Raw genomic sequence first — 72,089 nt, 5'->3', positions numbered from 1 at the left:
TTGCTGACGTCTTTCTGGGGTCTGGCCTCAATCCCACTTCACTCACAACATCTTCCACAAAGGTAAGTGTTTTCACTCCAAACTCACAGCTTCGTCTTTTTTAAGTTTCAGATTCACTTCTCTTGTCTTATCTAACACTTGTCTTAGTCTTTTATCGTGTTTCTCTCGGGCACCGCCCCAGACTATGATGTCATCCATCATTGTCTCTACTCCTGGTATGTGTTCATAAATCATGTGAATAGTCTTATGATAGACTTCAGGTGCTGACAGGATACCGTATGGCAGGCGAAGAAACCTGTACCTGCCCTCCGGCGTGTTGAATGTACACAGTTTTGAACTCTCTTCGTCTAATCTCAACTGCCAGAAACCTGATGAGGCATCTAGTTTAGTAAACCACTTAGCTCCAGCAAACTGTGCAATAATTTCTTCTCTGGTTGGTAACTTGAAATGTTTTCTTCTGATGGCTTTGTTTCTTCTCAAGTCTATTGGAGTCTTCCAAAGATAACAGGTTTGCCTGGGCACCTGTATCTATCTTAAATGGAATAATTGTCTCATTCACTTGGATTGGAACAACCTATTCCTCTTTCTCGGTTGTACAGGCTTGCACCATATCCACAATGAACTCATTATCCTCTTCTACTCCCTCAACTGTGTGGACTTTTAGTTTTGGTGCTGCTTTGCAACATTTAGCGTAGTGGTTGTTTTTTTCCCACAGTTATTGCAGGATTTCCCAAATGCAGGGTATGATTTTGGCTTGTGGCTGTTTCCACATTTATCACATTTAAAATCTGTATATTTCTATTTTTGTTTAGAATAGGTTTTCTTTTTCTTTCCGTCATTCTGTATTGCATGGACTGCTGTTTCACCTCTCCGAAGCTCTTTTGCTTGTGCTCGAGTGGTTTCTGCTCCTCTGCACATACTGTCACACTTGTCCAGTGTAAGTCCTGTCTCTCTAAGCAGTCTTTCTCTGAATGCATTATCCGCTGTGCCACATACAATCCTGTCTCTCACTAGTGAGTCTCTCAGAGTACCAAATTCATATGTTTTACTTAATGTGGGAAGCTCTGCTAAATAGTGCTCAAAAGGTATCCCTTGCTTTTGGTCATGAATGAAAAACCTTTCATAGGTCACGTTCTGACTAGGCACAAAGTACTCTTCAAACTTTGTCATCAACTCTGCCAAAGTCAGATTAGCTTCATTCAGCTGAAAGCTATTATATATATCCAAAGCATCTTCTCCTATAACATGCAAAAGGATGTTAGCTTTCAGTTTTTCATCATCACCCCCTGCTCCACTTGCTGCTAGATAAATGTTAAATCTTTGCTTAAAACGTTTCCAGTTGTTGACTGGTAAGTCAATTGCATGGAAGTGGGCGGACTTAGTTTATCCATGACCGGTTGGAATATCTGGACTTCCACAGAGATATGACTAGCACCTTGACAATACCTAATGAGTTATCCGGAGCCATCTGGTGAAAAAGAAATGAAAGAGTTGTTTGTCGTCAGCATAGCAATGATAGAAAAAAACATGAGGGGATAACCCAGAGATGCAATACATAGTAGATGGTAAAAAGAACCAGGGCCGAGAACTTAGCCCAGAGGCTGTGGGAGTTAGAAACATGCCCCTGCCTAGATACCTTATAGGTTTGAATGGACAAGTAAGACCGAAGCTAGGCCAGAGCTGTTCCAGAGATGCCCAAGGAAAATCTGGTGGTTCAGAGGCTTTAGATAAATCAAGTAGAAATCTTTTGAGATAATGACCATACTGATGGGAGGTTGATCAGCTAGTGCTGTGGTGCAGTAAGAACAACCAGGAGCTACATAAACCTGAGCCCAAGAGTTTGGAGATGACAATGGATTTCAGGAGGAGCTCCACCACACTTCCTACCCTCGTCATATAAAGTAGCCCTGTGTCAACTGTAAAATAATACAAATTTCCAAGGTCCACAATCTACTTGGACTTGAGCTGGGAGAACATCCATCTCAATCCTTAGAAAGACTCCGCAGACCTACCACAGAAGCTGAAATCCAGTTCTGCTCTGTTGTCACTGCATCTCATATGTAATCCTCTATCACAGTCTGGTTTGGAGCAACAACAGGCAGGACAAGATCACAATGCAGAAACCACTGCCAGAATAAAGGTAAAGTTCTTTATTCATTATACATATGAGGTTTACAATAAATTCTATCAGATGATCAGATGGAGGGTTAGTCCTGACCACACTACAACTATGGGTCTCTAACACACATTTTTAGCAGTAGGGGGAACCAAAGCACCCAGACGAAACCTAAACAATCACAGGGAAAATATGCCACTCCACACAGAATTCGATCCCTGGACCTGTCCAGTTCAGGGATCGAACCCATAATCTTCTGGCTGTGTGCTGCCCATAGTAGAGTAGTTTCTTTCTTCAGGCCATTACACTCATAATACTCATTAAGAGCTGACCTCATACTTACTTCTACATTGCTGCTATCCATGCTTTAATATATAAACTGGACATACTATTAATACTTAACCACTACTTTCCCACACAATGACTAAATGCACACACCCACAAACACACATACACTGCACCTGGCTTTGCCTTCTTTATTTTATTCTCATGTTGTCGCTAGCTGATACTTTTATCTTTGTCCATAATTGTCTTTGTTGTACATTATATTCTCACTTTTGTTTGTGCAATCCATGTTTAAGAAAGTCTTAACTGCACTAACTAAAATGTGCACTCACTAGGAGGTGCCAGAGGGTTTCTTTCACAACATCTGCCATGGCATCATTTACTACAATTCCAGACTCAGTTTTCTATAACATGAGAGTGACTTTTTTTTATGCAGTTAGTATGGTTCCAAATTCGACCACTCTGTTCAACTATTATTACAGCAAAACATTAACATAACATATTATTATCATTAAGTGGATTAGCTGGGTTATTAGTCTTTTTGTACGACTGTGGAAAGGGTTTGGGGTTAAGTACGACACTTGTATTATGTGTTATTTGTTTCATTGAGATGTAGGAAAAACTTTAGCATGTACATTATTCACACTGAGAGACAACTGACTTTATTTCTTTTATTTTAAAAATGGCAGAGGCATGCAAACATGTCTGCAGGCGACAATTGGATCACATGGCTATTGGGTAACTGTGTGCTGCTGAAGCAGCGCCAGCTGATGGATGGAGAGTCATGACTGTATGACACAAGCCCTGCTGGGGACCTGGAGTTCAGGGCATCTGCCATGGCTACAAGGAAGGCAAGCATGCTGCAGGAAAATGCCAGAGCCAGACTTGGGTTCGTGATAAATATGAGTCATGACAGAGAGGCCAAGTCATACTGCATCTACACCAAAGCTGTGCTCCTCTTTCACTCACTGCAGTCGAGACCACAGCGCAGACTACAGTGTTGAATGCAACTATCCAAATGAACAGAGAGGCAGTCGAAATACCAAAGAGCTTTCCCCTCCCTTTATATTTTATTCTGCAAATGCTTTGACTGTTTGAACCGTACAGTTTTTTGCTTTGGTAACTATTCATGGGTGAATACTAATATTAACTTTTATTAAATTTAAGTGCATAGAAAGGTGCGAAAGAGTTCGGTTTTCAGCAGTTTTTTGAATATTGGGATTGAGTTTGCTGAGCGTGCAGAGTATCTCGTTGCACCATCATGTCATCATTGCACTGAAGAATTTTGCTTAGTGTGTTCTGTGCCGTGCTGGGGCCATCAGACGTCATTAGTTGGCAGACCACAGCGGACGGGAGGGATTGTAGACCTGAAAGAGGGAGTTGAAGTAAGTGGGGTTATAAGATGTTCACAGCCCCCTTCAGCTATTTAGGCAAACAGAAACGACAACTAGGACTTCTTGAGGTACCATTAGATAATGGAAGAAAAGTGTTCAGTGTTCAAGAAAAGCGTTCAGGTTAAATTGACATTTTTGAAAACTTAATAAAAAAGAAATATTGTTGGCTACTCCAGTTTTCATTTCTATAACTAGAGTGGGATGATGCATAAAGCTCTGAACAAGATCGACAAGGAGCACAATAGGTCAGTTGATGTATTCCCTGCTTCTTCAAAAGCTGCTGCTATAGATCCACCTTGCATGTACCATGTTTTCCCTGAACAGCATCTGTGTGTAGGAGTCTACTCTGTCCTATCCGCATTTTTGTACTGCTCCTCTAAAACTCCAGGCGCTACAATGTTGTTTCCTTAGCAACAATGCAAAGTGCACAACAAAAATCTATTGAATTTTATTCTAGTGTAAAATGTGGGGGGGTCCAAAGTGCATGGAACATAAAATCAATATTCTTCTTGGCAAAGAACTTTGAACGCTTTTCTGTTTGCCTGTTGGCACATTGGTCAGGGGGACAACTCTTTAAGCATCCATCATGGACGCCTGCTTCCAGCTGTGAGCCAAGTAGTGCCTAAGACAAGCTCCAGCTGAGGGTCAGCCTGGGGAGACAGAAGGGAAAGACTGAGACAAGGTAGGCACGGGGAGGCAAATGAGCTCACCAGAGAGATAGGTTGCTTATGTTAAATAATCACTCTTCTGCTCATTCGGGTGGGTGGTTGAACAGTGTGAACACATTTTCATAAGCTTGATTTTTACTGTAGTTGAAAAGGCATGCTTGATTTCTTTATCCTTCGTCCTCAGGCCTTCTCTCTGAGCTCTAATTGCCTGCTCCCAAACATACACCTTTTGTTGTGCACTGATAAAACTACCATTCTCCATACAAATTGGTTGTGGGGAGTACTAATGCAGACACACTCCAAACCATCCTGTTAATTGCCTCATTCTTTAGTGGACATAATTGCTGTCTTTACAAAACAAACCCTTCGTTATCCTTTAGATAATGAATTGTGTTATACACTAGTTCATTAATGGGAGAAAGGATACTGATATGGGAAGTGTAATTTCATTAACACTGTAAGACAAGTAAAAAAACAGCAAACTGTCCAGTCAGTTCGTTAGGTATGGCTACTAATATTGTTTTCATAAAGGGCAAAAGGCTATAGATGTGTAACAGCATTAAGGGGCAGCAAATTCCTAAAGGTTGGCAAAGTTGAGTTATAACATCAAGCCAGAATTTCTTCTTTTAAAACACCTATGGCTTTGTCTTCAAAAAGGTATCGTGTTGTGCAGCAAAGTCAGAAGTGAATAATCTGAGAGTTAATCAGTCTGAGATTGTGTTGTGGGGTGATTAATGCCTGATCTGTGAGGTCACTGGAGATAAAGCCCTGGCCGCTCCGTTAGTTCCCAGTGAAGATAATGCAGAGCAGACTTTATCAAGGGCAGAGAGCAAGGGGAGCACAGAATGCTGGGGGGGGGGTCTCCATGCATATGGCCATAACCAGATATTATCAGCCATCAAGCAGCACAATCAATTACCTCATCCCTGCAGGACACAGTTAGAAAACAGAAGACAGAGGGGTATAATATGTCATAGGAAATCTTCAAAATGTTCTGCCACTGACCTGCTTTTCCTAAAGGGTGTTTCTGGGCAAAAATTCAAAAAACTCACAGGACTTAGCTTGGGATGTTTAATATTCTCATGTTGGATTGTCAGCAACTGAATTTTGATTTAGGCAAAAAATGATTTAAATAATGATGATGATGAAACAATTATGGTACAGATAAACAAAAACATTGGTCGGAAACAAGATATGATCTATGCCAAATCTGTACAAAATGTGTTCAGGGTCAATAGACAAACATTTAGGATTAATTAAAAAGAGGATTCCACTCAGCATCTGAGTCTTAATTTTCAACAAGTTCATGCAAAAATATAAAAATAGAAAAAAAAAAATTTCTATTATGGCAGCACATTACATTAACCAAAGGAAAGAAATTAGACCTTATCTTGTGAGAACAAACTTGTAAGGATCTTGTAAAAACGAAAAACTAACCTCATAAATATGAATCTTGTAAATATGAGAAACTTATCTCGAGATCCAGATCTCGCAATTATGAGAATGTTTCAGAACGTGGCTTAGATTAATCAGATTTTTATAATGTCTTCAGTATCACTTACTCATACATATTAAGGCAGAATTGCCGATAGACGGTCTGCACTTATATAACACATTTCTATCGATTGGAGCAAAGAAAGTTCACTCCTAAAGGAGGTCAGAGGCATGAATGTCAAAAGATCACCAAAAAAGCTGACAAGAATCCATGAACGGATAGTACGGAACTTAAGGGGGGAGGGGGAATCTGAAAATTAACACAATATACAATTCAATTCAATTGAACTTTATTTATATAGCACCAAATTACAACAAAGTCATCTCAAGGAACTTTAAGTCAAGACTATAAAGATGTATGGATGTAACTTTAAACAGAAGAAACCTACAGCAGAACCAGGGTCAGGGTGGGCGGCCATCTGCCTTGACCGTTTGGGGTGAGTGGAAAGTGAAGAGAGAAAAGAAAAGAGCAACAAAAGCAACATCAAAACATTGGGCATCTTGGTAGGACCAGTAGCTGTACAGTGGAAAGTACACAGCTTCAAAGTCTTGGAACCCTGCAGAGAGGGACAGACAGAGGGAGACAGAGAAGGAGACAACTACGGGAGAAAACACACAGAGTTAATCTCATACAGTAGTTACAATTTTGAAGTTAGAGGAGAGGAGAGAGTGACAGGAGGAGGGGGATCCCCTAGCAGTCTAAGCCTATAGCAGTATAACTATAATTAAGTATATGCTTTATCAAAGAGGAAGGTTTTAAGCCTAGACTTAAAAGTAGAGAGTGTGTCTGCTTCCTGAATCTGAACTGGGAGCTGGTTCCACAGGAGAAGAGCTTGATAGCTAAAGGCTGTGCCACCTATTCTACCTTTGGAAATTTTGGGAACCACAAGTAGGCCTGCATTCTGAGATCAAAGTGGTTTACTGGGATGATATGGTGCTATGAGGTCTTCTATATATGATGAAGCCTGACCGTTCACAGCTTTATATGTAAGAAGCAGGGTTTTAAATTCTTCCGTAGGTGGACGAAGGCTGTTCTAGAGATTTGTTTTATATGTGAGGTAAAGGACAAATCCTGGTCAAAAATAACTCCAAGGTTCCTTGCAGTAGTACTGGAGGCCAGTCTTATGCCAACTAGAGTAACAATATGGTTGGACATCATATCTCTGAGATTTTTGGGCAGTTTTGTCTGAGTTTAGAAGTAAAATATTGTGGGACATCCATGTCTTGTAAGCATGCTTGAGGCTTGATTAGCCGATTATTTTCATCTGGTTCCATACATAAATATAGCTGGGTATCATCAGCATAACAATGGAAATGTAGTGTTTTCTAATAATGTTGAATAAAGGAGACATACAGTATATAAAGTAAAAAGTATCAGTCCTAACACAGAGCCTTGTGGAACTCCATAGCTAACCTTTGTGTGCATGGAGGATTCATCATTGACACAAACAAATTGAAATCTATCAGATAGATAAGATTTAAACCAACCTAGTGCAGTTCCTGTAATTCCAATTTCATGTTCCAGTCTATGTAATAAAATGTTGTCATCAATGGTATCGAATGCAGCACTAAGATCTAACAGAGCAAGTATAGAGAGTATAGTAGTCCATTATCTGATGTCAGGAGAAGATTGTTGGTGACTCTACCAGTGCCGTTTCTGTACTATGATGAACTCTAAATCCTGACTGAAAGTCTAAATACAAATTATACACACATAACACATAATTGTTTTGCAACTACTTTTTCAAGGATTATAGAAATAAAGGGGAGATTAGATATTGGTCTGTAATTGGCTAAAACACCTGGGTCAAGACAGGGTTTTTTAAGTAACCGAGAATGGCACTACCTCACTTTCGGTTTAATTCGGTTTAATTACAGCTACCTTATAGGCCTGTGGTACATAGCCTGTTTCTAAAGATAGATTGATGATATCTAATATGAACATATCTATTAAGGGTAAAGCTCCCTTGAGCAGCTTAGTTTGAATAGGGTCTAGCAGACAGGTTGTTGGTTTATTGAAGGGTAATAATTGAAGTTAGCTCAGTGAGATCTATGGGTAAAAAGCAGTCTAACAGGGAGTGGGGCCTTATTGATGATTCTAGCACTGTTGTACATGAAGATCCATCTGTAATATTTGGGGGGAGGATCTGGTGAATTCTTTCTCTAATAGCTAAAATTGTATTCATAAAGAAAGTCATGAAGTCGTTGCTGCTCAGAGTTAAGGGAATAGTAGGCTCAACAGAACTATGGCTCTTAGTCAGCCTGGCTACAGTGCTGAACAGTACCCGGGGTTGTTCTTGTTTTCTTCTATTAATGATGAATAATATGTTGTTCTGGCATCACAAAGAGCTTTTTTGTACAATTTTAAACTATTTTTCCAGTCTAAATGAGATTCTTCTAAATTTCTGGAACGCCACTTCCTTCACACAGTGAGTAAAATGAGAATAGGATGAAAAATTGAAATAAAATAAAATACAAATAAAATAAAAAAATAAGAGCCAAAAAAATAAGACCAATAAGGCAATAAATTGAGGTAGTGCCGTTCTCGGTGAAGTAGTGCAGTTCTGAAAAAATGAGTGTGCAAATGCAAAATGTGATTCAATGTAGACAGTTGTGTCCATGTAGACAGTTGTGTCCATGTAAACAGTAATGTTATGTTCATGGTTGCAAACTCCTGTCAGCTGTTTAGGAGTCTGATGGCAGAGGGGAAGAAAGAGTTCTTCAGTCTTGAGGTCCTGCATTTTACACTTCTGTACCTCCGTCCTGAGGGTAGAAGTGTGAACAGTCCGTGCTGGGGGTGGGAGGGGTCTTTGAGTGTGGAAGCAGCTCTCCTGTGGACTCTGCGGTGGTAGATGCTCCACAGAGAGAGCAGTGGAGTCCTGGTGATCTTCTGTGCAGTCTTCACCACTCTCTGCAGGCATTTGCGGTCCATGGCAGTAGTGCTGCCATACCACACAGTGATGCAGTTGGTCAGGAGACTCTCAATGACGCAGCTGTAGAAGTTGCTGATTAACTTAGGCAACATGCCAAACTTCCTCAGCCTCCTCAGAAAATACAGCCGCTGTTGTGCCTTCTTGACCAGCTGCGTGATGTGAGGTGTCCAAGTGAGGTCCTCACTGATGTGGACACCTAGGTATTTAAAGCTACTCACCCTCTCCGTTTCAAGCTCCCAGATGGACAGTGGCTGATGCGTTCTCCTCTCCTTTCTCATGTCCACTATTATCTCCTTTGTCTTGTCCGTGTTGAGGGTGAGGTTGTTGTCTCCACACCATGACACCAGACTGGCCACCTCCGTCCTGTAGGCTGCCTCGTCACCGCCAGCGATGCGCCCTATCACTGCGGTGCCGTCCGCGAACTTCAGGATGATGTTGTCCTTGTGAGAGGCGACACAGTCGTAGGTGAACAGGGTGTAGAGGATGGGGCTGAGTACACAAAAAAAATACAGCCGCAAATACAACATGCAACAATGGCTAATCCTAAACAAATGAAACAGCGCTTTCAACAGAGCTAAATAAGAAACATCATGACAGATGATGGCCAACACTTACCGAGAGCAACTAAGTTGGGGTTAAGTGTCTTGCTCTACAACACTTCGACATGTGACTGGAGAACCCAGAGCTTAGACCAACAACTATGGGATTGGTGGATGACAGCTCTATTTCCTGCACCACAGTCGTAACAGGGCAACAAGATGAGAATGCCAAAAATATGTACTGTGTAAGTATTTTGTAGTTATTCCTTATTGTTCTTCCTTATTAAAAACAAAACATGATAAGTTGGAATACTTACTGTGTAACTACGATGTAGCTACAGAAAAACAAAACAAAGGCTGGTGAGTTTAGCTACAGAAACAGACAATAATGTTAAGAGCTGTTATTTTTTCCTACACCCTTAAGGGCTGCTCTTAACACCATATTTTGCAAACCCAATGGTTTAGGCTGATGTAAAATCAATGTAGATAAAAAACATCAGCATGTCAAAAAGACAGTTTTGTAAACCAGATCTGAGTTTCTGTAATGAGGAAAAAAACCCTCAAAGCAGCACATTGTTTCCAAGTACATTACACCCCCACCACACCCACACACAGGCCTTTTCTCCCTTCTCAGCCTGCCAGCTAGATGCTGACATCTGATGGTTAAATTAGGTAAATTAATTTAGCAGGGGCTCTCCTTACACAAATGCTGTGGACTGATGCAGGGCCTCTCACTGAAGAGAGGAGAGAGCAATCAGTCCCTCTACTTAGTTCTTAGAGGGTGAGCAACTGGACGCATGCCTGCCTTCATGACTGCCCTCATGAGCCAACAACCACTTTGAGGCTTTTCAAGCAGCTTCAAACTAGAGCACAGTTTGTGATAAGGCGTTCAGTGGTTAAAACAAGACAGTGAGCTCTTTGGCAAATTTTCACATGGCTCATTTAAAAGTGTTAAGGTTGTCTCAAGGATATCACAAAAAATGTGCTTTTTCAGTTCAGTTGGGACTTTCTATCTTTTACGTAATTACACACATTGAACTGTACATACAACACACCTCCTCCTAAAACTTTTAATAGTTTTAATAGTTGGAGAGTTACGTGATAGCTCAGTTGGTAAAGGCAGTTGCTTACGGACCACAGGGTGAGTGGTTCAATCCCAGGCCCTGTCTATATGTCGAAGTGTCCCTGGGCAGGACACGGAACCCCTAACAGCCCATTCCCCTCCCCAACTGTGCAGTGCTGGTCCAAGCCCGGTAGAAATTGGTGAGGGTTGCATCAGGAAGGGTATCCGTCGTAAAAACTGTGCCAAATCAACATGCGGACAATGATCCGCCGTGGCGACCCCGAATTCATGGGATAAGCCAAAAGGAGAGTAGTAGTAGTTGGAGAGTTACGTGATTGAATGCATGAGTCTGGCAATATTCTACATTTTAATGTATATTGCAGTCAAGCCCTATAATCAAAAACAGCAATGATAGATCCTACTAGCATGTCTTGTATATGTATCTATAGTCTGTTATATGGTATTCCATATAACATATATATCAGTGAGCTTTGTGGGAATAGGTGACATTTTCTTTTCGTTAATATGAAGGTATCATTTATGTATATGCAATCTAAACAAAAACTGTTCTTCTGCTGGACACCCACTAAGGTCACAGATGTAAATTATTCTGCTCCCTAAAATAGTCCCTTACTAATCCAATTTCACTGATGTCTAGTTACCATTACCTTTAACCTTCAGCATCCTGCTGTTTCAGAAAAATAATGTCAATAAATGACAATTATGACAAAATTATGTCTTAAAAGACATTTCTTTACTGCTCATATTCTAAAACTGGTAAAATATCAGGTTTGATAAGGAAAATTTATTACTAGTAAACAAACTTTACACTTCACATTCCACATTAGTGTCATTTTCTGACTGTAGAACTGTAGAAATTACTGTCAAATTTCTATCAATGAGCATTGAATGTTGTCATTACTAACTGATTATTGACTAATTGATTTAACATATTTTTATCAGTAACTGTACTTCTAATTTTATTAATCTTCTAATTTTATTACATGTAACTAGTTACTGCCCAACATTATGCATATTGACTTCAATACAAGACTTAACACATTGTTGGCTTTGGTCTATTAGTCACATTTGCTGACAGAAAAATAAAAAGTAAAATAAAAGCTGTGATATTACAGGAAAGGATGAATGCATCATACAGCCTAATCCCTCGGTTAGGGGATTCCTTATTAAGTAATATCATTTGTGCTTTTTGAAATCAGGGGAAATAGGAAAGTGACATTATTTCCTCTTAAAATCCAACAAGAACTCCTAAGTGTTACTTCACAGTATGTGCATCATTTCAAACATATCTGATTGAAGCGATAGAGGTACTCTAACACATCATGCAAATTAATTTTGATTGCGCCTGCAAAACTGCCAGAGAGACATTTCTCTCAAGTGGATATGATTGGAATCAAACTGGTTGTTTGATATTTTTTAGAAACCAGCAGGAATTAAAATTCGCTCCATATGAACTAATTTAAATTACGTTACACAAACACTGGGGGAAATCCCTCACTCATTCCTCTCTGTAGTACAGCACAGGATGGTGATTATTTCCAACCCACATCAAATTAATAGCAATTATGAAGAATCTTGTGGTCAGCACTTCACATTCATTTCTCCAAGCACTCTAAGTGTCCAGTGTATATGAGCAATGTGTGTTTGCCAATTTGAATATGGCCACAATGTACAGTGAACCCCTCCAAGTATCTTCTAATTAGACCCAGCATGCCCTTCGAGCCATCATGCAGTGTACTATTTCACTCCACACCCAATTACTTTAATCCTTTGATTGCTCAGAGAGCAACCGGCCCGAGCATCTCAATTCTAAAGAGACAGATGCTGCTAGGGAGAAGCGCAAGTCTGGCAATGAGGACACGTCAGCTGCCACTGGTGCCTCATCACCGGGCCATGTGCCCCCAGGGCTCTGCAGCTCTAGCCTGCTGTGGGCACTGTAGTTACTTTACCTAAAATAAGATGTCAAGGGATTTTTTATGCTCTTGCTTTTGCTCCTCTGTGCTCAGCATTCTTACCTGCCCACAAGATTTCTTACTCTGACTCTCTGGTGGATTGAAAAAGATATCATTTATTTACCAAGACAGGCCATTTTACGTTGTGCCAAACAAAAAAATACAAAAGAACATTTTATATATCATTCCACAATTACATCACACATGATATTATGCTTGTACAATCTAATAAAATTGATGATTTTCTCTTAGTCAGTCAAGATGAACATGCTTTAAAAGGTAGCAGGGAGAGTGACTTACATGTAAAGTTGAGGTCTTGAAATAGTTTTCCCTGTCACTCAAACAGAGGATGGTTAAAGTGTCTGTCTACATGTCTTTGTTGTTGTTTCTACCGTTGCCTGCACGTCAGTACAATTCATTGATGTCTCTGTAGCCACAAGTCACATCAGCAGACACTCTTCAGAGCCAAGCAAACAGAATCAAAAATATTTAACCAGTGCATCATAATACCAAACAAAACAATTAATTGAATGAAATATTTTCTTCATTGCAGTATTAGTGGTTCTTATTTTGTTGTTTCTCTGAATGATCACATGTGTAGGCCATTTCGAGACGTCTATGTTGTAGATCATCTAACAACAATAATTCCCAGGGATATGTAGGTAAGGTGCCTCTAAAGGGTCGTTCGTCAGGCAATGGTTGGGTGAATTTGAGCATTAGATTTCTGTCTTGATTTGATTCAAACTCTGGGTCTTCTAGCTATAAGGTAGCATGGCTTACCATCAAAGTGCTTTCCCTGATCACAGTGGATCCATGACAATTTAAAGTGTGTCTGTGCGGCTCATTATAGAAAAAGCAGTGTTTTTAAAAGCCTCACTATGCTCAGTTCTGCTGTACTTTTGTTTGGTGTTTAGTTCCAGCACTGGGTTCCTGATATGGCACTCAGTTATATCAGAAGTGTGTTAACTTACTGCTGCAAACCAAACATTCAATTCTGTTGCTGCTTTACAGTAAAAGCTTTCCACTGGTGATTGTCCTGAACTCAATAAATGCAATGTGTTATTCACTGAGGTGGCGGATCATCATTAGCAGTTAAAAACACCTACAGAATATTTGTAGATCTGGACCCTAAACCAGAAGAGTGGGAAGAGTGAAAATTAAATCCAGAGCCATAGTTCTGTTGAGCCTAGTTTTCCCATAACTCTAAACAGCAATGACTTTATGACTTTCTTTACTAATAAAATTGTAGCCATTAGGGAAAAGATTCACCAGATCCTCCCTACAAATTTTACAGATAGATCTACATGTACAACAGCTCTAGAATCCTCAATAAGGCCCCAATCCATCTTAGACTGCTTTTCACCCATAGATCTCACTGAGCTAAGTTCAACTATTGCCTCCTCAAAAATGCATGTCTTTTAGACCCTGTTCCAACCAAATTGCTTAAAGATGTTCTACCTTTAATTGACACGTTCATATTAGACTTGATTAACCTATCTTTAGAAACTGTCTATGTGCCAAAGGCCTATAAAGTTGCTGTAATCAAACCATTACTTAAAAAACCTTGTCTTGATCCAGGTGATTTAGCCAACTATAGACCAATATCAAATCTCCCGTTTATTTCTAAAATCCTTGAAAAAGTAGTTGCAAAACAATTATGTGATCACCTTTACAGGAATAATTTGTATGAAGACTTTCAGTCAGGATTCAGAGCTCATCACAGTACAGAAACAGCACTGGTAAAAGTCTCCAAGGATCTTCTCCTGGCTTCAGATAATGGACTTGTGTCCATACTCATCTTACTAGACCTTAGTGCCGAATTTGACACCATTGACCACGACATTTGATTACAGAGACTAGAACATGGATTTGGGATTAAAGGAACCACATTACATTGGGTTAAATCTTATCTGTCATACAGATTCCAACTTGTTCATGTTAATGATGACTCTTCTTTATGCACCAAAGTTCGTTATGGAGTTCCACGGGGATCTGTGTTAGGACCAATACTTTTTAATCTGTATATGTCACCTTTAGGCAAAATTATTAGGAAACATTCCATAAACTTCCACTGCTATGCAGATGATACCCAGCTCTATTTATCTGTGAAACCAGAAGATACTAACCAATTAGTCAAACTTGAAGCATGTCTAAAAGACATAAAGACCTGGATGTCCTACAATTTCCTACTTCTAAATTCAGACAAAACTGAAATCATCCTCTTTGGGCCTAAAAACATGAGAAATATGCTGTCTAACAATATAGTTACTTTAGATTACATAACTTTGGCCTCCAGTACTGCGGTGAGGAACCTTGGAGTTATTTTTGACCAGGATTTGGCGTTTACGTCACATATAAGACAAATCTCTAGAACCGCTTTCTTCCACCTACGGAACATTGCTAAAATTAGAAGCATCCTGTCTCAAAGTGGTGCCGAAAAACTGGTCCATGCATTTGTTACTTCTAGGTTGGACTACTGTAATTCCCTACTTCTGGGGTGTCCTAATAACTCTCTAAAGAGCCTGCAATTAATCCAAAACGCCGCAGCAAAAGTGCTGACTGGATTAGCAAGAGAGATCATATTTCACCTTCACTAGCTTCTCTCCATTGGCTTCCCATAAAATCTAGAATAGAGTTCAAAACCCTCCTCCTTACATACAAAGCTCTTAATGGTCAAGCTCCATCATATTTAAAAGATCTCATAGTTCTGTATCGCCCAATTAGACCACTTCGATCCCAGAATACAGGCCTACTTGTGGTTTCCAGAGTTTGTAAAAGTAGAATGGGAGGCAGAGCTTTTAGCTATCAAGCTCCTCTCCTGTGGAACCAGCTTCCAATCCAAATTCGGGGGGCAGACACCCTCTCTACTTTTTAGCCTAGGCTTAAAACCTTCCTTTTTGATAAAGCTTGTAGTTAAAACTGCTCACTCAACCTGAACTAGCTCCTACTTAATATGCTGTAGGTTTAGAGTGTTGGGGGACTAATGCAAGTGCAATGAGCTCCTCTCCTCTTGCTTTTGTTGCTTTTGTTGTCTTTTTGTTGTTGTTGCTGCTCTTTTCTTTTCTCCCTCCACTTTCCACTCACCCCAACCGGTCAAGGCAAATGGCCGCCCACCCTGAGCCTGGTTCTGCTGGAGGTTTCTCCCATTAAAGGGAGTTTTTCCTCTCCACTGTTGACTAGGGCTTGCTCAAGGGGGGTTTGTTGGGTTGCTTCTACATACTTGTGTAGTCTGCACTTTATTCTGTAAAGTGCCCTGACATGACTTTGTTGTAAATTGGTGCTATATAAATAAAGTTGAATTGAATTGAATACCCAGGAGTACAATTCCAAATTAATGCTAATGTAGCTCTATGAATGCTGGATGAAAAAGTGTTTGTGTCACACTTTCTTTTGTGTCACACTTTCTTTTGTGTGTTTTAATTTTTGCAGGACCCGAAAAGGAGGAGACGGCAAGGGAACGGGTTTTAATAAATTAAAGTTTATTTAAACAAAAGGCAACAACAGAAAATCACTCCGTGAGGAGGACGGGAAAACACACGCTAACACTCACAACATAAACTAAGTAAAACAGACCAAGAACTTAAACAGCTGGAGAGAGGGGATTAACTAAACTATAACCACACTGGGAAGACAAGGGAACTAAGAACCTAGAGGAAATAACACAGAAAACCTAAATAACAAAAATACGCTGAAATAAACAGAAAACCAAAACTCAAGGAACAGGTGGGCTCAAGAGGGCAAAGTCCAAAGGGGTAATTCACAAGGAGAGTTCTCTAGGGAAGCAGGGGAGACAATCTGGCAGTGAGGAAAGCTGGGTATAAATAAACTGGGGAACAGGTGAAACCAATTAGAACAAAACGAGGAAGGTAAAGCTACTAAACAGACTGAAAGGAAGGGACACGGGAGGAGCAATAAAATAAAATCCCAAAACAGGAAATCAATTTAAACAAAACTAGTCCAAAACCAGGGACTGTGACAGTTTGCTGACAAATCAAATATGACATTACTGTGTTTACAGCTACTACTTCTGTAAATAAGTGGTCACTGTAGCTTTAAACTTTTAAAGGACCTCTTTAACAGTTTTTCTTCATATAGTAATGCTACAACTTATCCATGTTTTATAATCAAAAATCACAATTTCTTTTGGTGGTATGCAGACATAAAACTACACTGAGTCCAACACAGGTGAATGAAATTCCATATGTGCCTTCTCCCACATTGAAATATGATACCCAAACTCAATACCCAAGTAAAAGTACAAAAATTTACTACTACAAATAGATTGATACAGAACCAGCACAGCTGGTAAAAGTTAGGTCACTTTGTGTACTGACAGGTGGTTTATCCTTAATAATACATCAAATTTTGGTTTTGCATTAGGTATTTCCATCTGAAAAAGTAACCAAGGTTGTAAGATAAATCTAGTTTAGTAAAATAAAAAATTTCCCTTTGAATTGAGTAAAAATAAAAATACCCTAAATTGACTATGATTTGGAATTTTCCACTACCACATTAAAGGACCCTTTCACTGATGTTAAACTTGCTTCTTTCGGTTGTAGTTTGGGTATTACATGTACATACATTTCATTAAACCAAATATATTATATTAAATCAACATATCTCTGTACTTCTAGCTGAAAATTGCCTCCAGATGACATCACTTGAAAGAAACCTTCGATTCAGATTATGTCATTTTATTGCTCATATTGTGGTGTTTGTAATCATGGTCATCCTGCTTTTCCAGAGCTTCCTCAGATGACATCACAGAGAGGAATATTCTGCTAATGAAAAAAAACTCCTCCGGGCAATGTCAGTTTTCAGCTTGAGGCAGATAAATATTTTAATATTGCGAAGTCAAAAGCAAGTTTAAAAGCATTAATGTACATTTACACCCTAAACTAAAGCTATAGAAAGTGAATTAAAAACTTATGACGTCGCCCTATAAGTACTACAAAGTTGTATCTATGTAAAGTACTTGAGTAAATATTTAAGTGAATATACTTACTACCTCTAATATTTACAGTATTCAAAATAGGATTTGGGGCTGGGATTCAGATGCATACCTGTAAACTTTACTCAGTGGGGTCATTTATTTGGAAGAAAACAGTTTCAATAAGCCAGTCACAGGGTAACATAATCAATCTGATTTCTGAATAAGAAAGAAACTCTGTTTCTTTAGCAAAGTGTACAGTTTAATAAAGAACAACATTGCTGTAAGTGAGACAGATGTCATAGTGTTTATACAAAGAATGATTGATTGATATCACTCTTTGGCGTCATATAATTTTCTTTCTTTGTAAAAATGTAGCTGTGCCTTTCTGACATGCTTTTATCCCTAACACCTCAAGACACCAGCGGGGACCTAAATGGGAGCTTAAAGCAGTCAATAAGAAAGCTGTAAAAAAATTGATCATTGAAGTAGTTTGAGGGAAAACTTAGGATAAATGAATTGCAGTCTGCAGGTTCCCAAACAGCCCATACAACTGAGGGGGACATAGGGTTACTGTGCTCTACACACACGGAACAACACTCTGCTTTTACACATTTCTGTTTACCAATTCTGTGGCTAATGCCATCAGCAACAAATATGATGAAAATGATACAACCATAAACAGCATCTTGACAGCAGAACAGCATTACCATGGTTTTCTGCGGTTTGCATGGATACGGGCATTAATCTTAACATTTCTGCTCTGTGTGGGGATTCATGTGATTCCTTTTTACTTTTGGGAACTGACTGAAATTATAGGCTCATCTAAACCACCTTGCTTCTTTTTGTCTTACATTATGTTAGATGAAGGGAAAACATTATCATTATGTGCTGATTAGATCTGAATTGCTTTTCACCATCTGATAACATGCTACTATAATTAACAGACATCTTGCCATCTTGTCTGAGAAGTAAGGTCAAAACTGTCCTTCAAAGTGAACAACAAAACATTTAGTTCATCACTGCCCTCCAAAATAATCAATATGAGTGGTTTTAGAAAGTTTTTGGTAAACTAAGCAGGTCCTCCAAACTAAAAGGCTATATTTGTCGTTTGACCCTATCATATAGATGTCTTTATTGCAATAGGGCCCTTATCTAATGAGGGCAGAAATGTATCCTTAAGATCATATGATCTATATAATTTTGTAATTAAACCACTACTTTAAAAACCCTTTCTTGACGCAGGTGTTTAGCCAATTACAGACTAATAGCTAATCTCCCCTTGATTTCTAAAATCTTTGAAAAAGTACAAAGTAGTTGCAAAACCATAATGTGACCATCTGTACAGGAATAATTTGTATGAAGACTTTCAGTCAGGATTTAGAGTTCATCATAATCCGGAAACAGCACTGGTAAAAGTCACCAACGATCTTCCCTTGGCATCAGATAATGGACTAGTCTCTATACTTGTTCTGTTAGATCTTAGTGCTGCATTTGATACCATTGATCATAACATTTTATTACAGAGACTGGAACATGAAATTGGGATTAAAGGAACTGCACTAGTTTGTTTTAAAACTTTTCTATCTGATAGACTTGAATTTGTTCATGTTAATGATCCAATCCATGGGCACAAAGGTTAGCTATGGAGTTCTACAAGGCTCTGTGTTAGGACCAATACGTTTTACTTTTTATATGTCTCCTTTAGGCAACATTATTAGACACTTATTAGAAAACAATTTCCATTGCTATGCTGATGATACCCAGCTATATTTATCTATGGAACCAGATGAAAAAAATCAGTTATTCAACCTTCAAGCCAACAAGACATAAAGGCCTGGATGTCCCACAATTTCTTAAATCTAAACTCAGAACTAAAATATGATGTCCAACCATATTGTTACTCTAGATGGCATAAGTCTGGCCTCCAGTACTACTGCAAGGAACCTTGGAGTTATTTTTGACCAGGATTTGTCCTTTAGCTCATATAAAACAAATCTCTAGAACAGCCTTCTTCCACCTATGGTACATTGCCAAAATTAGGAGCATCCTGTCTCAAAGTGATGCCGAAAAACTGGTCCATGCATTTGTTACTTCTAGGTTGGACTACTGTAATTCCCTACTTTCAGGATGCCCCAGTAACTCCCTAAAGAGCCTGCAATTAATCCAAAATGCTGCAGCAAGAGTGCTGAATGGAACTAGCAAGAGAGATCATATTTCACCTTCACTAGCTTCTCTACATCGGCTTCCCATAAAATCTAGAATAGAATTTAAAACCCTGCTTCTTACATATAAAGCGCTGCATGATCAGGCTCCATCATATATAGAAGATCTCATAGCACCATATCATCCCAGTAGACCACTTGGATCTCAGATTACAGGCCTACTTGTGGTTCCCAGAATTTCCAAAGGTAGAATGGGAGGTAGAGCCTTTAGCTATCAAGCTCCTTTAAAGCTCCCAGTTCAGGAAGCAGGCACCCTCTCTACTTTTAAGTCTAGGCTTAAAATTTTTTGTTTGTTCTGTTCTCTCTTTACATCTTTTTAGTCTTGACTTTATTCAGTTATTAAGTGCTTTGAGATGACTTTGTTATGAATTGGTGCTATATAAATAAAGTTGAATTGAATTAAATTTGCACTATATTGCCAAAAGTATTTGCTCACCCATCAAAATAAATGAATGCACAAAGCAAGGTCCATAAAGTCATGGATGAGTGAGTTTGATGTGGAAGAACTTGACTGGCCTGCACAGAGTCCTGACCTCAACCCGATAGAAACCTTTGGGATGAATTAGAGCGAAGACTGCGAGCACTGTGTATTATGTATTTCATAAACACACTCCTAAACCTTGTGGAAAGGCTTCCCAGAAGAGTTGAAGCTGTTATAGCAGCAAAGGGTGGGCCGGCGTCATATTAAACCCTATGGATTAAGAATAAGATGTCACTAAAATTCATGTAGGTCTAAAGGCAGTTGATCAAATACTTTTGGCAGTATAGTGTATTTCAAGCATTGGCAATTGTTTTACACTACAGTCAAACTCCTGTGTCCTGTGGTAAATTCTTCTACTTTGTTGACCCATCCATTCACCACAAAAACTTTACAAACATTTTTGGGCTACATATTAGTTGACAACATAAATGTTCATTACAGCCACAAGAAGTCCCAAAACTAAAACATTTCTTAACTTCATTGAGGCCGCTGTTAATATAACCTACATCTGTCCTGTCCTGTCTCAATCATGCAACTGATTCTTTGTCAGAGCATCACACAGTTTTTCACAGTTTGGTTTGGGTTTAAATAAAACATTGATTAGTTTTAGGCACAAAATTAAAATGGTTAGGGTGAGTACAAAATGTCAAGGTTTAGCCTCTAAACACAGTTTATTTAATGTTATGCAACATTCATCAGGTGTTATCACGTATTTACCATCTATGTGGTCACAATGATAACAACAAATTGTTTCACACTGGAGATATTCTCTGGTCTGCTTTCTTGACCCAATTATCAACTTTGACCTCTACCCTACTGCAATTGTGTCACATTCACTATTATCTGTAGATTACCTGTTATATGTCTCCCTTATAAATTTTTTGCTGATTGTACAAACAACCTATAGACATTTTATATGGCAGATGGTGTAAACTAGGTGAAAACATCTCTTACTATGACAATGTACAATTTTGAGGCATTTCTACTCGAGAATTTACATTAACTATTACTTCACATCTCAGGGGCAGATAAAGTACTGTTACCCCAATATTATTTATTTTATATTAAATTATTTGATTTGGCATTAAAAAACCTCTCACATGTATGTAAATTATATTAAGTAAATGAAACAAACGTCCCGCATTATCCCAACAGTGTATAAGCTAAATGTAAGCTCCATCCTTACCAGCTGCAACTTTAAAATTATTTATTTATTTAACAAATAAATAGTTATAACACGATATCATTATATTAAATTACGTGAAATGACATTCTGAAGAAAGAATACTTTTATTTTTCAAACTTCAAACATATTTTAAGTTAATATTTAGGTAAAAGTAAAAACTTTATCATAAGATTCCAGGACCTTTATGTGTCATAGAGTTTTTTTTACACTGTGGTTTGGGTAATTTCACCTAACAAAGTAACCAGAGGACTTCTTCCCACACTGCAAAATGATCACATTTATACATTGACCATATTACCATAAATTAGTCCACAGTACCCATAACAGTATGAGAGAGCAATGGCAACTCCCATGGAAGCTAGAAGACAGTGTGCATACACAAACAGGGAAATACACACAGGTCATCGATCGGTCCATGCTGAGAGCTTAAACGCCTCAGTATGTTTCCATCAAGTGGCTTGCTGAATCAAATAGCTCATCTAACACTGTCTGAAATAACCTTTATGATGGTAGAACTGTGAGAGAAGAGCTGTGAAGTGCAAAGGGATAAATGTCTTTAAGAAGACACTGTGCCAAAGTGTGTGCACTTGTCCCCATTTGTACCATCAATTGTTCAGAGATTACAAAGATGCCAAAACTCTTGAGAGAAAACATACATGCAGTGGGATGCAGCAAGGAGACTTTGACAGTGTGTAGTCCTTCAGAACAGATATAAACACTTTATTTCATATGTCTAACCAATTAGCTAGAAATATACCGAGGCCGTAAGAAGATTTGCAGCATTGTGAAAAGTTTAGGCTAACTCTGCCTTTGCTTTTATAGCAATGAACATTTTTAGGACCACAAGAGGTCCTTGTCAGATAGTTATGGTTATTCAACATCATATCATTTCAACTTCGTATGTGTTTTTCTGGTCTATACTTTTAACAATAAATAGTCAAAAGTCAAGCCAAAAAGCACTGTTGCTGACCTTCGAACCTGTGAATATACATGTTGCTCTACAGGACCCATCTAACGTTCTATAAAAGCCATTTTCATTTGCAAATTGAGGCAGTTGTGGATTGAGAAGGCAATTCACACAGCTTCTGTATCTGGTTCCAGCCATTTGTTTTACATATTAAAATGTTCTAATCCCTTAAGCTATTTGCCACTTCTCACAGGCTGAATTTGTTTAGAATTCTATTAATTTAAAGGTTTTAAGCCACTCAGCAAATTCATCCCACTGGCCTTGTGTGGAAGGGTAAAAAAAAAAAGTTGTCAACGTGGCATGTCCCCCTTTTTCCTCCTCTCAATTATGCTTTACCTCTTCAGCATCCATCCAAAATAACATCAAAACAGCAAATAGTGACTAATGTTTTCACCTTTACTGTGCCTATGGGTCTTTGTTAGGGTAGTGGTAATTGTGAAATAAGTAGCGAAAGCTAGTTTTACTTGATGATTCTTTGTCAGAGCACTGAGGGCCCCCTGCTGATGCAACCTCACTATAACTCAGGGACCCCTAAGTTATAGTGTCGTTAGCACCACTGTTGACTGATAAGCATACAAAGGAGTATCTGACCTCGTAGCACGAAGGATGTGGGGAGTCATACTGTCATTAAAAGTCTGAGAGTACAAAATATTTCCATTACTGCATGGCTTATCTAAACATGAAGTTATATAGGTGTGTTAAAGAGAAGAAAGAGTTTTGATTAAGTGAGCTCGTCTGTGAATATATCTTATGCATGTCCAAGTCATAAGACTGCAGAAAAGGGAAGCTGTCTTCTAAGTGTGTCAATAGGATTACCTTTTAATGAAATACATTAGCTCACTTAACTATTAATCCAATAATGCATGAAGAGCAGTGAAATCCTGAATTTAAGTGCTTGTGTTTGAATATTCCATGAGTGCAGGCATATCGATATGAATGGACATGTAAAATCCAAAAGATTCAAAATGCCAAGATTGAGCCTTCTTTTTTTCTGTACACTGAGGACATTTGGGCTTAAGATCAAAGATGAAATGAAAGATGAAAGTTCAGAATTTCTGCTTTATTCAATGGCTTTTACACCTCTGATTCTTCACAGAGCACAGACGAAAGTATTATGTAAGTAAAGTGAATTTAAAATAAAAAATGTATATAGATTGGATTGCAATCCCCTGTTAGTATTGAGTCTCAGCAAAGTCAAAGAGAACAATGGGGTTGTGGTTTAGACCAACACATTCTCATCCCACAGCTTCAGATAATTATGCTTAATAAAGTGTCAAATTGTGTTGCCTTGTACATCCTTTGGCATCACATTGGCTTCTCAAATTGATATTATTTTTTGACATTAGAGGAACGACTCAAGTAAGCTTAAGTTACAAAATAAATTACATTAAAAAATGCTACAACCAGTGACAACAAGACACATATACTTCCTAGCATTAGTGCCATGCTGTGTTGTTTGAGTCTTGTTGTCCCATCCACCACCCCGTCCACTTCCCTATGAGACTTATAAAATTAATATTTTATGCTATGCAGCTGGCCTGCACTTATGAGGAGCAACTAATTGGACGTTCAATGTCTGGGTTAAAGACCCTTTGAGATAGAGGGGCTGGGAGTCAAACCTACAAACCCTGAGATTGGTGGAAGCCTGCTCTTTAGCATTTTAAATGAGGTAAAAAAAAAAAAAAAAACTACAGTAGCAGCTAAAGATTAGAAGGATTTGTTGGAGTTGGTTAACCTCTCTTTTTATGAGTCATGAGTCCATTGCACCACAGAGGAAGCCATTGCTCTGTCAAAGCAACATTGACCATGCCTAAGTCAACACTACTAGGAAAATGTCTTGTGGACAAATGAAATAAATATAGAAATGTTTGGGAGGAACACAAAACACTATGTATGGTGTAAAAAGAACCACTTACTAACATGAAAACACCATACTAACAGTGAAGTTCACTTGCCGGTTTGGAGGAAAAAATGCCATCAGTGTCATAAAGGATAATTTCAGCGTGGCTGTTTGCAAGCTGAAGCTCAGAAGAAGCTTGGTGATGCAACCCTCAATTCAATTAAAAGTAAAAGTAAAAAAAAAGCAGTCTAACAGGGATTGGGGCCTTGATGATTCTAGCACTGCTGTATGTGAAGATCTATCTGTAATATTTGGGGGGAGGATCTGGTTAATTCTTTCTCTAATAGCTACAATTTTATTCATAAAGAAGGTCATGAAGTCATTGCTGCTCAGAGTTAAGGGAATAGTAGGCTCAACAGAACTATGGCTCTTAGTCAGCCTGCCTACAGTGCTGAACAGAAACCGGGTTTTTTTCTTGTTTTCTTCTATTAATGATGAATAATATGCTTTTCTGGAATCACGGAGAGCTTTTTAACTTTTTAACTTTCTAACTTTCGTGTTGCCTGTTTTAACTTGTGTGTTTGTGAACTATACCATGGAGATCACCTCTGCTGGTTTAATGCCTTCTTTTTCAGAGGGGCAACACTATCGAGTATTGTACGTAGTGACACTGCAGATAATCAAGATATATATACCACAAGATAATCAACTTGTGCAGGACTAACTTTAGGTGGCTACTTTCCATTGTATTGACATATGGTGAAGCAAATGATGAAAGAATCATTTCTTTAAATTTGTTTACAGCTTTTTCACTTAAGCAGCTGCTATCGTGGATTTTTTCCCTAACTGCTGTATAGTCCATTATTGTAAATTCAAATATTATTAGAAAATGGTCAGACAGAAGAGAGTTGTGAGGAAATATTGTTAAATATCTGTTTCAATTCCATATGTAAGGATGAGGTCTAATGTGTGACTAAAACAGTGAGTGGGTTTATTTACATTTTGGGAAAAACCAATTGAATCTAATAATGAATTAAACGCAGTGCTCAGACAGTTACTGTCAGCATCTACATGAATGTTAAAGTCACCCACTATAATGACTTTATCTGTACTAAGCACTAAATCAGGTAGAAAATGAGAAAATTCAATCAAAAACTCTGAATAAGGGACTGGAGGACGGTACACGATAACAAATAATAGTGATTTTTGAGTTTTCTAGTTTGGGTGGGAAAGGCTAAGAGTAAGGCTCTCAAATGAGTTATAATTATGTATAGTCAATGCCAATAAATGGAGGAGAAGTGGAGAAGTGTACTGATGCCAGTTTTTAAGAACAAGGGAGATGTGCAGAGCTGTGGCAACTACAGAGGAATAAATCTGATGAGCCAGACAATGAAGTTGTGGGAAAGAGTAGTGGAAACTCGGCTAAGGGCAGAGGTGAGGTCAGCAAGACAGAATACATGTGTGAATGAGAGGGACCCAGGTGGAACGGTGAGGTTACAGGGAGCAGAGGTGAAGAAGGTGCAGGACTTTAGGGTTCTCTTTGGGAGTGACGAGGATGGACAGGATCAGGAATGAGGACATCAGAGGGACAGCTCATGTTAGACGTTTTTGAGATAAAGTCAGAGAGGCCAGATTGAGGTGGTTTGGACATGCTTAGAGAAGAAATTGTGAATATATCGTTAGAACGATGCTGAGGTTGGAGCTGCCAGGCAGGAGGTCTAGAGGAAGACCAAAGAGGAGATTTATGGATGTGGTGAGAGGACATGAAGTTAGTAGATGTGAGAGAAGAGGATGCAGAGGACAGGGTTAGATGGAGGCACATGATTCGCTATGGCGACTCCTGAAAGGGAAAAGCCCAAAGGAAAGAAGAAGAAGTCAATGACAATATTCTATTTTATGATCACTAATTTTTTTTCCACTGTTAATGCAGGTTCTGTATTGACCCATTGCACTACTGGTACTCAACAGTGCAAACGACTTTGAGTGGGAAAACCCACTGATGCTCAGCATCTTATTTGAACTTGAATAGTGCACTAAGTGAGAGCAGATGTAAAGTAGTTAGTAAATAGTAGTTGTGTTCATGCTGCAGTTTCTGAAACACATGCACACACAAGCGCACAGTGGAGCTGTAGTCAGCATCCAGCGACGCTCAGGTGAGACACTTAGGAGTTCAATTATTTTACTGTATAGTCAAATACACACAGACAAAAAAATAAATAGATAAAATGACAGTATTAGATATAAAACAATATTAAATTTATGTGACTTGCAGATGTAGAAATTACTAGGGCTAATTAAAATTCAGTTATCAGTTCTCTAGATTCACCTGGTCAATACCATCCCATGTGTCTACTCTGGGTAAAAGGTAAATAGTCGCTTATGTAGCGCTTTTATCCAAAGCACTTTACAATGTTGATTCCCATTCACCCATTCACACACTCTTACACACCAATGGTGGTGGCTGCCATGTAAGGTGCTCACCTGACCCACCGGGAGCAACTTGGGGTTCTGTGTTGCCCAAGGACACTTCGACATATAAGCAGGGAGAGGGGATAAACCACTGACCCTGTGGTCCATGGTCAACTGCCTTACTAACTGAGCTACAGCCGCCCACTACTCTTATGTTGACATCAAGGTGCACCCACACTAATGCCAGCTTTTACACAAATCATCAGCACATCTCTCACAGCAGGCACTTTTCTGACCTCATTCAAGCAGTCCCAGATATCTGCAGCCTTTGACACTCTGAACCATCAGATTCTCTTGTCCACACTCTCTGACTTGGGTATCTCTGGATCAGCTCTAGCCTGGCTTCAGTCTTACCTATCGGGGCAAACCTTCAAGCTATCCTGGCGGGGGCATGTTTCTCAGAATTTCATATAGCCTCTCTACTGGTGTGCCGCAGGTTTCAGTTCTTGATCCTCTTCTTTTTTCTGTCTATACTTCATCTCTGGGTTCTATCATCCACTGACATGGCCTTTACTATCACTGCTATGCTAATGACACACAGCTCTTCCTGTCGGACTTTCTCTCAGACATCTCTGCCTGCACTTAGCTTCAGCTCATCCTATGCACTTAAATCTACAAAATTAAAAAAATCTTCCTTTCTGCTTTTTCTCGCACTTGCATCTCATGAAATGTGAACACTTTTCTGATAGGACTTCGCTTTGATGATTTCTCCTTGACTTTGATTTTTGCTTACCTCGCATTGGATAAAAGCGTCTGCTAAATGACTAAATGTAAAATGTAAATGTAATGTAAATGCAAATATGGTTTTTGTGTGGCATAGCCATTTTAGACAATTCCAAAAAGTTTTTTTTTTTACTTTTTTAAAAAAAGTAATATCCTCTGGCAAATATGCACTGTATTCTATATGCTATATGTGCTAATTCAATAATAGAAATTAAAGAAAAAAAATTAATGCCACAAAAGATTTTGTAGTTTGACATGAAAAAGACTGTTTTACTTGATTCCTATCCAAAAATGAAATCAGAGTAAAAATCAAGAAAAATGTAATATTCCAAAGGTGAATATTTGTTATAGATATTTATTGTATAATATAGACAAAAACCAAAAAAGGGTGGAATATTTCATTGCTCTTATATGAAAAATACAAAACTATTTAGGAAGTATATATGAAATTAAAGTCAGTGGGTATTTCTTGCAATCTAACCATTCTCACATAGGTAATGTAATTACCTCACAGGATATGAGTATGTAAAATTATGATCTGCACCATGGGGCAAATAAAAGTGCTGACCCAAGGATGTAAGACAACCCACATCTGGGCAGCTAATACTCCTTAGCCCCTTAAGACTGCCTCTTTCTCCGTGAGGTCATTAACGATGATGAGCTGGCAACCATAGGTTTAAACTTCAACAGCAACAACAGAAATAGTGCAGTATTGTTTCCACTTCAAAAGCATTTATTTTTATTGATGCTTTAGATGCAGAGACATGGTATGTGTTGGAGGAATAGCGCATCTGATCTGGATGCAATGCTTTGTTCAATTTTATTTTCCTTTACTTGGTTTTGATCCAAGCAGGGAAAGCACTCCTGTGGGAAAATGCTGTTTGTTTCCCTCTGGCCAAAGGGAGACAACATGTGAAGAATCAGCCATTGGGCACCAGATGGGGTCCTGGGCATGCAGTGTATTCGGAGAGAGGAATTGTGAGGAGGTGGTTCTGAAGATGGTTCAACACACACATAACCTGCCAGCATAAGTGAAAGTTGATGACTTTTTTCCACTCCATCCAGCCTGCCCAGCAGGCTTCCAAAAGCAATGGTCTCTGTTTTGTCTTTGTCTTTCGAAAAATGATTCATCTCTAGACACCACGGGCAATAGGCTGCTTTAAAACTTGATGTGTTAGTGATTTTTTTCTCAGCTAGTTGTCTCAAAAGCAGAATTATTTTCATCAAGATTAGTCTATAGTTAAACGAATTGTGTAGTAAACCTTGCAGTGCATCAGTGAGTGCACAGAAAACACATGTAGCCCTTCTTCTATTAAATATAAAAAACATAGTCCTTTTGAATTTATTTGAACAATTTCCCACCATTAAAACTTAACCAGTTTGTTTGTAGTCCTGTGAACCTTAAAACATGGTCGAGACAATTAGACAATTAGGCCAGTTTTTTGGAATCATCATTCACTGGTCCTCAGGGAGAGTTTAGATATAGTAAGCTTATGGCAGCAGTAGGGATTTGTGTAGTGGTAGGTAATTCTATTTATAGAGGGTCATTAAGCTGTGAAAATCTCTCTTCACTTCTCACCTATTTACACTGTTTTATTTCTTGCTGAATTAAAGCTGAGGTCTAGTTCAGTATGAATGTTGAGACCACTTAAAAGTCCATTACATTTTCCCAGTGTCATTACTTTTAGTGAGCCAGCACTGAAATAGTAGTTCAATAAGAAATATGAGTTCATAAAAGCTCCAGTTATTTTCCCTTTTCAAATCTAAAAATGTGCCTCATTCAATAAAACTCAATAGCCTTTAACATAACATATATAATATGTATTTCTTGTATTCTGTATCTCATTTTTTTAAACATTTGCCGTCTTCAGCCTGATTGAGTTTCAAATAGAAGTCTGTCTTTCAAGGAAACTACAGAAAAATGAGATTCTTCATTGTCCTTTAGTCTGCTGTCTCCTAGATGGAAAAATCTTATTTGAATTATTCTGAGTTAGGGTATAAGGTATAGGTATATAAGGTATATTTAGGGTATCTAAGGTATATTTCTGCTTAAAGGATAACTTTGGCCATTTTCTAAATCAATAGTCAATCCCCATACAGACACCAAAACCAACAATGAACTGTCTCTGCTGAAAGTATGACCTGCTGGTGACCCCAGACAAGAAAGAAAATTATAAGTGTTACAGTTAATTTATTATGTAGAACACTTGTTTCTGATTTCCTGCTTATCCATCCATTAGCTGGAATATTACCAAAACAACAATGAAAGTGCTTCCAGCCTCCCGATGACTCTATACAATAAAGCTAATACACTGTATATTAGTATTACTATATAACTGCACAACTTCAAGTTCCAGCTGATGTATTTCTTTTAAATGTACATTTATAATAATGTTCATATTTAATGCAGTGAACACAATATTTAACACTTTTATTTGATTTTATTTTATTTGATTTATAACTGTGATGTATATCACATCTTTTAAAGCATTAGCATTTTTGCAATTTTGAATTTTTAAGCAAACTACTAATGGTAGTAAACCTAATTCAATTCAATTCAACTTTATTTATATAGCGCCAATTCACAACAAAGTCATCTCAGGGCACTTTACAGAATAAAGTCAAGATTATAAAGATGTATAAAGAGAACCCAACAATTCCCCCTGGAGCAAGCCTTAGGCAACAGTGGAGAGGAAAAACTCCCTTTAAGGGAAGAAACCTCCAGCAGAACCAGGCTCAGGGTGGACGGCCATCTGCCTCGACCGGTTGGGGTGAGTGGAAAGGGGAGAGAGAAAAGAACAGAGCAACAAAAGCAACAACAAAACATCGGGCAGATTGGTAGGATCAGTAGCTTCATGCTGGAAGACACACAGCTTCAAAGCCGGGGGACACCTGCAGAAAGGGACAGAGAGAGGGGGACAGAGGAGGACAAAGACAACTACGGGAGAGAACACACAGAGTTAATGACATACAGTGGTGACAATTGCTGGATGAGAGGAGAGGAGAGATGGTCAAGAGGAGGAAAGGAGCTCAGTGCATTGGGGGGTGGGTCCCCCAGCAGTCTAAGCCTATGGCAGCATAACTATAACTAACTATATGCTTTATTAAAAAGGAAGGTTTTAAGCCTAGACTTAAAAGTAGAGAGGGTGTCTGTTTCCCGAATGTGAACTGGGAGCTGGTTCCACAAGAGAGGAGCTTGATAGCTAAAGGCTCTACCTCCCATTCTACTTTTGGAAATTCTGGGAACCACAAGTAGGCCTGCATTCTGAGAGCGAAGTGGTCTACTGGGATGATATGGTGCTATGAGGTCTTCTAAATATGATGGAGCCTGACCATTCAGAGCTTTATATGTAAGAAGCAGGGTTTTAAATTCTATTCTACATTTAATGGGAAGCCAATGGAGAGAAGCTAGTGAAGGCAAAATATGATCTCTCTTGCTAGTTCCAGTCAGCACTCTTGCTGTAGCATTTTGGATTAATTGCAGGCTCTTTAGGGAGTTACTGGGGCATCCTGAAAGTAGGGAATTACAGTAGTCCAACCTAGAGGTAACAAATGCATGGACCAGTTTTTCGGCATCACTTTGAGACAGGATGCTCCTAATTTTGGCAATGTTCCGTAGGTGGAAGAAGGCTGTTCTAGAGATTTGTTTTATATGTGAGTTAAAGGACAGATCCTGATCAAACATAACTCCAAGGTTCCTTGCAGTAGTACTGGAGGCCAGACTTATGCCATCTAGTGTAACAATATGGTTGGACATCATATCTCTGAGATTTTTGGGCCCAAATACTATGACTTCAGTTTTGTCTCAATTTAAAAGTAAAAAATTGTGGGACATCCAGGCCTTTATGTCTTGTAGGCTTGAAGCTTTATTAACTGATTATTTTCATCTGGTTCCATAGATAAATATAGCTGGGTATCATCAGCATAACAGTGGAAATTTATGGAGTGTTTTCTAATAATGTTGCCTAAAGGAGACATATATAAAGTAAAAAGTATTGGTCCTAACACAGAGCCTTGTGGAACTCCATAGCTAACCTTTGTGTGCATGGAGGATTCATCATTAACATGAACAAATTGAAATATATCAGATAGATAAGATTTAAACCAACCTAGTGCAGTTCCTGTAATTCCAATTTCATGTTCCAGTCTCTGTAATAAAATGTTATGATCAATGGTATCAAATGCAGCACTAAGATCTAACAGAACAAGTATAGAGATGAGTCCAGTATCTGAGGCCATGAGAAGATCGTTGGTGACTTTTACCAGTGCTGTTTCTGTACTATGATGAACTCTAAATCCTGACTGAAAGTCTTCATACAAATTATTCCTATGAAGGTGATCACATAATTGTTTTGCGACTACTTTTTCAATTATTTTAGAAATAAAGGGGAGATTAGATATTGGTCTGTAATTGGCTAACACACCTGGGTCAAGACAGGGTTTTTTAAGTAATGGTTTAATTACAGCTACCTTATAGGCCTGTGGTACATAGCCTGTTTCTAAAGATAGATTTATGATATCTAATATGAATGTATCTATTAAGGGTAAAGCTTCCTTGAAACCTACTGAACTGAACTTTTTTTAATAGCAACCCAACAGAGAGACACGTGTGTCCGTATCACTTTTTGCACCAGGCACCAAAATGGTGCATGTTATTTCTTACAATGGTACCAAAATGTTGGCTTGTGTAATACTTTATTTCACCCTAACCAGTAAAAATTGCTGCATTACCACTGTAAAAACATAGCAGTTTGGTTAGGCACGAATTGATCCGGCTTAGGTACCAAATAAACATGGTTAAATGTGCTTATGTTTCTGGTTTGTTACATGATGTATGTCCCATGAGTCACATTACATATTACAAGAAAGCAACAAATGGTTGTATCACACTGGACTTGAACTCTAGTTTCCAATCATAAATAGATTACTGTTTTACGTTCACTGCAGCCACTGTGCATCACCTCTACAAAAGTATTGCATTGTATTGTTTATTGTACAAACCAAGGTTATAATGGTTTAACATATTCTTATTCACTTTTATTATGATGATAATTTGGGCTTTAATCTCAATTTCTCTTCAGTTATTTTTAGCTTCAGTTTTAATAGTTGTGAGTAAGATTAAGAAATAAATAATCTACTTACCATGAACTTGGAACATTTTAACAACTCCACACTGATACAATGCAGTTATTTTAGACTGGTCAGATATAATATGAATAAAAAACATGAGTGAATGTTAAACAATTTACTTCAGGCCACATTATGTATGGGCAGTGAGTAGGAGCTGCATACAGTTGTCAGTAAAATACACAGTATGGAAAGGTGTAGTAAGTATCCTCTTAAAACAGGCTCCACAGGCCTCCAGATAAAATGAGCAGGTGAGTCAAGGTAAGAGTGTAACAAAGTTCATGATAAGCATGAGCAGATGTGTGATATTTAATAATAACAGCAGCCAGGTTAACATGAGGGCAAATAACTAAGCAGTCAGAGCACACTGGTAAGCTGGAGACCTTTTCTACGTATTATACCAAATCATTTTCAATTCCGTAGCACATCCTGCAGCTTTGTCATGCTCTTTGGCATCTGATACTGATGCTAAAGGTACCCTCCGGTGCTGAATATTTCAAATAGCTTCCTATGATAACCTGCTTGCATCAGTATTTAATGCCCAAAGAAAATGCTCCCTCTGTTTCCAGCTACAATTTTGGATGGTTTGAACTTGGACATTGCCATTAGGCACATGACACCTGATGCAGATTTCTGCACAAATAAGGGAGGAACCAGTGTCTGGTATAACTATTTTTCCCACTGTAAAATTCCCATCTCCAGGTTTTTCTTCCATTGTATCCGCAATAATTGTAGACAGAGAGAGAAGAAAGCACGAGTATAATTCATTCATTATGTTTTTGTGGTCACCAGTCTAACCATTGTTACCTTCATTGTGTGGTTTTACTCTGGGTTTACCGGTTTCCTCTCACAGTCATAAGACACACAGTCCAGCTAAATGGTGACTCTTGCCTGTAGGTGTGAATATGAGTTGAGACTTGTGACATGTCCAAGGTGTTCCCTGCCTCTTGCTCAGTAATGCCCCTAGACCTTAGAGAATGGATGGGTGGATTGATGAATATCATTGTAAATCATTGTAAATACTGGAAAGAATTGTAAATATGGATATTATTGCATACTCCATGGATATGACATCTGAGGTGAACCTTGTGCTGTTTTCATCACTTACTTGACCTTTACTTATTATTATCTCCACAGTAATATGGCACAATTCCTCTCTTATACAAATTAACTTATTACTTTTCAGAAATCAGAAGTTTAGGACATTCACTTACAGAGTGATCGACTCAGCAGCACCTTCCTACTTGAAGTCTCTAATGCAATCCCTACCACTACCGCTTCCGGTCTAAATTTGACAGACTGGTGTAGATGAGCAGTGAGTTAAAAGTGAGTGTAGCACAGCCACAGTTAACAGCTTAAAGCAGTAACTAAACATGTGTATAGTACTGCTTTTAAATGAACGTAAAAGTAATAAACCCCTTATAACACAATAAGCATATCTTATAAAGGATACTCTGTATGAAGTCTGCATGTTTTCCCCGTGCATGTGGGTACTTTTTCCGGGTACTCCGGTTTCCTTCCACAGTCTAAAGACATGCATGTTAATTGGCTGTATGTGTGAACGTGAGTGTGAAAGGTTGTCTGTCTGTGCATGTCTCTCTGTGTTGACCCTGAGATAGACCGGAGATGTGTCTAGGGTGGACCCCCGCCTCTCACTAAATGATAGGCTCCAACCGCCCCACAAACCTGAACAGGATAACAGGTTACAGATAGATGGATGGAGGACATGCTGAGGTGCTCAGGAGTTACTCCTATGTTTCAGCCTGAGAAAGTCAAATGTAGTTCTACATTACAAACCTTACATAATTTTAAACATGGTCTTGGCATTTATTGTCATGGTAACACTAATAACTTAACTTTACAGCAATGTAAAGTTGCTGCAGCAAGATTGCTGACTGAAATTAGCTAGAGAGATCATATTTCACCTTCACTAGCTTCTCTCAATTGGCTTCCCATTAAATCTAGAATAGAATTTAAAACTCTGCTTCTACATAACGCTTTAAACAGTCAAGCTGTAGACCACTTTGATCTGAGAATGCAGGCCTACATGTGGTCACCAGTATTTCCAAAGGTAGAATGGGAGGCAGAGCCTTTAGCTATCAAGCTCCTCTACTGTGGAACCAGCTCCCAGTTCAGATTCACCCTGAGCCTGGTTCTGCTAGTGGCTTCTCCAGTTAAAGGGAGTTTTGTTTTTTTTTCTCCACTGTTGCCTAGGGCTTGGTCTGGGGGGGAATTGTTGGGTTCTCTCTATACATCTTTATAGTCTTGACTTTATTCTGTAAAGTGCCTTGATTTGACTTTGTTGTGAATTGGTGCTATATAAATAAAGTTAAAGTGAATTGAATTTTTTATCCAACACTGAATAAGCATTTCTTATAACAAAGTTATAATAATAAAAGCTGGTCACATAAACCTTTTTTCTCTCTCTTTGTGGGTAGTATTAGTAAAGGAAGTAAAAGGAAATCCTGAATGGGGATTTGACAGTGGGGGACAAACAGTATCTTATTTTTTGCAGAAAATCTGTATCAGCTCTGACTAATGACTATGTCAAAGCTTAAAGCATCCAATATTGACGCAGCTGGGCTCAGCTGAAGCAATTACTCTGGGCGTCAAACACTGCTGTGAGTAGGTTAACATTGGAGTCAATTGGAGACCATGTGTGTTTCATACCGATGCCAAAGGAATGAACAAAGAGACTGTAAGGGGCTGTTTGGGCAACCGAACATGGCAAAATGAAGAGAATGGAGATAAATGTGGCCAGCAAACACACAAACATTTCTTAAATAGAATAAAAAAAAGAAATGGCTTGGGAGGTAGAGCAGTTGTTCACCAGTCCATTGGTTGTTGGTTCAATCCCCAGCTCCTCCAGTCACATGTCGAAGCAAATCGCTGATCCCCAAATTAGTTGCTCCTAGTGAGTGTAGGCCAGCTGCTAAGCAGCTTCCCCTTTGGTGTGTGTGTGAATGTGGGAATGAGAAGCAATGTAAAGTACTTTGGATACCACTAAGGTAGAAAGCGTTATATAAATGGAGACCATTTACCATTTATGTAGATAGTACGTGTTCTTAGTTCCTAAACATTTTGTCAGTTTTACTGCAGGAATTTGTTTGGGTTTAGATGGTCTAAAAAAACAAAACAACCACAACCAAAGCAGTTTCTCTCTCCTATGCCACCCATCTCTGTGTCTACAGGCATATAATATTTTTTGTATTTAAAGAAACATGCCAGGTAACGTTGAAGTCCTATGGCATAGAAAAATAACATTGTTAGTATGAGACAATGACTGTGTTTGAGGCTTTTGATTTTGGAATTAGTTGACATTCCGAAAAAAAAAAATAAATTTGGGAACATACAATATGTCCCTTCCCATGTCTGTAATGTTTAATCCCTCTCGTCTGTCTTTGATCTTGTCATTCTTTTATGCAAGATATTAAAATATAAGAAGCTTGAATTATTAAAAAGTAAATAAAGCTGTAAAACCTGCATAGGATCACTTACAGTTCAATGCAGTGAATGGTATTCAGAGATCTACATTAAAGAGACCTGACCTGAAGATTTTGCGAAACATTTTTTGAGTCACTTTGCTTTGCTAATTGTTATCTGTGGCATAGATCATATAATTAATTTAGTGCAAAAGAGAGGGAGAGAGAGAGAGAGAGAGCAAGTGGGCTAAAGACAAATGAGAGAGCAATCAGAGAGCCAGAGCCTCAAATTACTAATTATAATGACAAACACACTGCCCCTGTCTCCTGACCTTGAAATGGTTTATGCGCCAAGATGCAGTCCACAGTGAGCAGGTGAGAGGAACAACCATGTTTATTCAGATAGGTTACTGCAAAGGAACTTGTCAATGTATCTGCACCAATGATGTCTTCTTCAAACAAACTAAAATCCACATATATTACATAAAGTGTGTGGGTTGACCTTGAGGTTTATACAGAAATTAAGACCAAGACCAGAATGTCTAGTTGTTTTACTGATTGATTGAGCTTTCTTTTATTTTAACTTGGGTATTATTAAAGTATTTCAGATATGGAGCTTCCTTAAACTTTAACGCAGCAACAAAGCTGCAAAATAAAAGATTGAAACACAAAAAGGGCCCCTAAAAAAGAGACATGCGAAAGCACAAATTTTTCTGTCTTTTGTTTTTGGTCTACTTACTGATGTTCCTTTTTCATGCTAAAACTGGTAGAAGTACCTTGGGAGAAATGAAATTATACACTAATTCTGTGTCTACACAGAAAGCAAAGCATGTGCAGTAGATACAAGTCTTGAAGGATTTACAAAAGACTCACATTTGTGTCTGTACTCTGTTCAGTTGGGTACTCAAGGTATTTCACACACACAAGAAATTCTGAGAAGAGCCTATAGGAACAAACTGAATAAGAGAAAAGTCAGGCAAACCAGCAATAGTGTAACCAAGGTATGTGTTTGATCCTGAAAACATACAGCAAATACATCAAAGAAACAGCTGAAAGGAATCATCTAGTCTGGAGTATTTATACAATGTCATATCAACTTTTTGAATCGCCTTTTCATGAGTAAACTGATACATATACAACAAGCTTTGAACAGCAGTTTTGTCTTATCCAATGTGCTTCTCACTGCGTTCTTTGTAAACAAACAAGTCTCATGTGAGCTTAATGTGTGTTATGTGTGAGAACTCTGTGTGTTCTCTCCCGTAGTTGTCTTTGTCCTCCTCTGTCCCCCTCTCTCTGTCCGTTTCTGCAGGTGTATCCGGCTTTGAAGCTGTGTGTCTTCCAGTGTGCAGCTACTGGTCCTACCAAGCTGCCTGATGTTCTGTTGTTGCTTTTGTTGCTCTGTTCTTTTCTCTCTCCCCTTTCCACTCACCCCAACCGGTCGAGGCAGATGGCCGTCCACCCTGAGCCTGGTTCTGCTGGAGGTTTCTTCCGTTAAAGGGAGTTTTTCCTCTCCACTGTTGCCTATGGCTTGCTCAAGGGGGAATTGTTGGGTTCTCTCTATACATCTTTATAATCTTGACTTTATTCTGTAAAGTGCCCTGAGATGACTTTGTTGTGAATTGGCGCTATATAAATAAAGTTGAATTGAATTGAATTATGTGAAATGCTACACACTGTATATCCTACAATTTATATGTACACAGCATAAGAAGCATAGCAACTCTAAGAATTCTTGAGATAAAAATCTGTTCCCATGGAGAAAAAAACAGCTGTTCTTCAATCCCACTGTTGTTAGTTTGAGTCCTGCCAAATTTCAAAGTGTCTCTGAGCAAGACACTGAACTCCAAAGTTGGTGAATGTCTGAAAGCCCCTTTCCAACAAATTTTCAAAACTTTTGTTGGCCTTTAATTTTTGAAATTTTGAAATCTGAAAGCCCCTTTCAGCCAATTCCATGGAATTCAGAGATTTTCCAGACTTTCTCTGGGATGGGTGTATGTGTGAACACAAATGCCCAAGTCTGTCAGCCCTGACATTACTTAGATTACTCAGCTCCCTAGTGCAAAGTCCAGATTATCTCCAATCGAGTTCATTTCTGAATAGAGGAGCTATTCAGAAATGAACTCGATTGGAGATAATACTTCACCATGAGTTAGCAGGCATGTTGATGACTGCCACAAAACTTGGCAAATACAAGCACTCGAAGGTGAAGAACTCATTCATTCAACCCAACAAAACTAGTCCAATTGGAAGGACAACAAAATTTGTGAACTTCTGTCAGTAAGGGCAAACAAATACAAGTAACAGCACAAGATTCTATGGTAAACTACTAAATTACATAGCAAAACAATATCACTTCCCCAGCTTTTTTTTTTGTGTGTGTCATGTCCCGCTCCCAGCTCAAAATGCCCATGCACCACCCCTTGCCCAATTACACTGAGTATTTCTTCACAAGTGAGAACACATCTCACATGGACCATGTCGGCTACATGTCTAAAAAGGGAAACTCCTGACAATGTCAGGACCTGATCCTCCTGAAATTCTCTGGAGTTTATGTCTGAAACAGGCTTAAGTGAAATGCTTTGGGTACTGATATGGTAGGAGAGTGCTACATAAATGCAGAACATTTAAATGCCTGTTTTGGGAATTTTGTACCTGCTCTGCATGAAGCACATTGTAACAGCTTGTGCACAGAGAACTGCAATCCCACCCACATACTGTACACTTATGTACTCCCATATCAGCACATGTTCAGCAACATTGATGAGTTTTAAACTGTGTAAGCCTTTGCAAGGGCAGCTGCACTCTGATGAGGCTCGGGTGTTGTCTTGAGGAAAGCCCTTGCAAGATGCCAAGCTAGGATTTATTGCTGCATATGTTACCTTTAAATGGATGGGGCTCTCTGTGCTTTCAACAGCAAGAAGCAAAATGAGAAGAGAAAAGCTGAAAGACCCGCAGAGGGGCTGAATGAATTAGTCCCTGCTTCTAAATGAGGAGGAGAGGAAAGGTGGGGCAATGTGATGTAGTGTCTTCTCCCCTCACCTCTTCAGGGTAGAGATGCTGGTGAGAGCTATTATGCTTTCTGTCATGCTGAGTCCCTTTGGACGATGCCGGATGAGATGTGCAGAGCTCCAGTGCTTCTCTAACTGATCATGAAGGTGTCGCATTAGGACTGCTTATGTATCAGAACTTGATAGCAGTGCTGCAATCAGTTATCATTATGGTACTACAAGCTTCAGTGTTTCTCTTCAATTATAAACTGTCAGGTCAGTAGCAGGAGATACACATACAGCTCTGGTTGAGCTATTTGTTTACATGCCACTATAAATTAAGCCTAACTCCTGTATAATCACATAATCATGTCCTGGAATCTGGAGGATTTGTAAAGGGTTTTTTTGCAGTCGTGGAATGTTCTTCTCTTTTGTTTCAAGCTGTCACAATACATGGCCTGTAGATGCCATGTTTTTTTCTTGCTGTCTAGCTCAGAATGGACTATGTTGTGTAAATTGCATGTAAAAAAATACACAGGCAAAAATAGATGCACTGTATGTCTCTCTTTATCTTGCCTCCATGCTCACAGTCTTGAATTCATGATGTAACTATTCACAGCTTTCTACTGTAAACAATGTGAATGTGATATTTTTAATGATTAATTTAATTTGAAATTTTATTTTATGTGTCTGCAGCAAAATGATCATCTTCAATCACTCCAATCATCTTCAAGACAGACCCTGAGGCTGGTGAGCTGAGAAAAGCTGAAGCTGCATTGGTGTGCTGCAGGCTTGTGTATGAAGTGTTAAAAAGAGGACAATAGCATGCATCAGCTTTGATGCTGGTAAAACCCTAGTCAGCAGCCATGACACAGAATTTGAACTTTATGATGTGGTTCTGTGAGAGAGGATTTTTTTAGGATCTTGAGATATAGATGGATGGATCTGCTCTCCCCTATAGACATAACAATGTTATTGTATATCCCAAATTGTGAGCTGGAGAGTTGACTTTGACGTCATTGTGGTCATGAAGAAATAGACATTGTACACATTTCAAACCCATGAACAGACTGAAACCTGCAGCATGTTTAGTCTCTTTTCCACCCTGTCTGTGGCTCTCAGCTGCATGCACCTCGATTTTAATGGTGAAGTAAATCTTTTCAGATAGCTTCATTTCATTCATTTTATCTATTTTTCTTTGTGAAACGGCTTAAGCTCTGTCAGATTGCACACAGATCATATAGGAATAGCACTTTTCAAATTCAGCCACAGATTCCCAGCTGGACAGAGATCTGGGCACTGACTTGGCCGTTCGAGAACATTAACCTTATAGTTTTTAAACCATTTCTGTGTAGCTTTGGCTGTGTACCTGGGGTCATTGAGTTACAGGAAAACAAATCTTCTCCCAGTTTGCAGTTCTCTTGTAGACTGCATCAGGTTTTCCTCCGGGATTTATCTATATTTTGCTGTACTTATTGCATCCTCTATCTTTACAAGCATCCTGGAATCAGGTGCAGAGAAACATCCTCACAGCATAATGCCGCACTATCATGATTCAAATTTGGAATGATGTGTTTGCAATGATGTTCAGTGTTTGGTTTCATATTAAACATAGTGTCTTGTCTGATGGTCAAAAAGCTTAATTTTGCTCTTATCAGACCAGATGTCAGTGAAAGGCTAACAGACAGGCAAGATCAATTATTACACGGACTGATGACACTTCATTAACAAATCAGCTTTCACTCAAGTCCAAAGGAAAATTTAATTAGCACAGATAAGTTGCTTTACATTTTTAATTTAGATAGTTTGCACTGAGTATTAGCTGTGTCTCTCCTCTTTCTTCCCGTGTCTCTCTTCCTGCAATTTCAGTCTGCAGCAGCACCCACACACACACACACACAAAAGAACAATAAAAGTCATGAAGCAGCATTTTCTGTCACTATACAGTTAAAATCTATATAGTTTAAATCTTTGAGCCTTGATTCCAAAATAAGTTGAAGGTAAAGGACAAACTGGATAATTATTATTTTGCGTGTATACATGGATTTTCAGGAACCAGATTTCTTAAGTGCATGTAAATTTGTTCCCTGATTATCTGAGAAAGCTGGTTTCACATGGTAACCTGGTTGCATAAGTACATGAAAATGCCTTAATTTATTCTTTATGTATTTTTATTAATTTTGAATATTTTTTGAGATCTCTTTTCATTCGGCCAAATTGAATCGGCCATGATTCAATGATGTTAGAAACAAATTTAATGTAAAATCTTACAAGGGGTAATTACTTTTTATAAGCATTGTATGCAGTACACAAAGTATAATAATACAATAAAATATAATATAACACAATAATAATAATATAACATACTTTTAATGTTGTATCACAGCATCGCTGCCCCAGAGCTCAGATCTTATTTAACATACACTGTAAAAACTGAGATTGGGGTAAAGTAAAAATTAACATTTAATATTTTATTAAATAAAAAGAGTGCAACTTAAAATAATCAAATTTGAATAAATGAATAAATAAACTTTACTAATTAATATAATGCAATTTTAATAACTTAAAATCTATTTAATTATACAATATGTCCCCTTATTGCCACAAATTGTTAAAGGAAATATTGACTACATTTTGTGAGTATATTGTGTTAAATGAACCTTATATAAACAAGATTGAAGATGTAACTAAGTGGAATTACATATATATATATATATATATATCATACACATATAGAATCTACATTTTCAGTAAAGGGAACATATCATCGTCCAACTAAAGAACAGGAACATAAGCTTAGTTTACATACACTGGTGAACCAAAGTGGAAAAGGCTTGGTTAACTCACTTACTTTAAAATAAACTAGCTCACATTCATTTTTATATATATATATATATATATATATATATATATATATTTTTTTTTTTTTTTTTTATTTTTTATTTTTTTTATTTATTTATTTTTTGAATCCAGCTTTCAGGGATTTATGTAGACACTTGATTAGTACTTCTGAAACATGACTTACCTATGCTCCCTGAACACCTCAGAGGCACATGCAGTAAACAATCGTAGAGAGTTAGCATGAGGACGAGCTGGCAGCTCAGAAGATACGGACCTACATCAAGTAAATGAAGAATTTGCTGCTAGCGATCACCCTGCGTGTGAGATATGTTTCCATTCTTATTGTTCAGTTGCAAAATAATTAGATCACTGTTTTAGTTCAGTTCAAATTGTTATGCTGACACTTACCCATTCACATAGGTGATGAACTCTCAGAGCTTTCAGAGCTGGAAACCCTGACACTTCAATACTTGATGTTTAAAGGAATGCCATAGAATAGAAAGATTTAGAGGGAAGGAGCGAGTGTTTTTTGAGTGTCATGAAGTGACTCTCCTGGAGCATCTCATACTGACACCAAAGTGTACCTGTATCACTAATGGATGTTTTTCCAAGGGCATCAAATAGTGGCGTTCCTGGAGTGTCCAACAGTATCACCAAAGGCTACCTGTGGTGTCAACATGATAACACCAAAGGCTGTACAACGTGGCACAATTTGATGACTTAGGAACAATGTCAATAGAGAGCTACTTCAATAGAGATGCTGTGGGATGAGAATGTGTTGGTTCAAGAACTGTACAGATCATAAACCTCTTTGATAGTATTGCATGAAGGACAATAATCTAAACATCTAAAAGCCTATATTTTGGCTAAAGCCTAAGATAAGCCTGCTGCAGCTGTGAAGGATGGCTGTACCCATTCAATGTCTAAACAACTAAAAATGTATTAGTTCTTTGATGCTGCAACAAGCATCTATAAACACCTACATTACATCACATTCTGGCTTTATGAAAAGTTTATGTCTTGAACCATGACACTATGTACCAATTCCCTGCAATGAAACAGCATGCATCGTCAATGTCTACATAAATGCCATATGATTTGTCTGCTTTCTTTGCAGCTGTTTGCAGAAAAATAAAGAGAGCTACATTTCATCTACATTACACCTCTAATCAATAAATGTGCTGGTGCTTCGACCCACTGGTGCTAATTATATCTCAGCAGAGGCGTGGTGGTATGAGCTGGCGCTGCATTCCCACATTGCCTAGAGACATGAGGACTATGCCACTAATATCTCATTATTATGGATCTGCTGATTACTCTGTCCCACCCTGCAACGGCCTTTTCCTCCACTTTTTAATACATTTAAATACATGGAAAAGTGGAGAATGAGAAAGTGCCAATTTGATAGCTAAGGAGAAAGATTAAAGATGCTCCTGGAAATCCAAGCATTTTTGTCTGACACTGGCTTCTCACTTGTTTCCTGGTTGAGTAAAAAATGGAGTGAGGTGTGATTTGACACATATAGGCCAAGTTCCACTGGTACTGTGTTAATCAGCAATGTCACCTCTCCAATCAGCAGCCATTTCCCCTCTAACTGATGTTTGCAAATTATTAAGCAAATATTTCCCCCATGGTGTAGCTTTGGTTCTGCAGAAGGAGAATTGATTACTGATTATAGGTGACCCATTTGGCAGATGTAAGCTTTTTTGAGTATTATTTGGCCCGTGATCTAGTGTTTCTTAGGTTAAAATGGCAGTGAAAAGACAGGCAACATGGAACAGATGGTGTTTTATGTTAGATGATTCCTCAACAGACATTATTTGAATGGATTTTTCAATGTTAAATGTGATAAGTGCTTACTAAGGGAATGCAGAAGAGGCAGAGAAAAGCAGGAGTTTGTTTCTGCAAAGTGTGCTCTGCATATTAATTACAAAAACAGCATCACAGAGTCACACATTCACACAGTGAGAGTTAAACAACTACTCACACCCCCACACACTCAATCACTCAGGAGTTACATGCATGTAAAAATGAATTGTTCCAGGCTGCTCTGATTGGGTTAGTAACTGTTTGCTCAGATCCCCCACCACATATGCAAGTTTTCCTTTTTGGCTGAGGGAACAAAAACATTTAGCTTTATTAAATCTGCCCCATTTCTCCCTAGAATACCTCAGTTATATTGCAGATACGGTGCAGTACAACATACGGTGAAGTAGGCCACTGAGAAGTGAGAACTTCTCAGATCAAGTTTCCCTAATCCTCTACCCTGATTTTTGAAACAAGCTTTCCCATTTAAACCTGTTTTACTTAATGTAAACATAGTAGCCACGACTGTGCTGACTATTTGCAGTTACATTCTTGTCTTAAATTGCATGAAAAATTAGAAAAAAATCTTTGTAATAAAGTGCATTAGTTAAAATTCATCCGTGGAACCTTACCGAACAGTATTAGTAAAGTATCCAATGGTAGTAGTGTAAATGTAGTGTGGTTCATTTTTATCCTAGTTGGTTTCGTTTTGTTAAAAACTAAGAGATTTATTTATTTTTTATTTATTTAAATATTAGGGTGTGGATGGAGCCAAGGTATGTCTGATGGTAAATTTGCATAGGTGTTGCTACTATTTAGCAACTACGTAACAAATAAATAGTTGCTTTAATTTATGAAGCAGTTATAATAAATGTGTAATTTTTATTTTTATAGTTTTGGTAATTTTCAGTCATTGCACATTGCAATTAAATGAATAACAATAATTTTGTTCAATGTTATTGTTTTTATTATTAATATTAATGAACTGAGTGACTAATAAAACAAAACCTAAATTGTACTAAAAGTAAACAAATACTAATTTGAACAAAAAGTAGAAGCGAGAAGGAAGAAGGGCTGATACTGTGAATATCTATCCATATAACTATATTAACTTCAACCTAATTATTATGTTAGCTAAACCATCACTACAGACATAAATAAAATAATTAGGAATAATTACCGTAACCAATAAAACTAAAACAAACATTTCCTGCTGACAAGTAGAGGAACTAATGTAAATAATGTCAGTAATGACTGTCTGAGCTGCACAGGATAAATGTTTTATGTTATGAAGGCTTACTCCTAAAAACCTACATGAATTTACATTTATTAAGACACATGCTTTTATTAAGACAACGGCCTTTTAAATAACAAATGTCACACCATTTCAGGGGAAGAGACAATTAAAGTTACTTTGTTTCTATCCACCCGTCAGAAATTGTGTGGTTAGAAATACAGAATAATTGCTCAAACAAATATTCTGGTCATAACTAGAAAATATAAAATATTCAATTAAATAATTTAAAATGTAGATCCTTACTCTTGCTCTTTTTATTGAAACTGCAAAGTCGAACCCTTGTGGGCTCAAACATGCAGTACTGCATCCGATCACAGATGTTAAAACACCAGAAAGCATCCAGAGTCGCAACAGGAGTTGCTAGCATGATCATAGTTGTCACTCATACAACTGTGTCCCAAAAGATTGCATGTTGTGTAAGCAGGATATTTCACAGGATGCATTATATGATGTGAAATGTTTTGTTATTTAGATCAGGAAGCTCGACGGGTTGTAATTAAAAAAATATTCTCTGAGAACCGCGCTGCTCTCCACTTCTTCCTTATGTAGAATTATGATGAAGAGGGAAGAAAATAAGGAAATAAATACCCATGTCCAAAATGGATTGTATGTCAGAAAGTAAATTTGGCTCACTACAGGTTGTAGTTAAAGCATAAAGTAAATGACTAATACTATGAAGCTTTTTCAGTTATGAACCAGTGTACCAGAAGAATTACCTACAGTAGTTTTGATAATCACAGGCTCATTTAAAGTTACATTAGCTGATGTTTGAACACTTGGGGTAGATGAACTATCTGAAAACACATCTGATATATCTTAAAGTAATATAATGTGAAGTGGATTAAAATTAAAATTATGAATGTACAGTTGCTCTAAAATCCTAATACCTCATTCCTACTTTGTACTATTAAACAAAAAAAATTGCTTGACATAAACCAATATGTCTCTCTTCTGTAATTTTGGTAACTGAAACCACAGAACTGTTAATTGTATGTGGCTGTGTTGTAGAGCACCTCCTCTGTTTAATGATGGTTGTTCCAGTTTGACATGCAATACATTTACAAGTACCCAGGTTACAATCATTTTTCTCTGGAAAGTTGGTTTCCAAAAGTCGGGTAGAGGATTAGAGAAACTCAATTTCCCCAGGTAGATTTCTGTCGGTGAACACCAGCATGCCATGTATAAGAATAAAAGGCTGTAGACAGGAACAAGTACCTGAGTGAATGAGGGACAGGTCATCATGGAGCTAAATGCCTGATTTTAAGAACAAAGTCTAAAGCCCAACTGAAACTAGAACAAAGTGACACAGGAGTCTGTGGACGCAGTTGGTGTTATGGAAAAGCTGAAAGTATCTCTCCTTTCCTTTCTTTTCTTCTATCTACTGCAATTAATCAACTACAATCAACTACAATTAATTAAAAAGGCTGCAGCAAGAGTGCTGACTGGAACTAGCAAGAGAGATCATATTTCACCTTCACTAGCTTCTCTCCAATGCCAATGCTTCCCATTAAATCTAGAATAGAACTTAAAACCCTGTTTCCTATTTATAAAGCTCTAAACTACAAAGTACAATAGACCACTTCGATCTCAGAATCCAGGCGTACTTGTGGTTCCCAGAATTTCCAAAGGTAGAATGGGAGGTAGAGCCTTTAGCAATCAAGCTCCTCTCCTGTGGAACCAGGTCCCAGTTCAGATTCGGGAAGCAGACACCCTCTCTACTTTTAAGTCTAGGCTTAAAACCTTCCTCTTTGATAAAGCTTATAGTTAGTTATAGTTATGCTGCTATAGGCTTAGACTGCTGGGGGACCCTGAGCTACATTTCTTCTATTGTCCTCTCTCCTCTCCTCTTACCCGACATTTTTTGTCACCACTGTATGACATTAACCCATAGTTGTTTTTCTCCTTCTCTGTCTCCGTCTCTCTGTCCCTTTCTGCAAATATCCCCGACTTTGGAGCTGTGTGTTTTCCAGTGTGCAGCTACTGGTCCTACCAACCTGCCCGATGTTTTGTTGCTTTTTGTTGCTCTTTTCTCTTTTCACTCATCCCAAATGGTCAAGGCAGATAGCCACCCACCCTGAGCCTGGTTCTGCTGGAGGTGTATCCGTTAAAGGGAGTTTTTTCTCTCCATTGTTGCCTTGGACTTGCTCAAAGGGGAATTGTTGCGTTTTCTCTACACACTTGTATAGTCTTGACTTTATTATGTAAAATACCTTAAGATGAATTGAATTGAATTAAACAAAAAAAGAAAAAAGAAAGACTATGCAGCGTATAATAAGTTGGAGGTGGAGGAGAAATCCAATTACTCTGCCACTGCATGTATAAACCAGTAATCAGGTTTCTCGTTGCACAATGCTGTTCCCCAATTACCAGGGAAAGCCGATTTCCAGCCACTTCCAGTTCTCACATTTTCCCCGCTTAACTAATCACCGGCAATCATTTTCACCTGCTCTCACCTCTCTGCTAATACCTTCTCAGTTCCCTCACCAAGCTGCCAGATCATCTGCTTTCTCACAGTGACTTTCCAGCCTTCATCAAAAATCCTCATTGCTCTCTACGGTTCGGACCACGCTACGCCTTTAACCTGACTCTGCCTGCCAATTTGGTTTTGTGAGTCACTCTTCCTACTGACTCTCTGTTGCCGACCAAATGTATGACTAAGGATTATGAGTATTGTTGTCAACCCATGAAGAATCAAGATTATCAAGAACTCTTGTAAGCACGTCTTTTAGAAGAGGATTTACCAAATTATGTCTGTGCTTTGATCAGGCCATGCACACATTTGTTTTACCAAGTCTTGTAATTATCTGTCTACCACTTTTCAGGCAGCCCAGTGCTAAGAGGTTTTGGAGGTCTTTTTTTTGTTTGTTTTTTTTTTAGATTGTATCACTAAAGGGGATTTTGAAATTTGGATATTTTGTCACCAAGGGATTTAGGGATTGGAGATTCACCACGGCTACGTTCCACTCACTCACTGCCAGGACTGCCTCTGTGTTACGGACCCAGACCACTACATATTCCCCAGAGGACACTCCTCCCATCATCTCCCTACTGTTTCTTCAAGTTGCTCATCCTCGCCGCATTTCAAGTATATCCACTCTGCCAGGACCATACTTCATTCTTCCCCATAAGAACCTTGCTTCAGACACCATATCCCCCAAGTCATTGTCAAGATACTCATCTTCGTATCTTCTCTCATAGACTGGAGTTCAGCACAACCTAGCGAGTCAGAGGACTTGCTAAATCTCCATCCTGTTTGCCAACTATTATATTTTATAATAAATCTTATTTTAACTGAGCAGTTGTGTCAAGCAACTTATTGGGTCCAACCTTAAAACTAGTTTCTTAAAGAAAACATTGAAACCGTTTTCAGTCCGATTTCTCACCAGCCACCAAAATGTGTATATTTCTGGCCTCGGAGTCCCTCAGATGCAGTGTTGAACTGAGTCAAAGATCCTTTAGGTGAATGCACTTCTGTTTTAATTTTTTGCTGATTAATTTTTTCCCAGGGATGAAGGTTCCAAGTGGTCATGACCAGAGAAAAGGGAGCTGCTCACTTCAGAACAGAAGTGAGTCCAGGCAATCTGTAAAGACTAATCTGTATATCGTGACATATTATTGAACATCTTTTGTAGATTTTTTTACAGAATAAAAGTATTTTGAATTATTTCAATCTGAGAAGGGGAAGCTGTGGATTTGAGAAATGAAGCAAATTGAGAACTGATACTTTGTTTCTGTCCTGAACAATCTCCTGATGTAACTTGTCTTTCCCTTTATCTGTAATTAGCCTGTTTCTGAGTCAATCATTATTTAATTCTAATCTCCCATAGAAGTGAGCCATGTTTTCTTTTAGTGAAAACATACATATAGTGCAATGCAAAGCAGTTGGCTGCCGTTTTTACCCCAGGCCAGACCATCTTGAACTTCATCATTATTTGGACTTTAGGGGGCAAAAGATCTTCATCAAATATTCCTTTATTTTTTTTTGCTACTGATCTTATAACAGAGACCTCAGGTATCACTTGATTGGTACATCCAGAAAGTGAGGCCACCCACTCATTGTAATTCATTGGATTCTTGTGGATGTTAGGAAGGATATATGATTTAAGGGGATTTATATTCAAGATAAATTAAGCCTCTTTTGGTGTTATATCCTGTTCCTCGGGGGGAACAGAATTTGTTCGAAGCTTATAGGTGTTAAATTTTCATCCTAGGGTTGCTACAAAATGTAAGGTAATTTAGCACAGGCCAGTACTCATAGTCTTTTAAAATATTATATTTAGTATTGAAGATAAAAAGTAGTTCTCAGAGATTAAATATGATGTGTTACTGTCATGTAATGCAGGGAAAGTTGAAATTAGAAATAGATATTAGGAAAGCATGCAGACTTGCCAATAATCCATCTAGGGATATATAAGTGTGCCATTCCTCTGGCCCATAGACAGCTTTTCTTCATAGCCAAGTAAATGAGTGGACCCTGAGTGGATTGTATTGGTTTAAGTAAGTAATGGTTTAATTTTGGACTACTTACAATCCATATCGGCCACCAAGCCAGCTGGGTAATGTCTGTGATAAACTTGACATGCTGTTGTCATACTTGTCATACACTCCTCTGCATTTGTGGGATCACTATGTGGGTGTTAATTCAGCTTACTGTCCTTCTCCTTAGACCTTCCCATACTCTGAGAGAACATGGCACAAGTCTGAGATCCCATCTGCTTTGGCTAAATATCAGAGCATGCTTATGTCCTCATCATACTCAATTTATCTGCATCATTTGACATAGTGAACCAGGTCCTCCTCTCTACAATGGTACAGCTTTGGCCATACTTAGCACCTACCTATCTAACAAGTTTCTAATGCCCACATCCTATCCACTGTGTTCAACAGGATATATTTATTATACCTCTTCATTCTACATGCCTGGATCCTATAATCAGCTCACACAGCTTTTCCTATCATTGTTACAACAGGGACATACACCTCTGTCTGTTCTTTCCGCCTGCAGACTCCACTGCTTGGAGAGAGAGAAACATCTTCAACTCAGTCTACATGGTAAATGTTCCGTTCATGTAGCGCTTTTATCCAAAGCACTTTACAGTCTTGCTTGTCATTTACACACAGACACACCAATAATGGCAGCGGCCATGCAAGGTGCTCACCTGACCCACCTGGAGCTACTTGGGGTTTAGTGTGTTTCCGAACGATATTTCAACACGTAGCCAGGAGGGACCGGGAGTAGAGACACTGACCCTTGGTTGGTGGATCACTAACTGAACTACAACTGCCCCAGGCACATAAAACCTATCTCTCCATTACAGAAGCTCTAGTCTTCCGAGCCAGACCTTCCATACAACACAGCTTCAGCATAAACCTATAATATTTGAGATCTTTTAGTGCTACTGGGTTACACTCCAGCTGAAACGTACCTGTAGATTTTAAAAGCAGCGGATTTCAGGATGCATAAAAGGTCATCCAACTTATTATTACCCAGGAACCTAAATAATGCATCAGCTTGGAGAATTTCTGATTCACCATGCAGGAACCTGAGAGGCTTTCCCACCACATCTTTCCATAAGTAAGGCAGGAGGGATGCATCCTAAAAACACCTGCAACTCAGCAGAGCTGGAAATGTTGAGTTATCATTTTTACTGTGGCATCAACCTATCTACCTGAATGCAGTACTGTAAGGTATATGTGTACAGTCATACAATGCTTGTTATGTGAAATTTAGCTACTTATTGTAAACAAGCTAAAATAACTCTCATTAATGAAGTAAATTGCCTCTGGTTGCATATCTACCCCCATTATTGTTGATAAACCAGTAAAAACCTGGGTCCAATATATGTATAGAGAGGAGCACAGCCAGAACATGTTGATGAGATTTGCTGAGGATTGTTGGCATTGGAAATGTAACACCACTGTAGAACTTAGACAATCAAGCTTTTGTGAGGTAAGTGTGGTGCACAATTTTACTTTGTACGATGCTGTGCCTCGCACAGATGGAGGACTTATGGATACGCCTAAGAATTTCTGCCCAAGTTTCTACTGAAATAGCCTCACCAAAACCTTCTTATGATTGAGATTTTTAAAAAATGTAAGGGCTCCATGCATAAAGTAATTATTTGATTTAAAAAATACGAGATAGCACCACTAAGAGAGTGAACCAGTTCTAGAAGACTATCCAGTACTATGTCCTAGTGGTGATAAGGAAATCTGGGGAACATGTTATGGGCAAAGTTATAGTTCCTTTAAAATTTAATAGCATATCGTGTCAATGCCTTAAAAACATATTCTGCAACCAACAGTGCATGTATAGAAAATGTTTGTATACCAAAGAAGTGTTTAACCTGAACCCAAGTGTAGTCTAGAGACAGGTACAACAAACCAATAGGAGAATGTAGTAGGCCCTTTAGGGACACAGGATGGGATGAATTTGCCTCTATAACCAGCTATGCTGTGGAAATGTCAAGTATTGAGCTGAAGCCAATAATTAAATATCCTAATATTAGCGACACAATAATAGACTCTAAAGCTAGGCTAAGCCATCCCACCTAGGGGTTTCAGTCTTTGAAAACATTGTTTACGCAACCTGGGGACCTTTTTGTTCCATATGATTTCTAAAATCAGGCTGCCTCGAAGAATCGAGAAAGAAACAGGGGTATACACTGGAATAGATAGGAAAACTGTGGGAGAATATTCATTTTAATAGAGTCAATCCATACAATGACAGATAAGTTGAGTACAGACCAGCACTCACAGTCCGCTCAGATTCGAGACAGCAGGGGGACAAAATTAGCTTTGTATAGGTCAACAAGTTTAAGTGTTACCTGTTTGCAAAGTGTGGCGGGTGATTTTAAAGGAAAAATTCCTGAGTGGATACATAGAGGGGATGGGGATTATCTCACTCTTGCTCAGGTTCAGTTTGTACCCAGATATCTGCCCAAATGATTGAAGGACAGTGAGGGCAGCCAGGACAGAGGTTGGTAAATTTGAAACATATAAGAGAAGGTCATCCGTGTAGAGGGAGACCTTGAGTTCCACATTATTTGTAGAAATAACAGAAATGAGTGGACTGGCACAGTAAATAGTAACAGACTGAGAGGGCATCTTTGACAGATGAAGCGAGAGAGGTGAAAATAATTAGAATGAGTATTATGAGCCTGTGGGGAAAAATAAATGGTCTGCACTTATTTTCTGCACTTTTCTACCTATTGGCACTAAAATCACTTTAAATTCCTTCATACTCACCCATTTGCACTCACAATCAAACACAAAATCACACACCGATGGGGGAGCTACTATGCAGCTGGCCACACACTCACCAGAAGCAATTAATTGGTTCAGCATCTTGCTAAAGGACACCTCAACATGTGACTGGAGGAGCCGGGGATCAAAAAAACAATTGCAGTATTGGTGCTCTACCTTCTTGCACCACACCACAATAGTTTAATCCAAGAAATAAAGCCTGCTTTAAAGCGAAACTTCTCAAAGGCAAAAACAAAGGGTATTTCCATTGTACTTTGTCAAACGCTTTCTCTGCATTTAAATAGATTAGAGCTTTGTGGGTTTCAGAGGCAGGAACATCATATGTAGTGTTAAATAATTGTCTAAGGTTAGAGAAGTATTGTCAGTCTTTCATGAATCCTGTCTGCTCAGGTGAGATAATATTTTCTAATATCTTTAATATCTTTCTTATATCTTTTAATCAACATTTAATAAATGTATAAGAGTAGCAGTCTAACAGGTCTTTCCCTTTTTTGAGAAGAAGGGAAATAGAGGCCTGATTAAGGGTCTGTGGAAGATTCAAATGACTCATAATAAATGTCTCTAAATCTTTTGTAGAACTCCAGGGCTTTTTCTCACTTTGCAGGGATATCAAAAAAATTGTCAAGGTCTTAAAAATCCTCATTTGAAAGTAAGCAAGTGATATGATGATCAGATGATGATAGCATTGTATTTACAATTGGACACTGAGGTAAGAAGTTTATTATCGACCAGGAAAAACTCTCTACGGGTAAAAGTATGGTGGACATGTGATAAGAAAGAATAATCTCTTTTAGTATGATTAAAGAAATGCCAGACATCAATAATTCCATATTCTTCTATAAAGGATTGTATTACCTTAGCACATTTGGAGGACATGCAAACATTAATGGCTGGAATGGTCCAACTGGGGATTAAGCCAGAAAATGAAGCCTCCACCTAATATTAAAAATTGCAATGAGCCAACTGGAATTGATAAAAAGAGACGTCTGAAAAAGACATCAACATCAACATAATTAAGTGTAAACAAGAGTTAACAAGAGCCGAACAGATGCCTAAAATCTGGCCTGTGACGGTTACAAATGTACCATTTACATCAGATACTGTACAATGCTATAATGTACATTGGGAACAGATTTATGTATCAAGATGGCTGTTATTTTCCATGGAAGGAGTGATACATATGTTTTATCTAACTCTTAATAGGGTTGTTGAGCCCTTTGCAATTAAAGCTGATAAACTGAATATCTCCACAACCAGGTTAAGAGGATGAGTTAGACTAAGGCATTATTGTAAAAGGGAGTTATTTAGTTTTAAATCTGATCTATCACACAACTGCTGTCATAACCCCGTGTTGATGTTGATGATATGATGAGATTTCCTACAGATGGTGTCTCTGTCTCTTAAATTTGGGTCGTGATTAGATTAGATTAAATACATGTTTAGTCACCCTGTCTCCTGCAAAATAATTTAGAAGAGAACATTTGATATTTGGATTAAAGCCCACTAAAACACGTCTTTAACAAATGACACATTTACCTAAAGATGTGTGAACACTTCTCCGTCACTCTATTGGAGTGGTGAGCTGGTAAAGTGTGCCAGATTTGTGAGTACAATTCCAATGTTATTCCATATTCCAACAACAATAACCAGAAATCAATCAGCTTTAAATAGTTTTCATTATTTATTAAAATCTCTTTTCCTCTAGTTTTAAGCACAGGTCTAAAGATCACCAGTGTTGGACAAACTACACAGTTGCTGCAGTGGAAAATCTATGCATTCTATAAGATTCCGTCTAAATATTGTTAATTGTTACATGAATTACTTGGATTAGTTTTATTCATCAAGGGCTGCGGTTATGTCTTACGTGGTTTTGGTGTCAGATCAGCTGGAGCAGCTCTCATCTCAACATGTACTTCAGTGACCCTTCCACGCAATGATAAATGATTTATACAAAAAGTTATGCAGTTATTTTCCTCATAGTTATAATATTATAATTCACTTAAAAGTGTCTCTCTCGTCTACTGACGTGATCATGGTTCACATGTCAGCCTCTAAAACTAGATACAGTGCAAGACCCGGTATAGGTCTGAGTCTTTGAGGCTCAAAGATGTTTAATTGCAACCCTTGGACTGACGCTGTATTGTATGGCACAGGAAGGTAGAGCGGTCATCCACCAATCCAAGCCGAGCCAAGTTATTGGTTGCAGAGCAGCTTCCCCATCTGTGTGTGTGTGAATGGGTGAATAAGAAGCAGTGTAAAACACTTTGAGTGCCAAAAGGTAGAAAAGCACTAAATAAATGCAGACAATTTACCAGGGGTAAATGACTCTAAGACTGTAACTGCTGTTTTCAGGGAAACAAAGTGCATGTAATCATGTGAATGTGCACTGTCACATTCTGTACATCTAAGTTTCCACTGGTCAAATTGTATCTCTGAAAACAGGGACACAGGCAGCAGCTGTTAAACCTCCTGTCCTTTAAGGTGGGGAAAAAAAGACAAACACAAAAACAGAAACTACTGTAACTGTGATACACCCAGTCTCCTAAAAATCTGTCTGCATGTCAAATACATTTTATTCTCTCTCCTCCTGTTTCTGTAACAGCACAGTTATAATATTCATCTCTTGTACCAGTAAACTATTTAAGGCGCAGTTTATCTTCTGTTTTCTCGTCACATTTTTCTTGTTTAGGATAAATATAATGACAGTTAAACAGCACTAAAACAATTCATTAAGAATTGATGCATTATCATATTAATTTCGCCTTTGTCCTTTATTGTTTTGTTTTTTTTATGGGTCGGAAAATATTTCGTTACTCCACCCAGATTCATCAAGCCGAATATTTCGTGCATTATCAAAATAACTTTAGCCTGTTGAAGATTAAAAACACCAGCAGACTACAATAATGAATCCTGAAGGCTACAGGCCCAGGAAAAAAGAGTTTTTACTTGGAAATCAAATCATTAGATTGATGTGATCACATAAACATTGATACAGTGATACAACAACACATATAAGCCTCATTTTTCTTTTATGGGGAGAGGCTAAAGTGCACATAGTGTTGACTTTCCTATATAAAACACTGAAAGTTGCTGTCATGTCTGAACAGTAATTATCTGTACGATCATTATATAAAGTCAGTGCGTGAGCCAACGGGGGTATTCTCATGTTTGTTCTGTTTTGATTTTCTGTGGTCCTTGTGTCTTGGGGGGGTTGTGTAAAATAAGAAGTCTACCGGTGAATAAGTGTACCGATGACGGCATCCTGTTGAGCTCTCCAAGCTTAGATAGAATATTTGTGATTGCTCAGATTGCATTGGAATCCAGTACCTTTAACGTAAAGTATACAAAACATGGTTGCGACCACCCTGGCCTGTCCTTTCATGGATTTCAATATGAGCTGTGATACTCAATGGTCCTTAGAATGGCAGGGTGTTTGTATTCCGCAGGCATGGTAGCTCGGCTGAGCCTACCACCTACATGGAGAATTCCATCTTGAAGCACTGGATTAAGTTTATGTATGTGGCTGCTCCGTTTCACTGGTTCTCCCCTTAGCAGAACAGAGATTTCCTCTTTCCGCTGGTAGTGATGAATTATTTATGCCCTCCAGCAGAACCAGACTCAGGGCCGTCCACCCTGAGCCTGGTTCTGCTGGAGGTTTCTTCCGTCAAAGGGAGTTTTTCCTCTCCACTGTTGCCTATGGCTTGCTCCAGGGGAAATTGTTGGGTTCTCTTTATACATCTTTATAGTCTGGACTTTATTCTGTAAAGTGCCCTGAGATGAATTTGTTATGAATTGGCACTATATAAATAAAGTTGATTTGAATTGAATTGCTTCCTTGAGTTCGCAGTTAGGTTTTTTATTAACAATAGTTTGATAGTTCAGCATTCTTCTTTAAAGCTGAAGACATTGTTTATCTTCATCCTTTTCATTTTGGTCAATACTTTCCAATACCTCTTTTCTCTTTCTGGTCAAAGTTAGTATCCTTCAATCTGAGGAGCCATGCTACAGCCCTTTAAAGGCGTGTCCATGATGAGTAATCCGTCAGCTTTTGCATTTTGTCTGGGATTTCTTTACTATGACATTTCTTTTCACTTCAAGGTCTTGGAGGTGCTTTGGATTCTTTGGCCATTTCTTGACTATCTGTGTGAGGAAGACAGGTCCAAATATCCCCATTTTGTTTCTTAGAAAGGCATTCATGTTCCTAACATATAAATTCACAGATTAACTACAATCTATTTAGGTTCCTTGAAACTTTATGTTCGGGAAAGGTTTGCTGTTCTCATGCCTCTTGAATAATACTGTATATATCTTTTACTTCAGTACCTTGTTGGTGTACAAGAGTAAGACTGGCGAACTCATGAGGCACAGACTGGTACCTTCAATGGTTACACCTGTATGAGCAGAAGGAAAAGGAGGCCTTTAGACAACAGAATATATCGTGGAAGCAACTGGACAAAGAAACAAACAAAAGGAGAGAGAGAATAAATAAAGATAAAACAGAAAGACAAAGCAAACAGAAAGAGGAAAAACATTAAATACATAGAATAAAATAAAATTTGTAAACATATAAAAAAAGATGGTCTGCCTCTCTCTGTGTTGCAGACATGTGGCCATAGATTTGGTCCATTTACACAGTTTCCTGAGACATCATGGACTGATGGGAAATGTAGTCCTCTTGCCTAACAGCAACATTAGCAGCTAACTAGCACATTTGCACAGAAATCAAACATTGTCAGAGTTGACTAATTTTTAATATGTTTACTAATGTAGTCTACTGCAGTGTCTGGGTCTTTGAATCTGTGAGTTTGCCCACTGGGTAAGGAAATTCGTAGCATTGCTGGATAAAAAAAAAGTCAGAATTTAACTTTTGGGCAGGAATGGAGCTCCTTCTTCACGCAAACAAAAGCACATCATTTCTTGGCCACAGCCAGGGTAAAGTTGGGAAAAATAACAATGTTCTTGCCCTTGTAGAGATGGGGAGAGTATTCATTGGTTTCTAACCTGGAACAGGTTGACCTGGATGACAAATGGATGCGGGGGCTCCCCATCTTAAGGCCTGGGGCACAGGGTGCGATGGGCCTGGTCCAGGACAGATTATCCTCCATCCCGAGTAGATTTTGAAGAAAAAGTGCACTATAATTTCAGTGTGGCAAGGGTCCTACTAGGCATATATTGCACAATCTAAAGCAGGCCTCTAGATCTTGGCAGTTTTGGTTCAAAGAATCCAGTAATGTAGTTAACGTGCTAACATTAGCTTGCAGATCGTAGTTTACTGTCATAATCAGTGCTGCAGTAATTTCTCCCTTAATAGCTTCTGAGATAATAGAGTCAGATTTGGTTACAATATCGGAGAAGCTCTCATTCATCATGTGTTTCATTTTTGGTTGCAGAGCCTCGTTGGCATAGGGGGTTGGCTGGTCATCAGTGTCCTGCTCAGGAGAGAGCCAAGATCTACTGTGGCCTGGTTTCGAGGTGTCAGATTTCCCTTGCCCTGCCACTGAGTTCAGGAACAACCAGGAAGATCCATAGATTTTAGCAAGGATCTGCTGGTATGAAAAATTGGCAGAATAAGGTAGATTGGTGCAGTAAAAAATAAGTCACATTCCTGCTGAGATGCTGCAAATCAAGTGTTACATACACAGTATTCTGGACATACAGTATTTTTCCCCTATCATTTATCCATTCAAGGTGATGAAAAGCATACAGTCCACCATTGTATTTTTGAACTGAGCAGAAGACGGATTACATCAATGCTCTTATCAGTCCTGAAAGCCAGAGCATTTTTGATGTCAAAGCAAATTTGACAAATGAGTTTGAGGCACTCTCTTACTGCCTGTTTATCATCATGATGCTGACAAGTACAATGCTGAACTGAACTGAGGCAGTCTGCTTTCTCTTTCCCTTTATGCTTCGGTTATAGAGAGTTCTCACCTCCATGCCATTTCCTCACTTCCTAAACCTGCCAATGAATTATAGAAAGCAGGGAAAATGCTAGGGAAAAGGAAATGCAGTTCATTACTTTTGCTGCTATAGTGTTGAATATATGTACATTTACTCTGATATCATTCTGCATCACAGTTGCAAACACACATGTGTAAGGCCCAAAGACAGGGTTCCTTTTTTTCTTTACTTTTGTTCACACTGCACAATTCTGTGAACCCAAACTGCTGGTACCACAAAAAAGAGTCACTGATAGCTCTGTGGTTCCTACAGTGGTACTGTGGCCCTGAAGTGGGTGTGGGTGAAAATGACATTCACAGATGTTCATATGTTAAGGACTTCAAGAAGTTCTATTACTCTTTAAGCTTCTTTCAAGAAGGCAAAAGAGGATTGAGTGAGAAAGCTGTTGACCATCTTGCTGGTAGAGCTTCTCTTTATGGGCAATATTAGTCAGAGCCTTTAGGGGCCTGCAGGAAAACAGGGGCCCATGCAGCACAGAATGGACAGTGTGTTAAAAGAGTCTACAGATGATATTGATAAAAATCCCTCACGCGCTATGTGGTTCTCAATGATGACCACAGGCATACTATGATGAGGGACTACCATTACAAATCTGGGCTAAACCACTCCACTTGGAAGACTTTAAGCATTGCCAGAGAAATTCATTCAGGCAGCAGTTACAGGATTTCACTTTATATTTCTAGAGAATTTCCTTCATACACAGTTTTCTTGAGGGATTTAAGATTCATCTTTGGTCAGACTAATGTAGGTTGTTGTAGGTTGTGACCTACAACAATCCCTGCTATTTTGTAAATCTTGTCTTCTTGTTCAGCCATTCACACTCACAATAACAAACACTAATACACTGCTGCTATGCAGTTCGGGAGCAACTAAGTTGGGTTTCAGTGTCTTGCTCAAGGACACTTTGACATATGACCGGAGGAACCGGGGAGTGAACCAACAAGTGTGACATTGGTGCATGACCGCTCTACCTTCCTGTTCCACAGACACCCTATTCTGAAGATTTTAATATATATCATCAGTCCCACTAGAATAGAGTGGCATTGAAATGAATCTTAATATGCTGAAATGATCAATCTATTTACTGTCTTATTAACCTCTTATTCTGTTTAGTTTTATGGGGAGCTGCAGCCTATCCCAGAGACTGGGTACACCCTGACTGGGTCTCCAGCTTATCTTAGGGCTTCTGTGGGTTTTTTTAAAGTGTTTTTGTTTAAATGCCTACAATAAAATATGTCATTAACATAAAGTCAAGATATTTTCACATTTTATTTTATGACATAAAATATACAATTTGAGGCAGACTAGACACCTGTCGGTGTTTATTGACAGAATAGACATGTTATCTTTCTTTTTGATGTGCAAAAAAAGTTGGGACGATGTGTAAAACCTAAATAAAAACATGATGCAATGATTTGCAAACCTCATCAACCCATATTTTATTCACAATAGAACATGAATTGTTGTGCCACATGTGGCTGCCCACTGTTCCCCCCAGGGGAATGGATACATTCAATTGTAACACGTATATGTAACATAGTTAAGAAGTATTCATGTAAATCCTTAAAAGAGCAGATGATTTACAACCCCAATTCAAAAAAAGTTGGGAAGATGTGTAACACATTAATCAAAACATAATGCAATGATTTGCAAATCTCATCAGCTCATATTTTATTCACAATATAAACATAAAGAACATATCAGATGTTAAGAGATATTTTACCATTTCATGGAAAATATTAAATCCTTTTGAATTTGATAGCAGCAACACATCTCAAAAAAGTTGGAAGAGTGGCAACAAAAGTCTGGAAAAGTAATTGCTACAAATCAAAAGCAAGGAGCACTTGAAAACTAATTAGGTTAATTGGAGACAAGTCAGTCACATGATTGGGTATAAAAGGAGCATTTTAGAGAGGCAGAGCCTCTCAACTGTAAAGATGGGCAGAGGCAGAGCTTCAATCTAAGACAAACTGCGAGAAAACATTGTGCAACAATTTCAGAAAAATGTTCCTCGATGTAAAACTAAGTCCAGGCTTAAAACCTTCCTCTTTGATAAAGCTTATAGTTCGGTATTGTCATGCTGCTATAGGCTTAAAGTGCTGGGGGACCCACCCAGATGCACTGACCTCCTTTCCTCCTCCTGAACCTCTCTCCTCTCCTCTCACCCCACAATTGTCCTTCTCTGTCTCCCTCTCTATGTCCCTATTTGCATTCTGTGTTTATTTACATTTTCATCATCCCAAATTCTTTGGAATTGGGGTTGTATATTCTTGATGGTATTATTTCACTAAAACCTGCTGATGTTCGTTCGATTTCAGTATTGTAGGTATTTAGCAAGAGAACTGTATTTATTGTGTTATATTAAATGTTCACTGTATAAGATAATACAGTCATTGTACACATGAGTTGTGTTTCATTAACACAAATACCCTTTTTCAGGGCTTTTACACAAAAAAGTAAACAGGTGTACAGACATACAAAGATCACAAACTAAACACATTAAAGCTGAGATATGAGCTACACTTTACACTGATGGGATGTACAAAGACAGGCTCTTATGTACCTTGGCTACAGTTTATTTATACGAGAACTGTGAGATGATTACTCAAAGCATCTAAGTCTTCACCTTTGTTTTTTTATTAATTTACAATAACCATCCTTTTTTTATGTTACACAATAGCTGCTGTCAGAATTTAAGTCACTCCTTGAGCAAGTCCAGACCCTCACAGGCACCATGAGTACTTGCAATTGAAAAGGCGTAAGAGATAGGTTGAATCAATAGACTGTTTTTTCACTTCCCTGTCAACTCCCATTGTTGATATCTCCGGAATGCACACAAAAGCCTGGCAGGCAGGCTGGGGCATAAAAATAGCTGGCACCCTGTATGGCAAGTGGAGCATCCTGGGAATAATTGAGAGTAGTGGCAGTGGAAGTGACACTAAGATTAAGCGATTAACGTCCTGTAGGAACCCTAGAGCTATGGCTTAAATAGGATAGATGCCTGCTGGATACAGTGAATTATACACTCAGTGATGTGATGTATTGTTGAGGTTTTTGTCCCACCTGTTCAAACTCAAGTAAGACTCTCTTTTCTTAAACAGCAGTGTGGACATCTGGGATGAGGGTGATGGTAATGGTGAAGTAGTAAAACTGAGCAGCACATGCAGTCCCATTCCAATTTCTGATTCTGAATGCAACTCATTCACTTAGACCTGAATAAGTTAAATGGTAAGTGTTATGCACTTTAAGAACCCTTCTCTACCTTACTGGTAGCTAAAACAATTTACACTGCTTCTCATTCACTCATTCACACACACTCTGACACACTGATGATGTAGCTATGATGCAGCTGACCCGACCATACTAGGAACAACTGATTTGGGGTTCAGTGTCAAAGACACTTCAACAGGTGAAAGGAAGAGGTGTGAATCAAACCAACAATACTGGCATTAGTGGACAACTGCTCTGCCAGTTCCCTATTGTTTATGTGGTCGTGTGCATGCAAATTCCCCAGGAGAATAGGTTCATTTTTTAAACACTTTTTTCACTCCCTGGTTCTCAAATAAAGACAGGACCCCCCCCAATATAATGTGTTCACTATAATTCTCAGAATCCAACCTATTTGCCCCTATATCTTGTTTTAGAAAATAGTGTGGAAAATATTTACTTAACATATATGATCATTCTGTTCTATACTAACAATCCCAGTTAGCAATGACAGTTTGGCAGTCATCATTTCTTTAGGATGCCTTTGCCTTATTCATTTTGAACTAAAATTGAACTAAACTAATTATCTAAAATTATTTATGTTTTTATTGTATTTTTTGATTGTATTTTTTTTTAGTTTTAATATTTAGATTTGGAAAATAATAAACAAAATCATTTTTTTTAAAAGTAATATAACTATTGAAATAAAAATTTTTACATTTAGCAATTCTTTTTAACATAATGGTGGTCAACACTGGTTGGAAAGGCCCCATGTGAAGTTTGCCTAGGGCCCCCTCGCCAGAGTGGTCTCTGTTGATGACACATTGATACGATTTACTGAAACAATTTCTTTGTGCACAGATGTTTCACACTGTATGAATTGTTTCTCCATGTGAAAGCAGCAGGGGAAACAGTGGTGCACAGTGCACAGTTACTTGCAACCAAGTTTTCTGTGGCTCATTAATTCTTTGTGTCCTGATCTTATTTTCAGCTTCCTTGATGTTTTGTCAGTCATCCATATTTTATGCTTGAAATCCCTTATAGTACAAAAGCAATTGTAGGATGTTACTGTTGTGATGTGATTATAAACATGAGTAGTGTAGAAATAAAACTGGAAAAGCATCAGATCACATAATCTAAACAGCATTCTTTATGCATATTACCATTAAGTAAAGTGTTATTATGTTAGCCTGCTGATCAGTGAAACCTATAACCCACCTTATGCCACCCTTCCCAAAAAGGGTACTGTATACTGACACTTTTTTCGATAATGACAACTTCCATGATGCCTAGGGGATATTGCATCCACACTTGCCTTGTTTGTTTCTTTTGCTTGTGCTTATTCTTTCCACTAAAGATGCTTGGAGGCATTCAAGGAAAAGACAAGGAAATGCGTTGTTAATGTGAGATGTATTTTCCTCACAAATCAACGAGTCAGCTGGATCCGCTGTCAGTCCGTATCGCTGTGGTCAATTTTGTTGCACTGGAGTCAGAAATAGAAACACTGTCCATACAAGGTACTTGCATTTTAAGTACATTTTATAACAAGCACTTTCATTTTGTTGAGTTTGAGCACTTCTACCACCCGTGCCTATAATCATAATATGCATAGTTAGGGAACAAGAAAACTAGTTATTGACTTCAGAGGAAGACAGAGTCTTATGCATGTTTCAGTGAGTAATGTCTCACAGGAGTGTTTCTTCCAGCAGTCTGTAGGAAAATGCTCCAAGCTTTTAAATTATGAGTGCACAGCTTAGCAGCACAGCAAAGTCACCAGGGTACTTCATGATGGCCCACCTATGTATTTTCCTGTGCTGTGCATTCTTGTTAAACATTTCAAACCATGCTTTTGTTATTATATATAAAGGAAACTGTTCTTCAACAAAGAGCAGCACACACACACCATCAGTAAGGGTGACCAAGCTGCTGTTACAACCAGAATAAACATCTTCAGTAAACTCCAAGGCTCAGTGTTGCTAAAACATGATTTTTGGCTCCATTTTTATGTGAGAAGAAGCAGTTTGTGTTTTCCTGCAGGTGCAGTCCAAATGGTGTAAACTTCCAGGGTGATGGCACCGTGTGAGTAACAATTGTTTTTTTTAGTTTTGCATACAAACTGCATTTGGATGTATTACACATTGAACAAGAAAAAACACTATCACTGCAGCGATGCAAGAGTCAGTTAACTACTCTGACTATGTAAGTCCTGCATAATTTTCTTAGTGTTATATTGTTTGTCTGAAAGAATGTTAATGTGCAGTGTAGCTGTAGTGCACCACTTCTGAGCAATGCCTGCCTTCACCCTCTTATTTACCTGGTATTCATAGCTTTGTGTGACTGTTTGATTTTACAACATATGTTTTCTCCACATTGGTTTTGTCTTTTGAATATGCTCGTTAGTAGCATATCTGTATTATTACAGTGAAGCCTGATCAAATACACACTAAAACCATCCATCCACAACCACACCACACCATATATTCTGTTTGTTGCCTTTTTCCTTCTGTAATCATACTTTTATTACCATTGTTAAAACATATAAGTGACACATTTGCAAAGCCTATATCCGAAGTGTCTGTCTCCTCCTCCTTTATGTGGAGGAGCCAGGCATAGTGGGGGTGGGCAGAAGCTTAGAGGGGAGCAGTTCTGCAGATGGTCAGAGCAGTGGAACTTCTGGCAGCTGCCCTGTTTAAAAATATTCCCACAGCAGCTGCATCTGTAGCATTCAGGCTGCATAAAGGGCTGTATTCTGAAGGACTGTCAACTTTCTTCTTATCAAAGTCAAATGCTGGGATGAATCTATGACTGCTTTCTAACAAACAGGTTCATTGACTCTGATAAATAATCTGGTGATAATGTCTCTTTCTGTGCTGCTACACTGTGTTCATTTGTGCATCATAAAACATTACATACTATAATCGAAGGTGGAGTTTGATATGTACCATGTATAGATTACAGAGGTACATTTTCTGCTAGGAGAGATTTTTTGCTCCAAAATGAAATGAAATGAAAGTGAAAGAGGAGCACTAACTTACTTTTGCAAGGATGACCGAGCTCTCAGTTTGTGGCCTTGTGAATTTGGAGATTATTCAACCAGACACTGCAAAACTGTTGATGAGCATCAAGGGATTTTAAACATTTAAACTCTTGCAAAGCGTAAGCACTCGGTCCAAAAATCAGATAATTGACAATGTCTGGGTATGTGAGTGAGGCAGTGCTTCAGGGTCGGTAATCCGGTCTTGGGCTGCCAAGTCATATAAGTCTCCCTAATTTATTATTGATACACCTTCCTTCCTTTCTTCCTTCCTTTCTTTCTTTCTTTCCTTTTCCATTTACTCCTTTCTTCCTCAAAGTTGAACACCTGAACAATCCACTGTAGCAGGCCCAGATAAACATACTGTGCCTGCTAAGGTAAAATGACATACTTGTAATGTAACTTAACATTCTGTTTACTAGCAACAGAACATTTGTTAGGTTCTAGATAATTACCAAATTACCACATAAAGATAATTCTGTAAATTATGACAAAACGTCACACAGTTGAAAATGTAGCTTGTTTTATTTGTTACAATAATACAGTATTCATGGTTTAACCACTACTGCTATGCAGGTAATAATAGTTTGCTTGAGGTATCCATCCAGCACCCACTCCACCACCTCCCTCTCCCCAACTTCCCCCACCCCCCGTTTGCCCTTGTGCTCTGAAGCTGTGTGTGTCTGTGTGTCTGTGTGTGTGTTTGTGTTTTAGCGCACGTGGAGCTGCGACCACACCTGCACTCAGTCATCCACCTTGATGACAGCTGTTCATATACCGGTCTCCTGCACACAGTCCTTGTTTCCTCACTGTTTCTCTCTCATTGCAGACTCTTCTGCCGCTCTGCTCCCCACAGTTGCTACTTCGATCCCAGGCTCCTCTGGTCACACAAGCGTCTTTGAGCAAGACACTGAACCCCAACTTAGGGGTGTGAGTGTGAATGGGTGAATAAGAAGTGTGTGTAAAGCACTTTGAGTGCCAATAGTTAGAAAAGCACCATATAAGTGCAGAACATTCACTGTAGCCGAGCATGTAGTGACTAGACAACTAAACAATTATCAAACACATCTGAACAGTCTCTACACTACCTAGTGGATTACAACCATTTTTATGAGGCACAAAATTGTGTACTGACATTATAGATTATTGAAACACTTTTGTTTACAACTTTAATAACCTATGCATCTGTGATTCTGTACTTGGCACCTTTAATCAATTCATGCAAAAATTTGTGGTGTATTAAATAATTGTTTATTTACTATTTATTGCATTTCTGTCAGAAGTTAGGTTTTTTTCATTCCTTTGGTCAGATTTTGTTTTTTCTTGTCTTGTTGTCCTTTCATCTCGTGTTTGTCTATGTTCCTGTAGTTCTCCTCCCCACCACCTGAGGCTTCCTGACACTCTGTTCCGCCTCCGTCTGTCTCTGGCCCCTCTTGGTTTTCTGCTCCTCAGCTGACACCGCTCATCACACCTGCTCCACATCATTCATCCATTCCCGTTTATAAGGACTTTGAGTTGTAATGTTTGTTGCTAGTGTGTCTTCCAATGAATCATGCCTTTTCCAATTCCCATTTATTCCCTGACCACCAACTTTATTGCTATGTGAGTGTGTTAGTTTAGTCACACAGTTTTTGTGAAAGAGTTTGTTATCTTAAATCAGTCTACTGCACTTCCTGCCCTGTACTGACTGACTGCTATTGGATCACTGTGTGTGTTGGATTCTTACAATTTCAAGTAAATCCAGATGGTTTAGGTTTTAACCACCTTTTAGCCATCTTCTACGCAACCTGAATTATTTTGCTTGCATTATACCCCTTGTATCAGAGGGATACAGATATCATACGGATAACTCATGTTAGATGTTTTGGAGATAAAGTCAGAGAGGGCAGGTTGAGGTGGTTTGGAAATGAGATATTCTGAATATATCATTAGAAGGATGCAGAAGTTGGAGCTGCCAGGCAGGAGGTCTAGAGGAAGCAAAAAGAGGAGATTTACAGATGTAGTGAGAGAGGACATGAAATTAGTGTGAGAGAATGGGGTTAGAGGCAGAAGATCTGCTGTGGTGACCCCTGAAATGGAACAGCTGAAAGGAAAAGAAGAAAAAACATGACACTGATCCAAGACAGAGCAGAAAATCTATATCAGAATATCTGACACATAAAGGAATCAAGATTTTAGAATGGCCTAGTGAAAGTCCAGAGCTTAACTCAATTGAAATGTTGCGGTGGGACCTTAAAAGGGCTGTGCATAAGCAAATGATCAAAAAGCTAAGTGAACTGAAGCAATGATGTACAGAAGATTGGGTCAAAATTTCTGTTCAACAATATGATAGACTGATAAAATTGTTCAAGAAAATGATATAGAAGCTACTGAATCAAGCTACTGAATCACTTAGTATTATATTATTGTACATTGGAGGTTGTATTTGCCTAAAGCTCAGACCAGCTGTGATCACTTCTTTATTATGTTGCACAAAAAACATTAAAAGTGCCAATAATAACTTTTGCACATGACTGTAAATTTATCCACTGAACTTGATTTGCAGCTTGATAAGTTACTGAGCTGCCTGGTGTGACACTACCTGGGTGATACACCTGTATGCTGGCTAGCCTAAATGAGTATAAGTCAACTGTTCTTTTGCCTTTACAATCCTAGTTGAAAGTTTCAGGGGTAGAGTCTACTGGTCGAGTCTACTCTACCAAAGGTTGATTCTTGAAGTTTCTTTCTGTACAGTAACTTTTTTGCACTAGCTTTGAGCTTTGTGTAGCACGGTGAACTGTGTTTACAGATTATCATTTCTAGATGGATTTTTTCCTGAGCCCATGCAGTGATGTCTCCCAGTGAATCCTATTTTTAATGCACTGCCACCTGCGGGCCTGAAGAGCACATGCATCCATCTTTGACCTTCGGCATTCGGCATTGTCTCTTGCACACACGTCTCTGAGGTCTACAGACAATTCCTTGCACTTCATGGCTTGGTTTGTTCTCTGACGTGCACTGTTACACATCATCAATAACTCTGCAACTCTTAGTAGTCAAAAATCACATGTAAGACATTACCAGTCAAATATCACAAAGTAAACAAAGTATGCATTAGGTCTACTGATATAGGATCAGATATTAAGAATATGTGTCAAAATATTACAAAATCTAAACTAGTACAAAGATTACTCATCATCATTAGCATAAGTACCATTAGCAGTTTTTCTAACAAAATATCTTGGCAAGTTCCATCAACTTTAACCAGATCTGGATCAAACATTATAAAACACTTATGGGAAGTTATATGTGTATATATATAATATATGTGCCAAAAAAGGTAACAGTTTATAATTGACCATTTCTTTTACATCAGAACAGGTGGTGTAGTAAGAAATTTTATCACTCATGTTAGAATCTGGCTTCAATGCAACCGCAAGGGGGCACAAGCCAGTGTCTTCTTGTGCCAGTCCCAAGTCTGCATAAATGCAGAGGGTTGTGGCAGGAAGGGCATCCGACGTAAAACACATGCCAAATCAAACATGCGAATCGTGACAAAGGCTTCCATACCGGATCGGTCGGGGCCCGGGTTAACAACGACCGCCACCGGTGCTGTTGACCTACAGGGTACCGGTGGAAATTGGACTACTGTTGGTCGAAGACGAAGAAGAAGAGGAGGAAGGTGTGTTCGTAGGCAGAGAGAGAAGAGGAAAGCTAAGAATGTAGGACTGACAGTAGGGACTTTGAATGTTGGTACTATGACAGGGAAGGCTAGGGAGTTGATCGACATGATGCAGAGAAGGAAGGTGGACATACTGTGTGTCCAGGAGACCAGGTGGAAAGGTAGCAAGGCTAGAAGCTTAGGAGCAGGGTTCAAGTTGTTTTACCATGGGTCAGATAGGAAGAGAAATGGAGTAGGAGTTATATTGAAAGAGGATTTTGTGAGGAATGTTCTAGAGGTGAAAAGAGTATCAGACAGGTTGATGAGCCTGAAGCTGGAAGTTGAAGGGGTGATGTTCAATGTTGTGAGTGGTTATGCCCCACAGGTAGGATGTGAGTTAGAAGAGAAGGAGAAATTCTGGAGTGAGTTAGATGAAGTGATGCAGAGCATCCCCAGAGGTGAGAGAGTTGTCATTGGTGCAGATTTCAATGGGCATGTAGGTGAAGGGAACAGAGGTGATGAGACTGTTATGGGCAGGTTTGGTGTTCAGGACAGGAACGCAGAAGGTCAGATGGTGGTTGACTTTGCAAAGAGAATGGAAATGGCTGTAGTAAACACTTTCTTTCAGAAGAGGCAGGAACATAGGGTGACGTACAAGAGCGGAGGGAGAAGCACTCAGGTAGACTACATCTTATGTAGACGTTGTAATCTGAAAGAGATCAGTGACTGTAAAGCATTGGTAGGGGAGAGTGTAGCCAGACAACACAGGATGGTGGTGTGCAAAATGATGCTGGTGGTGAGGAAGATAAGGAGGACTAAGGCAGAGCAGAGGACGAAGTGGTGGAAGTTGAAAAAGGAAGAATGTCGTTTAGTTTTCAGGGAGGAGCTGAGACAGACTCTGGGTGGTTTGGAGGTGCTTCCAGATGACTGGACTACTACAGCTAATTTGATCAGGGAGACAGGTAGGAGGGTACTCTGTGTGTCATCTGGAAAGAGGAAAGCGGACAAGGAGACTTGGTGGTGGAACGAGGCAGTTCAGGAGTGTATACAGAGAAAGAGGTTAGCTAAGAAGAAGTGGGACACTGAGAGGACTGAAGAGAGTAGACAGGAGTACAGGGAGATACAGCGTAAGGTGAAGATAGAGGTGGCAAAGGCCAAACAAAGAGCATATGAGGACTTGTATGCTAGGTTGGACACTAAAGAGGGAGAGGTGGATTTGTACAGGTTGGCCAGACAAAGAGATAGAGATGGAAAGGATGTGCAGCAGGTTAGGGTGATTAAAGATAAGGATGGAAATGTATTGACAGGTGCCAGTAGTGTGATGGGAAGATGGAAGGAGTACTTTGAAGAGTTGATGAACGAGGAAAATGAAAGGGAACGAAGAGTAGAAGAGGTGACTGTTGTGAAGCAGGAAGTAGCAAAGATTAGTAAGAGTGAAGTGAGGAGGACATTGAAGAGGATGAAGAGTGGAAAGGCAGTTGGTCCTGATGACATACCTGTGGAGGTATGGAAGTGTCTAGGAGAGGTGGCAGTAGAGTTTTTGACTAGTTTGTTTAACAAGATCTTGGAGAGTGAGAGGATGCCAGAGGACTGGAGGAAAAGTGTACTGGTACCAATTTTTAAGAACAAGGGAGATGCGCAGAGCTGTGGCAACTACAGAGGAATAAAGCTGATGAGTCACACAATGAAGTTGTGGGAAAGAGTAGTGGAAGCTCGGCTAAGGGCAGAGGTGAACATTTGTGAGCAGCAATATGGTTTCATGCCTAGAAAGAGTACAACAGATGCAGTATTTGCTTTGAGGACGCTGATGGAGAAGTACAGAGAGGGTCATAGGGAGTTGCATTGTGTCTTCGTAGATTTAGAAAAAGCGTATGACAGGGTGCCGAGAGAGGAGCTGTGGTATTGTATGAGGACGTCTGGAGTGGCAGAGAAGTATGTTAGAGTGGTGCAGGACATGTATGAGAGCTGTAAGACAGTGGTGAGGTGTGCTGTAGGTGTGACAGAGGAGTTCAAGGTGGAGGTGGGTCTGCATCAAGGATCGGCTTTGAGCCCCTTCTTGTTTGCTCTGGTGATGGACAGACTGACAGATGAGGTTAGACAAGAATCTCCCTGGACTATGATGTTTGCAGATGACATTGTTATTTGTAGTGAGAGCAGGGAGCAGGTGGAGGAAAATCTAGAGAAGTGGAGGTCTGCTCTGGAAAACAGAGGAATGAAGCTTAGCCGCAGCAAGACAGAATACATGTGTGTGAATGAGAGGGACCCAGGTGGAACGGTGAGGTTACAGGGAGCAGAGGTGAAGAAGGTGCAGGACTTTAAGTATTTAGGGTCAACGGTTCAGAGCAACGGTGAGTGTGGAAAAGAGGTGAAGAGGCGAGTGCAGGCAGGTTGGAACGGGTGGAGAAAAGTGTCAGGTGTGTTGTGTGATAAAAGAGTATCAGCGAGAATGAAAGGAAAGGTGTTCAAGACGGTGGTGAGACCAGCAATGTTGTTCGGCTTAGAGACTGTTGCACTGAAGAAAAGACAGGAGGCAGAGCTGGAGGTTGCAGAGCTTAAGATGTTGAGGTTCTCTTTGGGAGTGACGAGGATGGACAGGATCAGGAATGAGGACATCAGAGGGACAGCTCATGTTAGATGTTTTGGAGATAAAGTCAGAGAGGCCAGATTGAGGTGGTTTGGACATGTTCAGAGGAGAAACTGTGAATATATCGGTAGAAGGATGCTGAGGTTGGAGCTGCCAGGCAGGAGGTCTAGAGGAAGACCAAAGAGGAGATTTATGGATGTAGTGAGGGAGGACATGAAGTTAGTTGGTGTGAGTGAAGAGGATGCAGAGGACAGAGTTAGATGGAGGCACATGATTCGCTGTGGCGACCCCTGAAAGGGAGCAGCCGAAAGGAAAAGAAGAAGAAGATGTTAGAATCTGGCTTCAAGCTAAAGTTGGACACAATAAGGATTTCAATGGTCCTTGAATGGTAGGAAAGTGTTGATAAATGTGACTTATCAAGTCAGGTGTCCTGGTTCCACATGTCACAAAAAACTATTTCATTTAGAGAAAGTTAAGCTTTCCAAGAAACTTAGTCTAGGAAAGGCAGGTTTGCTTTACTTCCTCTTAGATAAGGTCAGGTTTTTAATTGGGCAGGAATCTGCCCCTTCAGCTTTGTATGTGTTACAACAGTCCCCTAATGGAAAAGTTGCCAGACTTGTAGCATTCACCAGTGAGACCCTGTCCAGCACATTGTCATAAGTATAGCCATTCGCTAAAAGGGTGATACTTTCAGTCTGGGCAGATAATCTATTGACATGCATTTTGACAAAGCCTAGGTTGGATGCATGTGAACAGATATCAAGATACATTTTAAATGGTTTATTTAGAAGATTACTGCAACTGGGAGCTAGGAAGACACGAAAGGACAGTTAGTAGGGTTTGTACAAGGGGGCTCTGAAGCGACAATTGTTAGCCCATTTGGTGTAGACCTGGACGGAGCATAGTAAGGTCCGTCGAGCCCTTCTTCATGCCAGATGGGAGCATCTAGCCAGCGCCATGGCAGACTGAACTGTAACCTCTGATTCCAGGTTGGGGAATAATGGTGTTAGGTAGCCAAAGACTCCTTGTAAAGGGGTCATTCCTGTGGAGGCAGATGGTACAGACTTGTGCACGTAGTCCAGACCGTATTTCTGTCCCAAATAGCTAGGTTCTTGCTGCACTGGATGCAGAGTCCAGTTTTAAGATGTTGATTTTATCCTCTCTGTCTGAATGTAGGCTTGTGGGTAGAAAGCACAAGAAAGGCTTAATCATATGCCAGGCACCAGGGTTTTTAGGTACAGAAGGATCAGAGTAATCCTGAGGGTCATTGTCAGGCTGTCTTGCACTAAGCACAGAACAGACAAGCAGCCACATATTCCTTGGTGTCCCACAGCATGGTTGGCCATCAGAAACACTGTCAGACTACAAAACAAGTGTGTGAAACACCAGGGTTTAATGTTATAAGGGATGAGTGATTATCTTTAACCTGAGGTTGCTCATGCTCAAATTCTGCGACTGTGGTGCAGTAAGAGAGCGGTTGTCCACCAATCCTGCCGTTGTTGGTTTGATCCCCGACTCCTCCGGCCACGTGTTGAAAGTGTCCTCGAGCAAGACACTGAACCCCACCCAACTGATCCCAGTGAGTGTTTGCCAGCTGCATAGCAGCTCCCCCATCAGTGTGTAAGTGTGTG

Source organism: Channa argus, chromosome 17, assembly GCF_033026475.1.
Source record: "Channa argus isolate prfri chromosome 17, Channa argus male v1.0, whole genome shotgun sequence".
Taxonomy (NCBI): Eukaryota; Metazoa; Chordata; class Actinopteri; order Anabantiformes; family Channidae; genus Channa; species Channa argus.
The sequence above is the reverse complement of the archived record's forward strand: the minus strand, read 5'-3'. Positions refer to the sequence as shown.